Here is a 72,089-nt window from a genome sequence, read left to right on the forward strand (position 1 = left end):
GTTTCCATTTTGTACATCTCTATGCCTCCATAACTCGCACAGTGAGTTCGTAAATGCAATTAGTGTGAATGGTATTTGGAGGAATACGTGTAATTGGAAAGTTAAAGTTAGCTTGGAGTTTGTTTAAGGGAATCGGAAAATAGAGGTAAAGACGTCATAAAGCAGTTGCATAGAGTGTTGTTGAGAGTGTACCTGAGTTATTGAGTGCAGTGTTGGTGATCTAATCTAAGAAAGAGTACACTGATCATAGAGAACGTGCAATGGACATTCTCCAGATTAATTCCTGAGATGACAAGATTTTCTGATGGGGAGATTTGTCTTGCGACCTCTCCAGTTTCAAAGCATTCAAAAATCTATGATACATGTGATGAGGTGGAAATAAACAGGATGTTTCTCGAGCTGTCTACTCTATTTTTAAGGCAAATAATGACAGGATAAGGGATATGCCATTTAAGACCGTAATAAGGAGGAAATTCTTCCCTCGGAGGGGACTGACTAACACAGGGGCATGGAAGCCTGTTGGCAGGGCAAGATTAAGGAGAATCCCCAGATATTCTTCTCGTATATCAAGTGGAACAGAACAACCAGTGAACATGTAGGGCCTATTAGTGATTGCCAAGTTGCATCCAAACTCAACTTCATGGTTGAAGGGTGTTTGTGTGACTGGAGCTCAGTTTCCCCGGTGTACTGCAGAGATCAGTGCTGTGTCCCTTATTATTTGTGGTATTCATTAGTGATGTGAATGTGAGGTGGGTGGGGGAAGTGTGATAAGTAAGTTTGTGTTTGACACAAAGATTGGCCAGGGGGTTGGCAGTGAGGAGGAAGGTCTTATGTTACAGGAAGATACAGATGGAACGGTCAGATGGTCAGATCAATGGCAGATGGAATGTAACCCTGATAAATATGAGGTGATACACTTTGGAAGAAGGAATCAGACAGGAAAGTACTCAAAGAATGGTACCACACTAGGAAGCTCAGAGCGTGCTTCTCCACACATCCCTGAATGTGACTGGATATGATAATTGATGAGTTCAGCATGACTGTAGATAAAGCCTTTATTCATTGACCCAAAGATTATCCGGGTTTTATATAGCACTTTGGTAAGGCCAAATAAAATATTGTGTGCAGTTCTGGGAGCCACATTACAGGAAGGATGTGATTGTACTGGATGAGGTGCAGAAGAGGTTTCCCAGGATGTTCCCTGGGATGGACCATTTGAGCTGTGGAGAGAGGCTGGGTAAGCTCAAGTTATTTATTTTGGAGCAGAGGAAGTTGGGTGGGTAAGTAACTCAGGTTTAAGATTACCATGGGCATGGACAGGGTGCATAGACAGCAGCTCTTTTTTTTAGTCAAAGTTTCAGCTTCCTTTCAGTCTGAAACCAGGGAATGGAGAATGGACAACAGAGAAACATGACACAACTATTTCACTTCTGCCTTCACAGAAAAATACATAAACAAAGTCTTCCCAGCAATAGGAGAAAACCTGAGTCTGACGAGAAAATGATGTAGAATTAAATTAGTAAATAAACTAACTTGGAGTAATTATTGAAACTGAAAATAATGGGCACAGGAAAAAAATCAACGCACATTGATGAAATGGGAAACATATTTGAGAAACTGACAGGTAGATTAATTACAGTAAAAAATAATAGAGGCACTGAACTTGGGTTTTCAGCAAGAATTTTAATAGAGTCCCAATCCTCATGTGCAAAGTAAAATATATGAACATGGTGTAAAAATGGGAGTGTTGACAGGAAACAATGAGTAGCAATAACTGGATGGTTTTCAGTTTGGAAGGCTCATGAGGCATCGCAATGATTGGTGCTGGGTCGCCGGATATTCACAATACATCTCAAACATCTCGCTGAGGGAGTCAAATGCAAAGTTTCCAAGTCTACTGACGGAACTAGGATTTTGGAAAGTGTGGATGATGTGAAAAAAATTAAAGGTGATTGAAAAAAATGGAGTGAATGAGTGAACATGTGGCAGATGAAGAGCAGTGTGGAAAGATGCGATGTTGTCTACTTTGTTGGAAAACACTAAAATTCCAGCCAACCATCGTAAAAGGGAGTGTTTGAGAAATGTTGATCTATGAAAGGAACTGCACTTTTCTTCTGTTATTGTTTGGACACACCTCTGAGTTCCATGCAGGGCAATGAGTTCTGAAGAAAGAAGCAAATGCAGGGAATACATTGGCACACAGACCAGTTTACACAGGCCCACCATGTGGGGAGCTGTAACATTGAAAAGGATCTGGGATTTCCCTGTACACCAGTCACTGAAAGCAATATTGCAGGAACAGAAAGCAGTCAGGAAGATAAATGGGGTGTTGACCCTCATTTCAGGGGGACTTGAGTCCAAGAGTAAGGGTGTCTCAGTACAGCTGTACAGGCCCTTGGTGAGACCTCAACTCGAACATTGTGCAGTGTTGTGTGCAGTTTTGGCCTCTGTACCTAATAAAGGACAAACCTGACATTGAGGGAGTGCAGCGAAGGATGACCAGACTGATCTCTGGGATGACAGACATATTATGGAGCAGAGTTTGGGGCGACTGAGTCTGTATTCCATGGGGTTTAGTAAAATGAGTGGCGATCTCAGGGAGATATGTAAAACACTGACAGGGTAAGATAGATTGGAAACAGTGATGATAATTCCCCTGGCTGGGACGTCTAAACGAAGGGGCCACAATATTAGGTACAGACAGGTCACATTGCATTTAGATACGAATAAATGTCTGAACTCAGAGACTGGTGAACCTGAGAATTCTCTCTCACGTAAAGCTGTGGAAGACAAGGCACTAAAGACTAATAAAGATGTCTAGAAACCGAAACGATGGGGGAGAGAGCAGGAGTATGGTGTAGAAATAAAGGGTCAGCCGTCATTATATTGAACAGGAAGCCAACTCGACAGACCAAAGGAACTACCGCAGTTCCTATTTTATAGCTTCACAAGGTTAATCACATTAAGGGATGTATACAGCGTGTGGGGAAAGTGCATTGAGGAGATATTCAGACATTAACTAGAATGGGGCAGGCTCAATTTGCTTTATGGCCTATTACATTCCCGATGTTTCTGTGCGGTTTGTGGGAAAGCTCTGTAAATGTTGTCACAAGTTCGCAGATGTTAGGAAAGATGTCTCTGCAGGGTCAACAGGACTGTGTTTCCCGTTCCCCTTTCAATACTGAGGCTGGGGCTGGATGTTCTGTCCAGTTTTATCCTTTAAGAGCTCGGAGCAGTTTCATACGATAGAGTGTCATGGTTGGTCTTTTCAGAGACCATTAAAGAGTTTATCACATGTCTGTGTGTCTAGAGTCATTTTTATGCCAGACCAGGAAAGCACGGGAGACTCACTTCCTGAAAGTACATTGGAAAAGCAAGTTGGTGTTTACAGTCGACATTGACCTCAAGGTCACTCTTACTGACACCAGATGAGTGATCTCGATATTTCATTAATTGTTTTAATTTCCATCAGCTGTCAGAGCATTAGCCTGGTCGGGATTATTAATGCAGTGACTTTTCCAAAACAGCACCATCTCCACATGGGGGCCGATCGGAAATCGCACTGAGCAGGATATTTCTGTGCTGCTTGACAGCTCTGTTAAAAAGAACTCCCAATTTGACTATCGTGATGAGACTGAAGGGGGTTGTAATTGGTCAGATTGTAATTATTCCCCGCTTAGGAACTGGACATAGCTGAGTAATTTTCCACATTGCCAGGGAGATGTCAGATTTGGAGCTACAATGAAACAGCTTCCCCAAGAACATGGTTTGTTGTGCAGCAGAAGTCTTCAGTCCTATTGCAGGAATGGTATCAGGACCCATTGCCTTCGTCATATCTACTGTGTTCAGCTGTTTCTTCATATCACAGACAGCGAATCGAATTGGTTGAAAACTGGCATCTATGATTCTGTGGGCATCATGATGACGGTGAGTTGAATCATCGACTCAAACCCCTGACTAGGATGGTACAGATACTATTTCCCTGTTTTTTACACTGATGTGCTGAGGTGATTCATTGATCGAATGGGAATTATTGTGGAGCCCTCTCCACCAGTTAGTTGTTTAATCGTCTGTCACAATATTTAGCCGGATGTGGCAGGCTGAAGTGGTTTCATCAAGGTGTATTGACCTTGTGACAATTTCTCTCTCTCGATCATACGATTTGGTTTCATTTGATTTGATAGGATTCATTGTCGCATGTATCTAAGTAGAGTGAAACTCTTTGTTTATACACAGTTCTGGCAGATCATAGTGAGAGTTGGAGCTGCCTTTTGTTAGAGACATGGAGTGGCCGAAATTTAAAAGTCTATTTCAGCTGTCTGTTTGTAAGGGGCCACAAAATAGCCAGAAATCAAAAGAGATTGCTTCAGCATTAGTGAAAAAAGGACCTTTGAGAAGGAAATAATTCCAAGGCCAAAGAAAGGATAATCTGATTTGCAAGGTTCTGAAACATGCCAATATAGTGATAAAGAAGGTTTTTTTTGAAAAATTGATGATTTGTAACAGAACACAGATTAAATAATGAAATTCCAGCACAAAAACTTTGAAGACTCACTACAAAAAGTAACTTACTCTGATCTCAGTAAGGATTCTTCTCACCCACAAAAACAGTAACTCAAGGTATCTTTCAGAAGCAAGCTGCGCCTTTGAAACTGTTTACAATAGGAATAAGTTCGAGTTAAATATTTGGTAAATAATTATGGACACAGATTTCAATGTAATTGTAAAACCTGAAATAGATGCCTTGTGGACATGTCAAATGTCCTGAGCTTCATTAAAAGAAGAGGTGTTGCTGTGCCATCTCGGCTGTCACATTTACATGGGAAGTTGTTTATAGTCACTCCAAGCAACTTAATGCTTTCCACTCTTTCAAATTCAGTTCCATTGATGCAGATGGGGGCATGTTCTCCTCATTTCTTTCTGAAGTCATTGATCAGTTGGTTAGTTCTGCTGACGTTGAAAGAGAGATTGCTCTCAGTGCAGCACATCACCAAGTCCTCTATTTCCATTCCGTGTTTTGACTTGCCATCATTACATACCCGTCCTACTATGATGGTGTCATCAGTCAACATGTAGATGGCATTCGTTCAAAATTTGTCAATACATTCGTGGGTGTACAGGTGTATAGTAGGGGGCTGAGGACACATCCTTTGGGATATCAGTTTCGAATGTTATCATGGAAGAGACACACTTACCTATTTTCACTGATTGTGTACTCTAGGACAGGAAGCTGAGGATCGAACTTCAGAGGGCGGAGCCAAGACTAAGGTCAGGGAGTTTTGTGATCAGTCTGAAGGGAAGAATGGTGTTGAAGGTGAACCTTTAGTCAATGAGCATGAATCTGACGTGGGTGTCCTTGTTGTCGAGATGTTCCAGGAATATGGCATCCGCTGTGGACCCATTCTACTGGTAGGAAAATTGTAGGGGATTAAGGCAGGCTGGGAGACTGGAATTGATGTGGGCCATGACTAACCTCTCGAAGCACTTCATGCCACCCATCAGTCTCCTGCGCTCTAAAGAGAAATGTCCCAGCTTCTCCAACCTCTCCATATGACTCGGACCCTTGAGTCCTGGCAACATCCTTGTAAAGTTCCAGTTTAATACCATCCTTCCTACAGCAAGGTGACCAACCTCAACAATATGTTGACCTTGGAAATATTTACAACTGTAAATTTTACTCGGCTGTCAATTATTATGCTCCTGTAATATTATTTTATTCTTTGTGTTATTCTGAAATCTTATTGCTCATTAAATCTTCTGATGGCAATCTCCTGACTGCCTGAATTTGAATCAATCTATTTTGTTTGGACAGATATTTTGAGGCCGCTGTATATCAGACAACAGGAAGAGATCATGGATGACTGTGCAGTGTGTGTCCTTTACTGGACCAGCTTGTTTCTCCAGGCACCTAAAGCTTATATTGTGGGTCAGAGTACCTCAGTATTGTTACATCCCAGAAGGAAGCTATTCAGCCCATTGTAGGTGCATGAACATAGAACATTACAGCTCAGTACCTGCAACATCCTTCAGTACTGCCCACAGCCCACCGACCTTACTGCGAACTGTCAATTTACTAACTCATTCTTCCATTCCGTCATTAAGGTCAGTTTCACAAAGGCAAACAACAGTTGCCCCTCAAACGTATTTTTACAATCTATCACTAGCGACTGAACTCAAGGATGAATATTCCCCATCAACTACCAACATCTGTCTTCTTTCAGCTAGCCAATTTGTGATCCAAACCGCTAAATCACCCTCAATTCCATGTCTCTGTATTTTCTGGGAGAAAGCAAGGACTACCGATGTTTGAGATCCGAGTCTAAAGTGTGGTGGTGGAAAAGCACAGCAGGTCAGTCAGCATCCGAGGAGCTCGGTGAAAGTGAAGACGGCAGATCAGAACCTGATCTGATTCCTGACGAAGGGCTTACAACCTAAACATCGACTCTCCTACTCCTTGGACGCTGCCTCTTCTGTTCTTCTTTTCTAACAACACACACTCCATATTGTCTGCAATAGCCTACCATGGGGGACCTACCAAATGTTTTACTGAAATCCATACACCCCACTTTACCCACATCCACCTGTTTGGTCACCTTCTCAATGAACTCAGTATGATTTGTGAGGCATGACATACCCATTACAAAACTGTGTTGACTGTCCGAATCAAATGATTCTTTTCTAGATGATAATGAATCCTATCTCTTACAATCCTTGCCAACACTTTACCCATATCCAAAGTAAGCCTGGTATATAATTACCAGGGTGGTCTCTTCTTCATTTCTTGAACAAAGCGTCAACATTTGCTGTCGTCCAATCTTCTGACACTATTCCTGTAGACAATGGCAATGTTAAGATTCGAGCCAATGGTAGTGTAACCTCCTCCCTAACTTCGCAGAGAATCCTAGGAAGGGGACTTATCTATTTTCACACTCTCCATAATTGCTAACATCTCCACCTTACGAAACTCAATCCCATCTAGTCTATTAGCCTTTACTCCTTATAGGCCTCGATAGCATTGTCTTTCCAGTGTGAATACTGATTCAAATATTTATTTCGTCCCTGTCCTATCTCGTTGGACTACACACACAACTTCACACTACTGTCCTTGATTGGCCCTAATCTTAATTTAGTCATTATTTCATTCGTGACATACTGATAGAAAGGTTGTGGTTTTTCCTGGATCCTACTTGCCAAAAACTTCTCATGCTCTCTCTTGGCTATTCTTATCTTTTTCTTTAATTCCTCCCAGGATAACTTGCAACTCTCAAGCATCCGAACTGAGCCTTCACGTTTCATCTTTACATAAACCTCCTTCTTCCTCTTGACAAGCGATTCAACTTCTTCAGTAAACCACAGCAGCCTCACTCGACCACTTCATCCTTTCCTGACATGTATAAACTTATCAAGGACACACAGTAGCTATTGTTTGAAAAAGCTCCACATTTGAATTGTGCCCATCCCCTGTAGTTTCCTTCCCCATTCTATGCATCCTAAACCCTTTCCTAACCGCATCATAATTGCCTTTCCCCCAGCTAGAACTCTTGTCCTGCGGTATACACCTGTCCCTTTCCATCGCAAAGGTAAACATAAATGAATTGTGGTCACTATCAGCCAAGTGTTCACCTACCTCTAATTCTAATACCTGGTCTGGTTCATTACTCAGTACGAAATCCAATTAGGCCTCATCCCTTGTTGGCCTATCGACATACTGTGTCAGGAAATCTCTCTGCACACATTGGACAAAAACTGACCCATATAAAGTAATTGAACTGTCGCGTTCCCAGTCAATATTTGGAAAGATAAAGTCCTCCATAACAACTACTCTGTTATTTTCGCTCCTATCCAGTATCATCTTGTAATCCTTACTCTACATCTCTGGAGGGCAAAAGGGAACTGACAACAGGGTGACCTCTCCATTTTTGTTTCTAAACCCTTCCCATACTAACTCAGTCGACGAGTCCTTATCAAACATACTTTCTGCAAACGTAATATTGTCTTTGCTGAACGTTGCCACCCCCCAAACACTTTTAGTACTTTCCTTGTTCTTAATGAAGCATCTAAACCCGAACCCTCCAACGATCAGTCCTGTCCCTGCTCTATTCTTTTCTCCAAAATGGCCACAACATCAAACTGTTCAACTGCACAATTTGGAAACAGGGTGAGGTTAGAGGGATGTTAAACAAGGGTGAGTTGGATAGATCAGAAGACATCATGGGGGGCGATAGACAGGAACAGACAGAAAATGGAAGTCTTATTTAGAAATTCTCACGGACGGCAAGGCCTTTATTTATTGCCATATCCTGTGAGCACTGTGCGGATACTGGCTGTGGTCCCAGAGCATTTATCGCCAATAATATCACAGAGCTGAGTTGCTGACAGTTCAATGGAGTCCAAAAGGCCAAGTGATTTTTTTTTACAGTGAGAAGGTGGTTTAATTCAAATAGACTTGGTGAACAGCAGCAGGAACTGAGAATTGTGCTCGATACTGAGATACTGCGCTAGAGAATGTCAATAAGGTGGATCACTGACAGAGGGGAAATCAGCATCTCAGCTGTGGGCCAAATAATGATTGAGAAATATTCCACATCACCTCCGTAGTTTGGTAATACACATTTCAATTTATGTAGCTCAATATTATGAGTGTAGCTTATTTCTTTGTACTTTCCATAGTTTAGTATGGACAGAAAATCATTTTGTTTTGTAGTTTGTGTTCAATAAACAGATAGATTTTACTCCTCGTTCCTCACTTTAAATGTATCCTTGAATCTGTTCTTCATATGAATATTAAGGGTAACATTCCAATACTGATGACTGGGAAATATTATTTTCCCTCAATCCTGCCATGTCTCCCAGTTCTCTCTGTTTTTTGTCTCCTCCACAACACCATAATGACACTGCAATTGAAGTCCAGTAAATAATATTTCATCACGGTTCATTAACATCAATAACATCAATAGGACAGGCCCCATCTGCCTCTTTCTAAACTTGGAATAACAATCCGAATTGTATTTGTCACGTACAATTCTCTGTTAATATATCCATGCCATGTTTCTGTTATAACCCCACGTTTCTCAGACACGCATTCCCTTCAGATCATGAAATATAAAAATTATTTCAATGTTATATCGAAATTATGATGCTTGATCATGAATTCCAGGATGTATGTTTCCATTTATAAACAGAGACGCATGTTTACGTTCTGATAAACTTATGGCATTTCTCCCGCATCCAAGACAGATCAGATGGTTACACTCAATTGATCTACCAGCCTCAGGATTTGTTCCATCAGTCACCCTCGCATAGCCCATCCAGAAAATGACAGTTTGAATCATTGTTTTGAATTTTAATAAAACAATATTGAATGAAAGGCGTTGGCTGGAGCTATTTGTTGTGTGACTGTGATTGATGTCAGTCTCCGTGGATCGTAAATGTGTCACTGGAGGGTTTGCCTCTTCTATTAATTAAGGACTCAGTTTAATGTGTTATCCCAGCATGGGCAGGAGCATCATCGACGAGACTAACAGGGATCAGCAGCTCGAGAAACGGGAGAGGAGAGATCAGAATCTGAGAACATTAGACTGGAAAGTTCCAATAATGGATCAGAATATTACAACAGACAGGAGTTTATCCTTGGGTCTTTACTACCTTTCTCAACCTTGGATATCATTAGCATTAAGGATCGAAGATATCCTTTGGATTATTCAAGGTGGTTACTATCCCATCCTCGCTATAGTTGGTGTTCCTGGTAAGTCATTCCATCTGACCATTAAACTAAGTTGAACTACATTGCTGTTCATATTCAAATTTTAGAATTTCGAAGTCATCATTTTCAGATCCAGTCAAAAATTTTATTGCTTACAGACTATAACTAGCAAATTACTATTCACAGCTTACTCAACAACACACGAGGAGAAACCAGACTATCTTAAACTCCATGATCTTTTTTCTCCATTTAGATTAAGATTTCTACATATTCTCCCCAATCACCAACCCTGCCTACGACTACTATCAGGAAAATTCAGTCACCTTCTGAGCCTCTGTGCAACTTCTGAATAATCCATCATTTGTACCTTTGCTGAATCCAGATATAACCGTTTCAAGTCTCTTCTAACTTTGCTTCCGTCACAAAATATTTGCACTTGAGATGGGTAATTTGTTCTCTCCACAGAATCTGTCAGATGGACAGACAGTGCATGGTGCTCAAGTCATTGATTCATCATCAAGAGGCACAGAATAATAATGCTTTGGTGTCTCAGGAAGGAGGTTGATGGAATACAAATGAAATCATCACCACTTGTTTTAAACAGAAGCCTATCTGTTTGCTTCATGTCCTGTAGAGAAGTCGATGCGTCATCCTTCCCTGGTCAGGTCTCTGTGTGTCTACAAACCCACAGCAGTGTGTTTTACTCTGTACTGACCAGTGGAACAGCTGAACCGGCTACTCAGTTCAGGATCAGCATTACATATTGGTCTGACCATGGCTGCACACATCCCGTGAGGGCAGAACAAAAGAAAAGATCACTCCCTTACTCTGCCTGATTTCCATGTTCTTGCAAATGATTTGCATTCATGTAGGTGACCATTCCCTGTTTCGAGTGAATTCTTTCGCATTGAGTCTCTCTCTGAGAGTGATATTCATCTCCACCGGCACCTCTGGTGATGACTTTATTGATGCTGATGTACAGACGTAAGGAACTTCTAAATTCCACATCATTGGCAGTGAGAGTGAAGGAATGGCTTTTTACAGCACAGGAAACAAGCTGAGACAGCTAAGTGAGGGAACAGAATTATTGCAATTAACCCTGAGAGTGTTGGTGAGATAGTATTTGGGGTGTTGTGGGCAGATGTTCTCTCCTTTATAAGGAATAATCCTCTTGGCAGAAAGAGTGTAAAGGAGTTTCACCAGACTCATTGTTGGGATCATTGTACCATCGGGAGTGCATGGGGATTAATCTGTAGTGCTATGAGTGCTTTGCATCTTTAGGGGATGGACAGTCACTCATTATATTCCAAACAGACAATGACACGGTGGTACATTCCATGACTTGTTTATTACTTGGTTTACATGATTCTCGATAGTTTAAAAGCCTCTGGGAACGTCCCTCTCACCCCACGCCACTCCCCATTTAAAATTAGAGAGAGAGAGTCAGTTGTTGAGTAACCTCTCCTCACAATATGAACGTCATGTAATCCAGAGTCCCGACAGGAGCCTCAATACCTTCATGCTAAAAAAAGTTAACAATTCCCATCAGCCTCTGACCTCCATGGAGAACGTGGGTCTGTCTTCAGAGATAGAAGATGCCTCTTTGAGACTTGATAGAAAACATTTGGCTTTCTTCCTCACTGCCGGCGAAACTTATTAATGGATCATGTTTTCCACAGTCAATGGAGCCACGAGGATCATTGTGGAGCGGTCTATGAGTGCAGTCTTTGCTCCATTGTTTTTTCAGGTTGGAGCATCAATGACACCCTCCTCTTCCTGTATAAATGACTTGAGGAGCTGACTGGCCTCCTCCGGCTCCCTTGGAACAGGTTCAAGGGTGTGATTGGGTTCGGCCTGTTCCGGTTTAACAGATTAATGTACTGACCAGAGCCCTGCTCTTCTTGGGGAACAGGCAGCACGATTGAATGGGTTGTCCCTCTTCTTTTATCAATCGTTTCGATGGGCTGAATGGCTTCCACATATCCGTGCAACCAGCTTGAGATCTGAATGAGCTCCTCTTTTAACTGTGGATATGTACAGTGTCTGGCAGTACTGATACACGAATGCTAATGACACTTTAACAGCATAAACCAGAATGCAGTCCAGGTCTTGCTGCACGTGAACACAGAGACTGGTTCAGGAACTCAGAGGGTACAAAATGTTCTGAACTTTGTGTGATCTTCAGTGATCAACCGCTTCTGATCTTATGATGGATCGGGGTGCCAGGGTTGCGGGCGCGTAGACATTGATGAACGAACTGAAGATGTTTGTGTTGAGGAAGTTAATCTGAGGATCTCATGAACAGATGTCCTGGAACTGAGAGGACAGTGAGTCACCGCCCACATACATCTTCCTTTGTGCTCTGAAAAACCCCATCTAGTGGCAAGGGTACACCTGATTCCCATTAAACTCAAATAAGTAGATGGTCCCGATGACACCCTCAGTCAAATACTGCCTTGATATCAAGACCATTCACTCTTTCCTGACCCCCTGTTTTCACCTCTTGTTCATTGTAATAGGTGACGGTCTGTGGATGAGGGTAGAGCAGTGGATGTAGTGTACCTGGATTTTAGAACGGCATTTGATAAGGTTCCCCATGGTAGGCTTATGCGGAAAGTAGGGAGGCATGGGAAAGAGGGAAATGTGGCCAGTTGGATCGAAAACTGGCTAACCGGTCGAAGTCAGAGAGTGGTGATAGATGGTAAATATTCAGCTTGGAGCCCAGCTACAAGTGGAGTTCCACAGGGATCAGTTCTGGGTCCTCTGCTGTTTGTAATTTTTATAAATGACTTGGAAGAGGGAGTCGAAGGGTGGGTCAGTAAATTTGCAGATGATACGAAGGTTGGTGGAGTTGTGGATAGTGAGGAGGGCTGTTGTCGTCTGCAAAGGGACTTAGATATGATGCAGAGGAGGGCTGAGGAGTGGCAGATGGAGTTCAACCCTCTCAAGTGTGAGGTTGTACATTTTTGAAGGACAAGTAAGAATGAGGAATACAGGGATAACGGTAGGATTCTTAATAAGATGTCAGGTTCTTTACCAAGAGAGTGGTGGGGGCATGGAATGCGCTGCCTGTGGGAGTGGCAGAGTTAGAATCATTGGTGATGGTGTAACTGTGATGGTGTGAATGTGAGGGGGTCAGGGAGACGGTGATGGGGTGAGTGTGAGGAGGTCAGGGTGACGGGGAAGGATTGACTGTGAGGTGGTCAATGTGACGGTGATGGAGTTAGTGTGAGTGGGTCAGGGTGACAGTGATGGTGTGAGTTCGAGGGGTTCAGGGTGACTGTGATGGTGTGAGTGTGAGGTGGTCAGAGTGACAGTGATGGACTGAGTGTGAGGGGGTCAATGTGACGGTGATGGAGTGAGTTTAAGTAGTTCAGGGTGACGATGGAGTGAGTGTGAGGGTGAGTGAGTGTGACTGTGATGGAGCAATTGTGAGTGGGTCAGGGTGACTGTGATAGTGTAAGTGTGAGGGGGTCGTGGGACTGTGATGGTGTGAGTGTGAGGGGGTCAGGGTGACAGTGATGGTGTGAGTATGAGGGGGTCAGTCTGACATTGACGAAGTGAGTGTGAGGGGGTCAGTGTGATGGAGATGGAGTGAGTGTGAGGTGGTCAGTGTGACGCTGATGGAGTGAGTGTGAGGAGGTCAGTGTGACAGTGAGGAAGTGAGTGTGAGGGGGTCAGTGTGATGGAGTGACTGTTGGGAGGTCATGGTAATGGTGATGAAGTGAGTGTGAGTGGGTCTGCGTGACAGTGATGGAGTGAGTGTGAGTGAGTCATGCTTACTGTGAAAGAGTGAGTGAGAGAGGGCCAGCGTGACGTTGATGCAGTGGGTGTGAGGGGTCAGGGTGATGGTGTTGGAGTGAGTGTGAGGGGATCATAGTGATCGTGATGGAGTGAATGTGAGAGATTAAGGGTGACAGTGACGGCGAGAGTGTGAGGGAGTCAGGGTGACAGTGATGGAGTGAGTGTGAGGGAGTCAGGGTGACGGTGATGGAGTGAGTGTGAGAGGGTCAGGATGTTGTTAATGGAGTGAGTGTGAGGGGGTCAGGGTGACTGTGATGGAGTGAGTGTGAGGGGGTCAGTGTGACAGTGATGAAGTGAGTGTGGGGGGTCAGGGTGACGGTGATGTAGTGAGTGTGAGGGGGTCAGGGTGACAGTGATGGAGTGAGTGTGAGGGGTCAGGGTGACAGTGATGGAGTGAGTGTGAGGGGTCAGGGTGACGGTGATGTAGTGAGTGTGAGGGGTTCCATGTGACGATGATGGAGTGAGTGTGAAGGGGTCTGGTGCTTATGATGGAGTAAGTGTGAGGTGATCAAGGTGACTGTGATGGTGTGAGTGTGAGGGGGTCAGGAAGTTGTTGATGGAGTGAGTGTGAGGGGGTCAGGGTGACAAAGATGGAGTGAGTGTGAGGGGGTCAGTGTGACAGTGATGGAGTGAGTGTGGGGGGTCAGGGTGATGGTGATTGAGTGAGTGTGAGGAGGTCAATGTGACAGTGATGGAGTGAGTGTGAGGATGAGTGAGGGTGACTGTGATGGAGCGAGTGTTGTTCTATGATCTACTGTCCAGCCTCTCCTCCCCACTGACTGTGTCTGCGATCTGTCCCTCCTCCCCTAACCACACAAGGCAAACAAAGCTCAGTGTCTTTGTGAAAATCAAGGCCGGAGTGTGCAGACCTCCTGGAGAGGGGGAAGAAATTTTAAAATTAAACGGAAAAGGTGAGGTGATAATTTCACTCAGTGGGCTGAGGAGTGGCAGATGGAGTTTAGTTTGGATTAATGCAAGGTATTGGATTTGGTCAATCAAACAAGAGCAGGGCCTATAAAATTAAAAGTAAGGCCTTTGGCAGTGTTGTAGTACAGAGACCTCGGCCGTCAGGTAGAGTTCATTAAAATTTGCATCTGATACAGATAGTGTGGTTCAGAAGGTGTTTAACACATTTGTCTTCATTGGTCAGACCTTTGAATTGGGACGTTATGTTGTGGTTGTACAGGACATTGGTGAGACCTCTTCTGGAATACTGTGTCCAGTCTGGTCACCCTGCCCGCTCATTCCATAGGCACACCATCCTCTGTGTGAAAAAGCTGCCCCTTAGGTCACTTTTAAATGTTTCCCCTCTCACCTTAAACATTTGCCCTCTAGTTTTGGTCTCCCCTACCCTTAGAAAACACCTTGACTATTCCCTTTGATATGATTGACCTTGATATTTTTTCCGCTGGAGAGGGTTCAGAAGAGATTAACCTGGATGTTGCTGGGAATGGAGGGAGTGAGCTATAAGGAGAGGCTGGATAGGCTGGGACTTTTTTCACTGGAGAGGATGAGATTAAGGGGTAACTTTACAGAGGTTTATAAAATAATGAGGGGTACAGATAAGCTGAAGGGCTGATGTCTTTTCCTGAGAGTTGGGGATTCAAAACTGAGGGATATTTTAAGGTGCGAGGAAAAAGATTTACAAAAGTCACGAGAGGTAATTATTTTAGACAGAAGCTGGCTTGGGTGTGGAATGAACCTCCAGAGGAAGTGGTGAAAGCAGGGACAGTTACAACGTTTAAGGGACATTTAGATCAGTACATGGATAGGACATCAGTTTGGATGATGCTGTGAGCAGCTGCCCTCTCCCTCCCCCTCTCTGAATGAATCCCTGTTGGTTTTCACCCTCTGCCATCCCCTTGTGCAGTGGCGTGAGGACGCCAGCAGAGGGAGGCATTGAATCACTTTAAGTACCACAGAGACTGTCAGACCTGCCCCACACAGAGACATACAGATACACACACAACAATTGTTAGGGCGAGGCGTGAAGCTCATCTGGTAACTTAAATGAAACATAAAGAAATACTCAATTCGCCTCGTAACCTGTTAAAATACGAGTGGCAAAAAACTCCCAATTGCCACTGTTTAAACAAAAATATCAATTTATTTTTTCACTCTGAAAGTGAACATTTTCCATCATCTAGTCACAACTCTGTGACCCACTTTCTCTTAACTGCTTATACCCGACTCCAGCTCTATAGCAACATTCTGTTTCTGGGTCTGCCATCCTCTCATACCACAGGTGCTTGTAAGCTCTCAGTTCAGAACAGCATTCCCGCTCTCTGAATGGTACTGTACACGCTTTCGACATCATCACATTATACTCTCATGAATATAGATAAGTGGAACCTATCCGAATTTCTCTAGCTCTGTGGTTTGTCAATATTTAATCTTCTCTGTCTCGTATGTGTCAGGATTTTTGTTGCTCCATTGACAGTATGTCATTATTCGACTCTGTCCGTGGGAATATATCAGTACACTTGCTCACACTCGTGTATGTGGAGCAGGATTTCAGTTGTTTCATGGGGACTTTGAGGCTATGACAATCTCAATGTTTGTAGATGGCACCAAACCTGGAAGAACTCTGAAGTCAATGGAGGTCAGTGTGGAACTCTAACAGGACTATCACACGTTGGTGTAGTGTTCAGATTTATGGCAGATGGGGATCAGTGCAAAGCAGTGTGAGGTGATGCGCTTTGGTAGGAAGGACAGTGAAAGACAGTTTAAAACAGGCTGTACCGTTATAAAGGGGCTGCAGGAACAGAGAGCGCTGGGTTTACATGAGCACAGATTGTTGAAGATGTCAGGACAAGTGAGGAGATCAGTAACTATCCCAGATTAGTTTCAGTATCTGAGCTGTTTATAGGGGGAGGTGTAGGAGGGAGTCTCCGTGCTCCCTTCCTGGGAGGTGGTGCTGACGATGAGTTGTGAGCCCACCCTCCTGCCCACCGAGAGTGTGGGGATTCCATTTGTACCAGCTCGTCACAAAAGGGAGATGGTATCAGGGCCACGGCTTCAAAGTTGTGCCGGGGGGAAATGGAGCTGCCAGTGGGTTTAAAGTGAGAATTGCCCTTCACTGAACATTGCTCCTTACTCGGTCGGTGGGACGTGGATGTTTCAGAATCTCCACAGAGGTGTCCCGGTCCTCTCCGGCTCCTATCAGGTTCCTCCCCACATGGCGGGGTGGGGGGAGGGGTGTGAGGGAACGAATATCGGGCACTCCACCACCCGGCTTGGCCCTTTCTGTCCTATTCCAGGCTGTTTCTCCTCGAATGGGAGAAAGGGAGGGAGGGTGGAATGGATGGCCCTGCTGTTAGTGCTGGTGTAGGTGTGGGACGTGGTCATGGTGAGGTGTCCGGAGGAAGTCAGTCCCCAGTGTTGTATCCATGCAGTGTTATTAGTGGAGGGGGGTAAAGTGGAGGGAGAGAGAGCGAGAGAGAAAGAGAGACAGAGAGAGACACAGAGAGACAGAGATACACAGAGTGAGAGAAGGTGTTGCATGCAGTAGTGAGAGTGGGGGGCCATGAGCCTTGTTCGAGAGTAGTTGCAATCACAGATATACAGTGAGTGTGAGGGAGCAGAGAGAATACGGTGACCCTTATCCTGACAGAGTGGGGAAGTTTATTGAAGCTTGTCCTGTATTGCTGGGCATTTCTTCCGATCGCAGATACCGCACTGAGCTGGTTGGGGAGCTCGGATCATGCTCAGTAGGTCTGGTGGTGTGGTCCCCTCTGGGAAGAGAATGGTCCCCCTCTGTACTAGCCTATCTACCAGGAGCTCCGTGTCCCTGTCGACAAACCGTGGTGTAATTACCCCTTATCTGCCATGCTCGGAGTAAACTTTGCAGGGCAGCTCCAAACTGAGAGAGCTCAACCGTGTGCTCAATGGCCTTTTCAAAGATGGCGCAAGTGTCATGGATCATGGAATATCCAGCAGCACCCGGGCGATGATGAGTACCTCCAGCCATATTGGCTGGGAGAATCGGGCTGGTATTGAATGAGAGGGACACCATGGGATAGGTTTTGGTAGTTAATGAGGTGAGTTCAATAAGATAGCACCAGGAAACTAGCTCAGCCTCTTGTGGATGATCCCTCCTTCACAGTCAATGGAAATGACACTGAGACAAATTATTGTTAGATTTATCTCAATGAGTCAAAGACTCTGCTGACCCTACACCAACATACAAAGCTGCAGAATAAATACTCATCCAAAACTCTGCATCATCTGAACTCTCACCAATATCATGTTCACCTACCATTCCTGGAAACACTTATGTTACAGGATGCTGTTAAAATGTTTTGATTTGAGCATTCTGAAACCTGGGAATACATCCTTCCATAACACTGTCTCCCAGTCTCCCCCTCTCTGTCTATTTCCCATAGCCCTCACATTTGTTATTGTTTAAACTGATTCCCTCTCAGTTTTGTCACTTCCAGCCCGGGCTGCAAGTTTCCCTACACTGGTCAGGGATCTAACACAGTGATACAGATCAATGCACTGGGGCCGTGTACACAGTCCGACATGCTGGGAGGGTAACTGCCCCTGGGTTACAGATCAATGCACTGGGGTGGTGTACACAGTCCTACATGCTGGGAGGGTAATTGCTCCTGGGTTACAGATCAATGCACTAGGGTGGTGTACACAGTCCCACATGCTGGGAGGTTAACTGCTCCTGGGTTACAGATCAATGCACTGGGGCGGGGTACACAGTCTACATGCTGGGAGGGTAACTGCTCCTGGGTTACAGATCAATGCACTGGGGCGGGGTACACAGTCCTTCATGCTGGGAGGGTAACTGCTCCTGGGTTACAGATCAATGTACCGGGGTGGGGTACACAGTCTACATGCTGGGAGGGTAACTGCTCCTGGGTTACAGATCAATGCACTGGGACGGGGTACACAGTCCTACATGCTGGGAAGGTAACTGCTTCTGGGTTACAGATCAATGTACTGGGGTGGTGTACACAGTCCTACATGCTGGGAGGGTAACTGCTCCTGGGTTACTGATTAATTCATGGGTGATCACTGCACAGGTCTCTATGCTGAACAGACTGTCTGTTTGAGCTTTATAGATAATGCAATGATGTGGTCAGTGCAGCTCCCGGTGCTCGTTGGATGTGTAGCCTGTGCACAGTACATCATGTTGGTGGCGTGTATAGGGGGGAAAGGTGTTGGACAGGTCAAGGAGTCCCCCTGAACGTTCTGTCCCCAACATTCTATAATTGACATTCCCCGGAATATTCTGTCCCTGACATTCTATAACTGACATTCCCTGGAACGTTCTGTCCCTGACATTGTTTGTGAACGGCCGGAATTGAACACCCGATGAGATCCCGAGGAAAGGGATCCTGTTCCAGGGAGAAAGCGACACTGTTCCGAAGGCCCCTCAGGCAGTTAAAGGGGTGAATACGTTTTCCCTGCGTTTACATTTCTCCACGACACAGGATCGACCACAATTTAGACCAAAATACAGGAATTCCCAAACTTCGTTTGTCTTCAGGAAGCTGGGAGGGAATCCTTCAGGACAGCAACGTTTCCACCCTCCGTATTAGGAACTGGGAAGGAGTGACCTGTGCCTGCTTTCGAGTGATCGAGTGTGTGGGAAAGTTCGAGAAACCATTTGTCCTTCTGCATGTGTCTCTGTGTGTTTGGGGAGGAAGGGTTTCTTGTGGTTTATGTCATATTTCTGTCATTAATTCCCACCCTCCCATTTGTTATTCCAGCTCCAATCATTTTAATAAATCCCTGATTACAGGGACACATTTGAAAATCTCACTGGGTCCCCAATCAAACGGGTCCCTTTGCCTCCAGGCTGATGGATAATGGGTTTGTTTTCCTTTCTCACAGTTAACTTAGTGACCACCGACGTCCTGCTTTATAAAGATTGTGGATTGTCTCCATGTGTCAGACGTTACCTGGGGGCCATGGCAGCGGCGGATCTCCTGGTCATTACCCTCGACCTGATCCTGAGACACATTCCCACTGTTTATCGGGAACAGTTTTATTTCCTGATGGACTCCATACCTGTGTGTAATATCCACGCCGTCCTGCTTTATGCAGCCACTGACTGCTCTGTCTGGTTCACCGTCACTTTCACCTTTGATCGGTTTGTGGCCATTTGTTGCCAGAAGCTGAAAAGTAAATATTGCAGTGAGAAAACGGCGGCTGTGGTTCTGGGAGCAGTGACTATGCTGAGCTTTTTAAAGAACATTTCCCGGTATTTTATGCTCACGGCTCAGTATCGGCTGCGGAACACCCCCTGGGTTTGTGATGTAACAGACGCTGTTCTATTCTCCTGTGTCTGGGTCACAATCGAGCTCCTCCACCACATTCTAACCCCGTGTATCCCATTTCTCCTGATTCTGCTGCTCAATGTTCTGACCGTCAGACACATTTTAGTGACCAGCAGAGCCCGCTGGAGACTCCGCGCTCACACCAATGGGGACGCTCAGTCTGACACTGAAATGAGAAACCGAAAAAAATCCATCATGTTACTGTTTGTGATCTCGGCCAATTTCATCCTGTTATGGTCAACGTTCATGCTGTATTCCATGTGGAGCCGGATGTGGTATATTGGGTATCAGTCTGTATTTCTCGATGCTTTTGTGCAGGAATTGGGCTTCATGCTGCAGCTCCTCAGTTGCTGCACAAACACCGCGATTTATGCCGTCACCCAGACTAAGTTCAGGCAGCAGCTGAAGAATGTTCTGAAATATCCCTTCACTCAAATCCATCCATCAATCAAATTCCCTCATTAATCACACCATCCGGGATTTTCTCAGTTCAGTGTTTCAGCGATGGAGCAGCCTGTCGCTATGGTAACAGACTGAGGGTAGCGCTGGTTGGTCCATCCTTATCCCACAGGGGGGTTTACAGGGAAACATTTCAATTTTTCTCACAACTCAGGGGCCAGTTTGAAAAGGCACCATCCCACTGACTGTATCCATCACTTCCATTTGTAAACAATAAAAATGTTGATTAAAGCGTGCCGAGCAGCAGAGTGACCGATGTTGTTGTGTGTCTTTGTCTTGGAGAAGCTGAGCTGGAGAGAGACAGACTCAGCCCCACGTCCTGGTCCTCAGGGAATGGGAGGGCACCACGCCCTGAGCTCAGGAGTTGGGTTTAACTCCCTCTGTTCCCCCCCTCCAACTTGTACTCCCAGTTTCCTCTCCCCCACTCTTTCTCCACATTTCTCTCCCTCTCTCTCTGCAGACTCACTCTTTCTCACCACCTCTTCCTTTCACTTTCCCTCGCTCCCCCTCTCACCCACACACCCAACCCTGGTTTCTCCACCTGCCTCCACTCTTTCCCCTCCCCCCGCTCACTCTCACTCTCAATGTCCTGCCATCGCTGTCTCCCTCCCACAATTCAGTCTCTACCTCATTTTCCATTCCTCCCACATCTCACCCCAACGCCCCCCCCCCCAACACATGCAGCCTCACCATCAACCCCACCCCCAGTCTCTTGGTCAGAGGGAGACGGAGGGACCAGGGAGACAGAATGTGTCAGAGAGGTAGGGAGGGACAGGAGGGAGAGAGATTCAGTCAGAGAGAAACCTAAGACTTACAGCTTTACTATCAACAGGACCCCCTCACACTTTTTGGGCCATTATCACACTGACCCGATCACACTTATTGTGTCACTATCACTCTGATCCCTTAGAGTTCCTGCATCACTTTCACCCAGACACCCTCACACTTACTGCATAAATATCATCCTGCCTCCTCACAATTACTACATCACTGTCCCCTTACACACCCACACTAACTGCATCTATATCACCCTGACCCCCTCACACTTACAACTTCACGACAAGCTGGACACACTCGCACCTACTGCATCACTATCCGGGAGCCCCTTACACTCACTGCATCCTTACCAGCCTCTCCCCCTCACACTTATTGCATCACTATCACCCTGGCACAAACACACTGCCTGCGTCACTGTCACCCTGAACACCTCACACAAACTAGGTCACTGTCACCCTGACCCCTTCACACTTACTGTGTCACTGTCACCCTGACCCCCTCACCATTCTTGAAAAACAATTATCCTGACCCCCTCACAATTACTGCATTACTGTAATCCTCCCTTCATCACACTTACTGCATCATGCTCACCTTGACCCCCTCACAGCTACTGCGTCACTATCACCCTGACCCTCTCACACTTACTGCGTCACTGTTACCCTGATCCCCTCACACGTACTGCGGCACTGTCACCCTCGCCCCCGTCACACTTACTGCATGACTGTCACACTGACCCCCTCATATTTAGGGCTTCACTACATGCTGGACACACTCACACCTACTGCATCGCTGTCAGATAGAGCCGATAATGACGCAGCATTGTGAGGTGGCCAGAATGACAGTGACGCAGTAAGTGTGATGGGGTCAGGGTGACAGTGACGTAGTTTGTGTGAGGGGGTCAGGGTAACAGTGATGCGGTCAGTATGATTGTGCCAGGGTGATAGTGACCAATCGCACGGCACTCCATCCCAGTCACCCTGAACCCCTCACACTCACTCCATCACCGTCACCCTCAACTCCTCACACTCACTCCATCACCGTCACTCTGACCCCCTCACACTCATTCCATCACTGTTATCCTCCCCCCTCAAACTCACACCATCTCCGTCACACTGACCCCCTCACACTCACTCCATGATTGTCACCCAGACAACCTCACACTCACTACATCACTGTCACCCTCACCCTGTCACACTCACTCCATCACCATCACCCTCAACTCCTCACACTCACTCCATCACCGTCACTCTGACCACCTCACACTCACTCCATCCCTGTTACCCTGACCCCCTCAAACTCACACCATCTCCGTCACACTGACCCCCTCACACTCACTCCATGATTGTCACCCAGACACCCTCACACTCACTACATCACTGTCACCCTCACCCTCTCACACTCACTCTATCACCATCATCCTGACCCACTCACACTCACTCCATCACTGTCACCCGGATCCACTCACACACACACCATGATTGTCACACTGACACCCTCACACTCACTACCTCACTGTCACCCTCACACACTCACTCCATCACCATCACACTGACCTGCACACACTCAACCATTACGATCACACTTACCCCCTCACATTCACCCCACCACTGTCATCCACACCACCTCACACTCACTCCATCACTGTCACGCTGACCACTCACACTCACGACATCACCGCCAATCTGACCCCCTCATACTCACTTCGTCACAGTCACCCTCACCCCCTCACGCTCACTCCATCACCATCACCCTGACCCGCTCACACACACTCCTTCACTGTCATCCTGACCCCCTCACACTCACTCCAACTCTGTCACCCTAACCCCCTCACACACGCCATCAACGTCAATCTGACCCCCTCACTGTCACTCCATCACTGACTCCCTGAACCCATCACACTCACTCCATCACCCTCTTCCTGACCCCATCACATTCACTCCTTCACCATCACCGTGACACCTCACACTCATTCCATCACTGCCAACCTGGCCCTCTCACACTCAAGCCATCACCCTCACCGTTACATTACACGCACAAACACTCCATCACACTCACCCTGTCGCCTTCACAGTCACTCTATCACCGTCACACTGACCCCCTCCCATACACACACAAAATCTCCGTCACACGGCCCCACTCACAATCACTCCATCAGCGTCACAATGAATCCCTCACAATCACTCCATCACCGTCACACTGACCCCCTCACACTCACTTCATCACAGTCAACCTGACCCCCTCACACGCACTCCATCACTGTCATCCTGACCCCCTCACACGCACTCCATCCCAGTCACCCTGAACCCCTCACACTCAGTCCATCATTGTCACCCTCAACTCCTCACACTCACTCCATCACCGTCACTCTGACTCCCTCACACTCATTCCATCACCATTTCACTGACCCCCTCACACGCACACTATCACTGTAACCTTGACCCCCTCACGCTCACACCATCTCCGTCACCCGGACACCCTCACACCCATTCCATGACTGTCACCCTGACCCCCTCACTCTCACTGCATCACTGTCACCCTGACCCTCTCGCATTCACTCCATCACCATCACCCTTACCCACTCATACTCACTGCATTACAGTCACACTGACCCCCTCACATTCACTCCACACTGTCACCCTGACCCCCTCACACGCACTCCATCAATGTCTCCCTGAACCCCTTCACACTCACTCCATCACCCTCTGCCTGACCCCATCACACTCCGTCACCATCACCGTGACACCTCACACTCATTCCATCACTGTCAACCTGGCCCTCTCACATTCAAGCCATCGCCCTCACCGTTACATTACACACACAGACACACTCCATCTCACTCACCCTGTCGCCTTCACAGTCACGCTATCACCGTCACACTGACCCCCTCCCATACACACACAATCTCCGTCACACTGAACCCCTCACAATCGCACCATCAATGTCACACTGACTCCCTCACACACACACAATCTCCGTCACTCTGACCCACTCACAATCACTCCATCAGCGTCACAGTGAATCCCTCACAATCACTCCATCACTGTCACCCTGACACACTCACACACATTGCATCATCGTCACCCTGACACCCTCAAACTCACGCCATCACAGTCAACCTGACCCCTTACACACACTCCATCACTGTCACCTTGACCCCCTCACAATCACTACAGCACCATCATACTGACCCCTCACAATCACTCCATCACCGTCACCCTCACCCCCTCACAAGCACTCCATCACCGTCACCCTGACACACACACACACTCCATCACCGTCACATTGACCCCCTCACACTCACTCCATCACAGTCAACCTGACCCCCTCACACACACTCCATCACTGTCATCTTGACCCCCTCACACGCACTCCATCCCAGTCATCCTGAACCCCTCACACTCACTCCATCACCGTCACACTCAACTCCTCACAGTCACTCCATCATTTCACTCTGACCCCCTCACACTCACTCCATCACCATGAAACTGACCCCCTCACACGCACACCATCACTGTAACCCTGACCCCCTTACACGCACACCATCACTGTAACCCTGACCCCCTCACACTCACACCATCTCCGTCACCCGGACACCTTCACACTCACTCCATTACAGTCACACTGACCCCCTCACATTCACTCCATCACTGTCACCCTCACCCCCTCACACTTACTCCATCACTGTCACACTGACCACTCACACTCACTCCATTGCCATCACACTGACCACCTAAAACTCACTACATCACTGTCACCCTGCTCCCCTCACACACTCCATCAACGTCACCCTGACCCCCTCACTGTCACTCCATCACTGTCTCCCTGACACCGTCACACTCACTCCATCACAGTCACACTGACTCCATTACACTCACTCCATCACTGTCACCCTGACCCCCTCAAACACACCATGATTGTCATCCTGACACTCCATCACTGTCACTCTCACCCTCTCACACTCACTCCATCACGGTCACACTGACATCCACACACTCACACCATTACGGTCACACTGACCCCCTCACATTCACTACACTACTGTCATCCTCACCCCCTCACACTCACTAGATCACTGTCACCCTGTCCCCCTAACAATCACTCCATCACCCTCACCCTGACCCCCCTCACTCACTCGATCACCGTCACCATGAACCTCTCACATTCACTCCAACACCGTCGCCCTGAGCCCCTCACACACACTCCATCACTGTCACCCTGACCCCCTCACACACTCCGTCAATGTCAATCTGACTCCCTCACTGTCACTCCATCACTTACTTCCTGAACCCATCACACTCACTCCAGCACGATCACCTTAACCCCTTCACACTCACTCCATCACCTAATGCTGACCCCATCATATTCACTCCATCACCATCACCGTGACACCTCACACTCATTCCATCACTGTCAAGCACGCCGTCTCACACTCAAGCCATCACCCTCACTGTGACACTCACACACACTGCATAACACTCACTCTGACGCCTTCACAGTCACTCCATCACGGTAACACTGACCCCTTCATTACACACACAATCTCTGTCACACTGACCCGCTCACAATCATTCCATCATCGTCACACTGACCCCCTCACATACACACACAATCTCGTCACACAGACCCCCTTCAAAATCACTCCATCAACGTCACATTGAACGCCCCACAATCACTCCATCACCATCATCCTGACCCCCTCACACGCACTCCATCACCATCACCCTCAACTCCTCACAATCACTCCATCACCGTCACCCTGACCCCCTCACACTCACTCCATCACTGTCACCCTCACCCCCTCACACTCACTCCATCACTATCACACTGACCCCCTCACACACTCCATAACTGTCACCCTGACACCCTCATATTCACTACATCACTGTCACCTTCACCCCCTCACACTCACTCCATCACCGTCAAACTAACTCCATCACAGTCACTCCATCACTGTCACCCTGACCCCCTCACACACACACATGATTGTCATCCTGGCACCCTCACACTCACTACATCACTGTCACCCTCACCCTCTCACACTCAATCCATCACCATCACACTGACCTCCACACACTCACACCATTACAGTCACACTGACCATCTCACATTCACTCCACCACTGTCATCCTCACCCCTTCACACTCACTCCATCACTGTAACACTGACCACTCACACTCACTCTATCACCTCCAAGCTGACCCTCTCATACTCACTCCAGCACAGTCACCCTCACCCCCTCACACTCACTCCATCACCGTCACACTGGCCCCCTCACTCCATCACCGTCACCCTTACACACACACACACTCCTTCACTGTCATCCTGACCCCCTCACTCTCACTCCAACACTGTCACCCTGACCCCCTCACACACTCCATCACCGTCACACTGGCCCGCTCACTCCATCACCGTCACCCTGACACACTCACACACATCTATCTGACCCCTCACTCTCACTCCATCACTGACTCTCTGAACCCATCACACTCACTCCATCACCAACTCCCTGAACCCATCACTCTCACTCCATCACCAACACCCTAACCCCTTCACACTCACTCCATCACCCTCATGCTGACCCCGTCACATTCACTCCATCACCATCACCGTGACACCTCACACTCATTCCATTTCTGTCAAGCTGGCCGTCTCACACTCAAGCCATCACCCTCACCGTGATACTCACACTCACTCCATCACACTCACCCTGACGCCTTCACAATCACTCCATGACCGTCACCCTCAACTCACACTCACTCCATCACCGTCACTCTGACCCCCTCACACTCACTCCATTTCCGTCACATTGACACCGTTACACTCACTCCATCACCGTCACTCTGACCCCCTCACACTCACTCCATCACTGTAATCCTGACCACCTCACACTCACACCATCACCGTTATCCTGACACCTTCACACTTACTCCACCACCGTCACACAGAACCCCTTCACACTCACTCCATCACGCTCATCCTGACCCCATCACATTCACTCCGTCACCATCACCGTGACACCTCACACGCATTCCATCACTCTCAACCTGCACTCTCACACTCAAACTATTACCCTCACTGTGACACTCACACACACTCCATCACACTCACCCTGACACCTTCACACTCACTCCACCACCATCACACTGGACCCCTCACACTCATTCCAATTACCCTCACTCTCACGCCCTCACATTCACACCGTCACCATCACCATGACACATCACACTCAGTTCATCACCGTCACCCTGACCACCTCACACTCACTCCATCACTGTCACCCATCACCCCTTCACACTCACACCATCACTGTCAACCGTGGGCGGCACGGTGGCACAGTGGTTAGCACTGCTGCCTCACAGCGCCGGAGACCCGGGTTCAATTCCCGCCTCAGGCGACTGACTGTGTGGAGTTTGCACGTTCTCCCCGTGTCTGCGTGGGTTTCCTCCGGGTGCTCCGGTTTCCTCCCACAAAGATGTGCAGGTTAGGTGAATTGGCCATGCTAAATTGCCCATAGTGTTAGGTAAGGGGTAGATGTCGATGTAGGGGTATGGGTGGGTTCGCTTCGGCGGGGCGGTGTGGACTTGTTGGGCCGAAGGGCCTGTTTCCACACTGTAAGTAATCTAATCTAATCTGACCCCCTCACACACACTCCATCACTGTCACCCATCACCCCTTCCCACTCACTCCATCACTGTCAACCTGACCCCCTCACACACACTCCATGATTGTCACCCTCACCCTCTCACACTCACTCCATCATCATCACACTGACCCCCACACACTCATTCCATTACGGTCACAGTGACCCCCTCACATTCACTCCATCACTGTCATCCTCACCAATAGACAATAGACAATAGACAATAGACAATAGACGCAGGAGTAGGCCATTCAGCCCTTCGAGCCTGCACCGCCATTCAATATTATCATGGCTGATCATTCCCAATCAGTATCCTGTTCCAGCCTTATCTCCATATTCCTAGACTCCACTATCTTTAAGGGCTCTATCCAATTCTTTCTTAAATGAATCCAGAGACTGAGCCTCCACTGCCCTCTGGGGCAGAGCATTCCACACAGCCACCACTCTCTGGGTGAAGTAGTTTCTCCTCATCTCTGTCCTAAATGGTCTACCCCGTATTTTTAAGTTGTGTCCTCTGGTTCGGCACTCTCCCATCAGCGGAAATATGTTTCCTCCTGCCAGAGTGTCCAATCCTTTCATAATCCTATACGTTTCAATCAGATCCCCTCTCAGTCTTCTAAACTCAAGGGTATACAAGCCCAGTCGCTTCAGTCTTTCCGTGTAAGGCAATCCTGCCATTCCAGGAATTGACCTCGTGAACCTATGCTGCACTCCCTCAATAGCCAGAATGTATTTCCTCAAATTTGGAGACCAGAACTGTACACAGTACTCCAGGTGTGGTCTCACCAGGGCCCTGTACAGCTGCAGAAGCACCTCTTTGCTTCTATACTCAATTCCTCTTGTTATGAAGGCCAGCATGCTATTAGCCTTCCTCACGACCTGCTGTACCTGCATTCTTGCCTTCATTGACTGGTGGACAAGAACACTCAGATCTCTCTGAACAGCCCCTTTGCCTAATTTGATACCATTGAGGTAGTAATCTGCCTTCCTGTTCTTGCCACCAAAGTGGATAACCAGACATTTATCCACATTAAACTGCATCTGCCATGCATCTGCCCACTCACCTAACTTGTCCAGGTCACCCTGTAATCTCCTAACATCCTCATCACATTTCACCCTACCACCTAGCTTTGTGTAATCAGCAAATTTGCTAATGTTATTGCTGATACCATCTTCTATATCATTTACATATATTGTAAAAAGCTGCGGACCCAGCACGGATCCCTGCGGTACCCCACTGGTCACTGCCTGCCATTCTGAAATGGAGCCGTTAATCACTACCCTTTGTTTCCTATTAGCCAACCAATTCTCTATCCAATCTAGTACTTTGCCCCCAATACCGTGCGCCCTAATTTTACTCACTAACCTCTTGTGTGGGACTTTATCAAAAGCGTTCTGAAAGTCCAGGTACACTTCATCCACTGGATCCCCCTCGTCCATCTTCCGAGTTACATCCTCAAAAAATTCAAGAAGATTAGTCAAGCATGATTTCCCCTTCATAAATCCAAGCTGACTCTGTCCTATCCTGTTACTATTATCCAGATGTGCAGTAATTTCATCCTTTATAATAGACTCCAGCATCTTTCCCACCACTGAGGTCAGACTAACTGGTCTATAATTTCCTGATTTCTCCCGCCCACCCTTCTTAAAAAGTGGCACAACATTAGCCGCCCTCCAACCTCAGGAACCGACCCCGATTCTATTGAACTCTGGAAAATAATCACCAGCGCATCCACGATTTCCCGAGCCACATCCTTCAGTACCCTGGGATGCAGGCCATCAGGTCCCAGAGACTTATCAACCTTCAGACCTTACAGTCTCTCCAACACCAAATCCTGGCAAATATAAATTCCCTTAAGTTCGGGTCCTTCAGCCACTGTTACCTCAAGGAGATTGCTTGTGTCTTCCCCAGTGAACACAGATCTGAAGTACGCATTTAATTCCACTACCATTTCTTTGTTCCCAGTAATACATTCCCCTGTTTCTGTCTTCAAGGGCCCAATTTTTGTCCTAACCATTTTTTTTGCCTTGGACATACCTAAAAAAGCTTTTACTATCCTCCTTTATATTCTTGGCCAGTTTACCTTCGTACCTCGTTTTTTCTCTGCGTATTTCCTTCTTACTAATCCTCTGTTGCTCTTTAAAAGCTTCCCAGTCCTCAGTTTTCCCACTTATCTTCGCTAAGTTATACTTTTTCTCTTTTAACTTTATATGTTTCTTCACTTCCCTCATCAGCCACGGCCGCCCATGTCTCCTCCTGGGATCTTTCTCCCTTTTAGGAATGAACTGATCCTGCAACTTCTGCATTATACACAGAAATATCCGTCATTGTTCGTCCATGGTCTTCCCTGTTAAGGTATTGCACCATTGAACTTTGGCCAGTTGCTCCCTCATAGCTCCATATTTCCCTTTATTCAACTGAAATATTGTCACTTCCGATTGTACCCACTCCCTCTCAAATTGCAGATTGAAGCTTATTGTATTATGGTCACTACTTCCCAATGGCTCCTTCACTTCGAGGTCACTGACCAATTCTGGTTCGTTACACAATACCAGATCCAGAATCGCCTTATCCCTGGTCGGCTCCAGCACCAGCTGCTCTAAAAATCCATCTCTGAGGCACTCCACAAAGTCTCTTTCTTGAGGCCCAATTCCATCCTGATTCTCCCAGTCTACCTGCATGTTAAAATCCCCCATAACAACTGTAGTAACATCTTTGCGACAAGCCAATTTCAGCTCCTGATTCATCTTACATCCGACATCCAGACTACTGTTTGGGGGCCTGTAGATGACTCCCATGAGGGTCTTTTTACCCTTAGTGTTTCGAAGCTCTAGCCACACTGACTCTACATCCCCTGACTCTAGGTCCCCCCGCGCAAGGGACTGAATTATCTCCCTTACCAACAATTCCACCCCACCCCCTCTGCCATTCAGTCTGTCCTTACGATAGCACGTGTAGTCTTGAATATTCATTTCCCAGGACCTGTCCCCATGAAGCCACGTCTCAGTTATCCCCACAATATTGTATCTGCCAATTTCCAAATGAGCCTCAAACTCATCCACCTTGTGTCTAATGCTTCGTGCATTCATATATAGAATTTTTAATTTGTTACTGCTCTCACCCTTCCCCTCAACCCTTATTTCACTCAACTTTACGGTGATGACTTTTCCAGTTTTCTGCCTCCTTGATACAGTTGTCTTTCTTGACTTCTCTTGTTCTAACTACCCCTTCAATTTCCTTTTTAAACATCCAGCTTGTCCCCTCCCCACCGCTACATAGTTTAAATGTAGCGGTGTTGCAGCAGAAAACCTGCCTGCCAGAATGCTGATCCCTGATCTATTAAGGTGCAAGCCGTCTCTCTTGTAGAATTTATGGTTACCATAAAATATACCCTAGTGATCCAAGAACTTGAAACCTTGCTTCCTGCACCAGTTCCCCAACCACACGTTCAAGTCCATTATCTCCCGGTTTCTGTCCACACTAGCCCGAGGAACTGGAAGCAAACTGGAGATAACCACCTTGGACGTCCTGCTTTTTAGCCTTCTTCCTAGTTCTCCGAAGTCTCGCTGGAGTATGTTCCTCCTTTTCTTCCCGACATCATTTGTGCCGACGTGTACCACCACCTCGGGCTCTTCACCCTCGTCCTTGAGGATGTCCTGCACTCTGTCCACGATGTCTTTCACTCTAGCACCAGGAAGGCAACACACCATCCTTAAATCCCGTCTGCTTCCACAAAAACCACGGTCAGTTCCTCTCACGATGGAGTCCCCTTTACCACGGCTCTGCGCGATGTCCGACTCTTCCGCTCTGCTTCTGCGGCAACTTTTGATTGACAAACATGGCCGCCTTGCGAACTGGCAGTGTCATCAGACTCTACTGTTTCCAAAAGCTTCAATTTGTTCCTGACAGGTACTTCTCCCGGCGTCTCTTGCACCTGTCTCCTCTCTGCCTTCCTCATCGTCTGCAATCTTCTGCTCTCTTCTGGCATGATTGGTGTAATAACATCACTGAACGTCTTGTCCAGAAAGATCTCGTTCTCTCGGATGAGCTGAAGGTCTTCGAGTTCTTTCGTCAGTGCTGCAATATGCTCGGTCAATTGCTGAATGTGCACACTTTCCACACATATACGAGTCAGACTCACCAGAGTCGTTGACCTGCCACATCAAACACGTAGCGCACTGAACCAGCTGAGCAGTCATGTCTTCACCCTCTTCAACTGTGGCGTAATCTCTTTCCTCAACCTCCTTATCAGGATTCCTGAACTGAAGCCTCACTCTTCGATCTAAACTTCCTTAGATCCTCTTCCTATGGCAAGTCGGTGGACTCTTAATTAAGGTTAGAGGAGGAGGGAGGGAGGGAGACCCTACTTTGTAGGACCTGGGGTTTAGAACACTCCCACTCTAATAACAATCACTTACCTTCCCGACCGGCTTTGCGCTCCGTCTGAACTTCCGCCCAGCTCCCGCCGCTCTCTGCTGCGAAAAGACCGTTGGCGTCGAGGTAAGTTCTTTATATAACAATCACTTACCTTCCCGACTGGCTTTGCGCTCCGTCTGAACTTCCGTTTTGAACGATTCCCTTTGCAGACTGTGTGTGCATTCCAGATTTTCACCTTTTCAAGTGGGAATTTGGCTCGTGTGGGCTGAATGGCTTTCTCCTATCCAAATGTAACAGTAACATTGGGACAAATGTTTCCCCCGTTCTGTGGCAGCAGTCTCAGTACTCTGAATGTTGTCTGAATTCGATGGAAGGATTTGGTTGCCAGTCGCTTAAAACTAGGAACACCATTACACAACATCAACATAAAGAAAGTATTGCTTTCCTGGTTCCGTTTTTTGCAAATTTCCCCACCAGTCCATTTCTGCAGCTGGTCTGTTATTTTATCTCTGTCCCGTTTAATAAACAGTGTGGATCATATACAATTCGGAAGTGTTCTCGCACGACTAACTGTTGCAAGGAAGAAAGAATAGACTTGTTGGTGGATTTATGATCCTTCTCGCAGCAACCTGCACCAATTTCATGCAGATCACATAAATGTCCCCTCGTGTTTTATTTTTTGGTGTGAAAAGTGATGTACGATATGGTTAAATGAAACTGTTTATTCAGTGATTGTGATTAATGTCAGTCTCCATGGATTCGAATAATTTCAGTGCAGGGTTTTCATTCTTTAATGACAAATGGGCGCCGTTTAACATGTCGTCTCACTAACAGGAATCAGTACCTCCAGAGAGAGGGGCAGGAGAGTTCAGAATCTGCGAACAATCGACTGGAATATCCTAACAAGGGATCAGAATCTGAGAACGATAGACTGGAATGTTCCAACATTAGATCTGGATCTGAGAGCATTAGAATGGAATGTTGCAGCGATGCCCAGGAGTTTATCTGGTGCAGTTTGGCATCTTGAGAAAAATTATGATCGGATGTCATTATCATGGAGGATCTTTGCTGCACTCCACATTATTCAGTACATTTATTTTCCTATTCTGGCTATCATTGGCGTCCCTGTTAAATATCAAAGGGCAGAGTTTTTTCCTGTAAACCCCGGTATACCTGCATTACTGACCAACTCTCTGCACTCATTGCTGCTGATCCTGTGCCGCGTCACACTCTAGATCTAAGTCCTTCCGCTGGAAAGCCCTTCGAACTACATTAGTCAAATTGCTCTTTCTTGCATCAGTCTTTTTTTTCTGAAACTACCCGTCTTGGGTCTCTCTGTTAACCCGATTCATTACATGACTGCCCGTGTTAATTAAATATTTGCAACGTGGACGTCACTATCTTTGCTTCTGGTGACAAACTGCATTTCCTTCCTCTGAGTCCATCCTGACCCTGGCCAATATCTAAGACTGAAGCAGACGAAACTCAGTTGTGGCCATGAGCTGATTCCAAACATCATGTCGCATCCAAGCCTAATTATACATACTAACGCTCCCATTATATATTTACTGGGCAATTCTCTCACCAGTTTGGCATTGAGGTATGACATATAGCCTTCATGATGTGAAATATCTGCAGCTGACATTCACAACTCCAAACCTGCGGAAGCAAATATATTTCGATGCTCCTTGTCTTGTATCTGCGCTGACACTAAAATTCCATCAATCCATCGTTCCTGTGAGCAGTGAACCTATTGTTGTTATTCAGAAAAAATATTTATTCGAATATTCTCAAGCAAATCAGCATGCCTACGTATAAAGTGTCCCTCCCTGACAAGTGTTCTTTTTGAAGCTGATTCCCTCCCTGCGTTTTCTGTCAAAAATTGTTTTGCTTTCAATGACCCCAAGATATACGCACGCGCTCGCGCGCACACACATACATACACACACACACACACACACACACACACACACACACAGAAGCACGAGAAGAAATTGTCTTTTTTCTGGCTCAATTATGGTGCTTGGGGGAGCGAGAGGGGGAGTTGAAGTGGTTGCCTACATGGCGGTGGGGTTGTTTGGTGCGTGTGTCCCTGATGTGTTCCCTGAAATGCTCTACGAGTTAGCGTCCTGTCTCCCGGATATAGAGGACACCACATCGAGAGCATTGGACACAATGGATGAGGTGAGTGGATGAGGTTCAAGGGCAAGATGCAGGAAGTGAAGGAGATGTGCTGGAGGGTATTGTTGATCACATGGTAGAGGACGCAATTTCCCTCCTCTCTTGAAACTCATCCTTCCAACTGCAGCAAGGATAGAACCCCACTGATCATCAGCTTCCATCCCACGAATCTCCGGTTACAGAGGATCATCCTCTGCCATGTCCACTACCTATAATCAGATCCGATCACCAAACATATATTTCCCTCCCTATCCCTATCTGCATTTTGCAGAGACTGTCTCTTCCGTGACTCCGTCGTTAGGTCCATGCAACCCACCAACCCACCCTCCGGTCCTGGCACCTTCCCATGTCGTCACAAGAGGTGTAAAACCTGCGTCCACATCTCTACTCTCTCCTCCACATCCAGGACACCAAAATATCTTTTCATATTGGGCAGAGATTTTCCTGCACATCCAAACACCTCATCTACTGTGTCCGTTGTTGTCAATGTGGTCTGCACTATATCTGGGAGACAGGATGCCAACTGTCGGAACCTTTTCACAGAACATCTTTAGGACACATGCATCACACAACCCAACCGCCATGTGGCCGAATATTTCAACTCCCCCTCCCACACTGCCAAGGACATGCAACTTCTGGGCCTCCTCCACCGCCAAGTCAATGCCACCCAAAAACTGGAGGAAGAACACCTCATCTTGCGCCTTGGGACCTTCCAACCACACAGCATCAACAGTGACTTCAGTCGTTTCCAAATCTCTCATCGCCCACACACAGTCCTACATCAAACTTTCCAACTCGTCACCGCCTACTTGACATGGTCATACCTGTTCATCTTCCTTCCCACCGATCAGAATTACCTCCAACCTGCACCCACCTTTATCCCAGATCCAACCTCTATTTAACTCTCAGGTCCCTTCCCTCTCCACATTCCTTTTGCCAGAAATGTCGACTCTTCTTTTCCTCGGATATTTCCTGACCTGCTGTGCTTTCCCAGTGCTGCACGACATATGGAAGTGGTCCGAGAAGTATTGGATATATTTTTTGTCATATTTCAAGAGTGTAGACTCTCAACCAGTTCCCATGGTTGGCGGGAAGCTACGGCATCCTACTGCTTTAGAAACTGAAGCAAGGAGTGAACAGAATGACAAACCGCTTAGTCTGACATTAGAAGTGAGAAAAATACTGGAATCGATCATATAAGATATAACTGTGTAACAACTGGAACACAGTGCGAGAACTGGACACTATCAGAATGGATTTACAAAAGGGAAATCATGCTTGACCAGATTACTGCAATACCCTGGGATTTCTCATACTGAACTGGTCGGGGGAGCGAGTGGATGAGGTTTAATTGGATTTTATGAAGGCTAATGAGGACCCATGTCAGAGGTTAGAAAGGAAAAATAATGCAGATGAAATTGGGGCAGGATACTGACACGGAGAGAGAACTGGTTTTCAGCCAGGAAAAAAAGTGTAGGAATGAACTGGTCTTTTTCTGAATGGCGGCCAGTGGGCATCAGTGTTTGGTCCCCAGCTATTCACAATATATGTTTTCCGATTTAGAGGAAGGAATTAGATGTAAAAACCTCCAAATTGGCAGATGCCACGACGCAGAGTGGGAGGGTGAGCTATGAGGATGGTACAGAGGTGCTTCAGTCTGACTGGGACAAGTTGTGTGAGTGGGTAAATGCATGACAGGTGATGGAGAGAGGAGGTGAATATCAGTTTGTCCAGTTTGGGAGCAAGAACAGGAAAGTGGATTATTCACAGAATGGTGAGAGATTGGGAAATGGTGAGGCACAAAAAGACCTGGGTGTCCTTGTGCACCAGTCAGGGAAATAAGTATGTAGGAGCAGCATGGAGTGAAGACGTGGCTAAATGTGAGTGTGACTCCTGTGGGAAGGCAGTTTATTGACTGAATTATGCTCGACTGGGAGCAGGAGGGTGTTCAAAAGAGCTGACTGTCCTTGTACACCATTCGGTGAGTGTCACAGGCAGAGGCAGCTGGCGGTGAAGAAAGCAAACGGTGTGTTAGCCTGCATAGCGAGAGGACTCAGGTACAGGAGCAGGGAGGGCTTGCTGTCGTTGTACAAGGCATTGCTGAGAACCACCCCGTGGAGTATTATGTGCAGTGTTGGTTTCCTTTATCTAGGAAAGTATGCTCTGGCTACTGAGGGATCACAACGGTTTACCAGATTGATGCGTGGGATGGCCCGGACGGTTATGAAGAGAGATTAGATTGGTGAGGACAATATCCACTGCTGTTGAGAAGAATGCAGTTGGATCACATAACCTTCAAATTTCCAACCTGACTACAGTGTAAACAAAGGAAGGATGTTCCTGATGACCAGGCAGCCCAGAAGCAGATATCACAGTGTAAGGGTACAGGCTGGATCAATTAGGACTGAGATGAGGAGAAATCTCTTCACCCAGTGAGCACTGAGCCTGCGATATTCACTGACTCAGAACATAGATGAGGCCATAGCACTGAAAGCTTTCAGAACAGAGACAGATACAGTTCTTGGGGCTAAACGGATGTTGTAAAAGTAGAACAAGGGACTGAGTTGGATGATCAGTCATGATCACGTGAAGTGGCTGAGCAGGCATTGTTGGGCTCAATGGGCAACTCCTGCTTCTGTTTTCTTTAATCCTTATGGGCTGCCACTTATGGTCAATGAGCCACAATGATTTAATGTTACATTTCTCGTGATCTGAGTTTGAAATCAATCTATGAAAATCACAGAGTGACTGTTGGATCCTCTCTGTAAATCTGGCCGCATCTGTGCAGATAAAACCAGCGAATATTTCATTTGTTGGTAACTCTTCAAGACTGGGGTTGGGTGTGGGTTTTAAAACAATATTCATCCTGTAAAACCCATTGATAATCAAGGCACTTTTGTTATACTTGTTCTCACTCGTATCAGCACAGTTAGGGAGGATGATGCACATCGAAGATGGTTGCGAATATTGCATGTCAGTAATCTTAGCTCCAGGACAACTCTGCAGGAGCAGTTTCATGTTCAGTGTTTTTAATCAACATATCCAGAGATGTTATAATGCACCCCTGTAACATGTGGGACTTGAACACAAATCTTCTGGACCAGAGTAGAGACACTACCACTGTACCACAAGAGTCCAAGTTTCCAACGGTATTTTCCTAGGCATAATCATTTCCAGCTAATTCGTCGATGAGATTCCTTTCACGATAAGGCCAGAAGTGTGGATGTTCAACGATAATGACACAACATTCTGCACAATTCACAACTTCTCAGATACTGAAGCAGACCATGTTAAATTTAGCAAGATCTGGACAATATCCAAACTTGTACTGAATAATGGCAAGTAACATTCCTGCCACACAGATGCCAGGCTATACCCATTTCCCGGAAGATACAATCTAACCACTTTTTTATTTATTTACCATGTTTTTATCTCTCCACCGTTGAGGCTCCATTTCTGCTTTCCTGATGAAGGGCTTTTGCCCAAAACGTCGATTTCCTGTTCCTCGGATGCTGCCTGACCTGCTGTGCTTTTCCACCACTACTCTGATCTCTGCTCTGTTTCCGGCATCTGAAGTCCTCACTTTTGCACAATCTAACCACTGTCCATTTATAGTTGTGACGGTCACTGAATTCTCTACTATCAACATCCAAAGGTAATTATTTACGAGAAACTGAACTGGACTAGTAAGATAAAGTTGCAAAAATAGGTCAAAAGTTTGGAATTTTGAGTTGCGTATCTCACGTCCTGACTCCCCCAAAGCTGTCCACTTCTCCAATCATAAATCAGGAGTGTGATGAAATATTCCCTGTTTTCCTGGATGGGTGCATGTCCAGCAACTTTCAAGAAGCTTGACAGCATCTAAAACCAAGCTGCCTGCTTGATTGGCACCACGTCTACAAACATTCATTGCCTCATCATTGATGCACAGTCGCACCAGTGTGTACTGTCGACAAGAAGCGTTGCAGAAGTTCACCAAAGATCCAGATCCAAGGGAATACTCTCCTCCCTATAAGTTAACCTCCAAGCCACTCACTATTCTGAATTGGAAATATATTAGCGTTCCTTCAGTGCCGTTTAGTCAATATCCTGTCCTTCCTTCTCTAACAGTGATATGGGTCAACCTACAGCAGATGAACTGCAACAGTTCAAGGGAGCGGTTCACCAGCACTTTTCCCGAGTGTGATTATGGACGGGCAATAAAACGCTGGCCCAGCCAATGACATCCGCTTCAGAAAATTGATAAATAAGAGATAAAATGTCTGAGAATTTAGTGTACTTCCTCTGGGACAGGTCTTCCATTCTCCTGGTTTACAGCTATTTCTGGTATTCGTTTTGTTTGCACTATCATGACAGAAGGAAAATGTTTGTTCACATCATCCCGAAGATTTCATGAAATCACTGTGGGGCTGGAGTGTCATGTAGGCCAGCCCAGGTGAGGACGGCAAATTTTCCTGCATAAAGGGCATGAATGAACCTGCCCAGTTGTTACGTTTCTTAATGAGCGACTCATAGACCCCATTGCTGCGACTAGCTTTTTCCTTCATGGTATTGTCAAAATTACATCCAGTTACACCAGATGACCTGCTCAGATTCAAATCCCTGTGACCAGAGAATTGACATGGCTCCTTTGGGTTCCTAGACCATGCTGTCCTACAGATGCTGCCAGGCCAGTTGAGATTACCAGCAATAAGTTAATAATTCTGATCTCCACCGCTGTCAGTTATATTTTTCCTTGTTTTTATATCTTTTGATGTCTTTACATGCATTAAGTTACAGGACACTTTGTTTCCCCATTCAACATTTTTATGTAATATCCCACATGAAGGTAGAGGAAATATTTATTTACTATATGTGCCATTTCCTTATTGTCTCACTTCCCGGGTTTGCTTGGAGCCTGGATCCATGGATCTGCAAACCTCGTCCCCACGACACTCCCCCAATTCCTGATGCACCATTTGACATCCGTTCGGGGGCTCCCGTGCGCTGTCTTTAGAAATCCCGGACGCTGGTTGTTCAGCGCCAAGGAGCTCGTGCGTGCTTGTCAGAACTACAACTCCCATCAGGCAACGCGACCCAAGCTTGTGGACACCAAATTAGCCGCCCCTTACGGCGCAGGCGCTGGCTCCAAGGGCTGCACGGGGGATGTCATCCACACAGTGTGAGCTGCGGGAAATGAATGGCGAAGGAATGTTGTGTGGAGAGAGAAACAGTTAATGTCGAGAGTATGATCTAACTCTTGTTCAGAACTGAAAGGAGATGCTGGAAAATTCTGGGCGTTGTGTTGCAGAGCGAAGGAACAGATGATGAGCGTACCCAAAATTAAAGAATGTGACTTTTTGTTGTATATTTGAGGCTGTTCCTTCCATGTTTGTCCCTGATCATTTACAGCCAGACACTTCACTGTTTCCCTGTTTATCTCGGGCAGTGTTCCCTCTCAGACTCAACTCATGGCACTCTGCTTCTGGTCCCCATTTATTGTTTGTCATTTATGGGGATCACTTTAAAACTTCATCATGACTTTGAATTTCATCTTATTCCCAATTTGCTGGAGAATCTCTCACTGTGACATGACTCATTCACTCAGCTTCATGATGCAATGCTGGATCTGAAACAGGTACATCTCCAGTCAGTGAACAATGTTGTTCCAAAAAACCCTGACAAAAACATTCTACAAACTCCGCTTCAGGATCATTCTTGCGAATGCGATTGATTCGACGACATCAAGATTGAAGACCCCCACAAGTATTTTTTTTTGTTTTTACAAATCCCTATACTTTCTTGTTTAATACAATGCTGTTAGGCAGGCTAGAAACTGTTCTCCCACTTTCATTTCCTGACACATCATCTTTCCAAATTGCTTTCATGATCTGAGGGTAAATAATTTGGCAGTCTTGATTTTGTTATCACTCACTAACAGGTTCCTCCTCTCTGAATTCCATTCTGCAAAACTGAGGAATCTCAAATATTCATGTCCCATCTTTTGTTCATAATAACCAAGTCTGACTAGTGATTAGATCAAAGTCATTCACTTCTTTATGTCCATATGCCTTCTTGCAGATAATTTGTGCATTGAAATAAAAAACACATAAATTACATTTTAATTACTATTTCCTGTCGCAAATTTACTGAACAATGTCCACTTAAATTAAACTTGTCCCTTCCTGTTCCTTTCTCCTTATCTTCAACCACATTGTCATGCTGCTTCCATGTTTCAAACTTTCTCTTTGTATTTGAAAATATCCTTTCACTTGAACCTTGCTCCTGCCTCAATTCTGTCAGTTTAAACCACTGTCCAAAATTATATTCATATGTTTGGCCGTGACACTGGTCCCCACACGGTTCCCATGTAATCTATCACAATGGAATACCCCACTTTTCCTGAGTAATGATGCAAGTGCTCCATGAATCAAAACTACTTCTTGCTCGGCTCAAAACGTCGACTTTCCTGATCCTCCGAAGCTGTCTGACCTGCTGTGCTTCTCCGGCTCCACTGCTATTAAATCTTTTTGCACCATTGTTTGAATGTGCAATTTTCCTGCACTCTGGTGATATCGCTCAGTATCGCTGCATGTGGTATTCTTCACTGTGTTGGTGTAGCTGCTGCCCCATCTGCTACTTCCTGTTGTATCTACTCTGAGACCCTGAGCCAACAAAATTCTCCACTCTCGGGAGAAGAGCAGAGAGATGATGTCGCACAGGCCAGGAATGGAAACGGCGATATTGTAGATCTCTCTGAGTCTCAGTACCATTCTACATGTGTAATCCTTGCTACATGAATTTAATTTCTGCGTCTGCCTATTTCTGTGTCTCCTGTCGCTACTTGGAGTTCTTGATGGAGCAAAATTCCCATCTCATTTATCATGCAGTACCACATTTAAGACTGTCAACCAGACAGAAAGAAGAAAGACAATGAGATCCAAATATGTGCAGGTCAGGTGAATTGGCCACGCTAAATTGTCCAAAGTTTTAGGTGCATTACTCAGAGAGGGATGGGTTACTCTTCAGAGGTTCGGAGTGGCCCTGTTAGGCCAAAGGGCCTGTTTCACACTGTAGGGAATCTAATCTAATCTACAGCATTCAATAAATCCTGCAGGGAAGGTCACTTATATTGGATATAACGCGAGATTAATTAGAGAGCTCAAAGGTGTAGACCCACAAACGTGACATAGCTCGAGGGCTGAAGTGGGAACACAAAGGCTCCATTCTCATTCTCTTATGAGAGGCCTGCTTTCACCACTGCTTTACTGAGATTGACTCATTACGCACAGGCCACAATTGATGACTGGGACGTTCACAAGCTGTTTTAATGAAACTCTGTTCAACAAAGGTAAAAACAGGCCCTTCATGAGAGACTGGTCATTAATCCTGATATCTTTGTATTCTATTCTGTTCTCTCTCTTCAACACTATAATTATATCACGTCTTAAAATCCTGTGTGTTTCATCTTTCTTACTTCAATAACAGACCCAGTCTCCGTAACATCCTCCAGTCCATATGATTGTCACTATCACCGAATCATAGAAATGCACAGCAAGGAAACAGACCCTTCAGTCCAACTCGTCGACGCTGACCAGATATCCCAACCCAATCTAGTCCCATCTGCCAGTACCTGGTCCATATCCCTCCAAGCCCTTCTTATTCATATATCCATCCAGATGCCACTCAAATGTTGGAATTTACTAGCCTCAACCGCTTCCTCTGGAAACTCATTCCACACATTTACCATCTCTGAGTGAAACAGTTGCCCTTAGGTCTCGTTTATAACTTTCCGCTCTCATACTATACCTATGCTTTCTAGTTCTGGACTCCCCCAATCCAGGGAAAATACTTTGCCTATTTATGCTACCCCTGTCCTTCATGATATTATAAATCTCTATTAGGTCACCAGTCCGCCTCCGACGCTCCAGAGAAAATAGTCCCAGCCTGTTCAAATTCTCCCCATATATCAAATCTTCTAACCCTAACATCATCATTGTAAATGTTTTCTGAACCCTGTGAAGTTTCCCAACATCTTTCTGATAGAAAGGAGACCACAGTCGCATACAGTATTGCAGAAGTGGCCTAACGAATGTTCTGTACAGCCGCAACATGGCCTGCCAACGCCTGTACTCAATAGTCTGACCAATTAAGTAAAGCATACCAAACGCCTTCTTCACTATCCTATCTACCTGTGACTCCACCTTCAAGGAGCTATATGCCTACACTCCAAGGTCTCGTTGTTCAGCAACAGTCCCGAGGACCTTACCATTCAGTGTATAAGTTCTGCTCTGATTTTCTTTCCCAAAAGGCAGCACCTCACATTTATCTTGATTAAACTCCATCTGCCACTTCTCAGCCCATTGGCCCATCTTGTCAAGATCTCGTTGAAATATAAGATGACTTTCTTTGCTTTCCACGACACCTCCAATTTTAGTGTCATCTGCAAACTTACTAACTGTACCTCTTATGCTCGCATCCAAGTTATTTATATAAATGATGAAAAGTAGTGGACCCAGCAAGGATCATTGTGGTACTTCACTGGTCACAGGCTCCACCACTACACTCTGACTTCACCCTTTGAATCAGTTCTGTATCCAAATGGCAAGTTCTCACTGTATTCCATGAGATTGAACCTTGCTCACTCGTCTCCCATGGGGAACCTTGTCGAACACCTTCCTGAAGTCCATATAGATCACATCTACCGCTCTGCACTCATTAATCCTCTTTGTTACTTCTTCACAAAACTCAATCAAGTTTGTGAGACATGACTTCCCACACACAAAGCCATGTTGACTATCTTTAACCAGTCCGTGTCTTTCCAAGTACATGTACATCCTGTCCCTCAGGATTCCCTCCAACAAATTGCCAGCCACAGACGTCAGCTTCACTGGTCTATCGTTCCCTGGCTTGTCCTTTCCCACTCTTCTTAAACAGTGGTAACACGTTAGCCAACCTCCCGTCTTCTGGCACCTCACTGGTGAGTATCGATGCTATAAATCTCTCACTAAGAGGCCCAACAATCACTTCCCTAACTTCCCACAGAGTTCTAGGGTACACCTGGTCAGGTCCTGTGGATATATCCACTTTTAACAAGCATTTCCTCCTCTGTAATATGAACATTTTGCAAGATGTCACCATCTATTTCCCTACAGTCCTTATCTTCCAAGTCCTTATCCACAGTAAATAATGATGCAAAATACTCGTTTAGTACCTACCATGTCTTCTATGCCTACGTACAAAGGCTGCCTTGCTGGTCTTTGAGGGGCCCTATTCTCTCCCTAGTTACCTTATTATCCTTAATGGATTTGTAAAACCGATTTGGATTCTCCTTAATTGTATTTGCCAAAGCTATTTCATATCCCGTTTTTGCCCTCCTGATTTCCTGCTTCTGTATATCCCTACTGTCTTTCTCGTCTTCGAAGGATTCATTCAATCTATCCTTAGAAAGCAACATATTCCAGATGTTGTCTCACCAATGTTTTCAGAAGCTTGCTCACTCACGCATTCAAATCTCTGATAATGAAGTCAAGGATCCGGGATGTCAGCTTTCTCAACTTGTCTACCTGCACTTACCCCTTTTGTATGTGCAGACTTGTACATCAGGTCCCTTAAATACTCCCCAGGATTTCAGCATTAATTATGTATGTCCCTAATTTCACTCTACCATTGTTCCACCCAATTCATCAGCTGATAAATATCAGACTGGGACCATCCTCCTGGCTATGTAAAGCACCACCAATTTTTGTGCCATCAGCAAACTTGCTAGTTCCATCTTCTACATTCACATCCAAGTCAATAATATAAATATCAAACACCAAGAGTCCTATAACTGAACAATGTGGTACACTGCTGACCACATTTTTCAAGTTACTAAGACCACCCTTTGCCTCACTTTCGAAGGCAATTTTGAATCCAGTTTGTCAACTTGCTCTGGATCCCCGGGCCCTTATCTTCTGTACCAGACTTCAATATGGAACCTTTTCATAGCTCCGAAGTCCATTTCAACTACATCAACTGTACTACCATACTCAATGTATTATTAAGTCTTTTCTAATAAGAAAAACGTAATTAAATTAATCTTCCTCTGGTCCTGTCATCCGACTCTGTTTTACTTTGCTGAGGTCATACGACAATTTTCTCTGTAAATTGTACAATCCCTAAGATCACATTGTCAGTTCAACCTTCTCCTTTCCTGGCAACAATCCACATGACTGCAATGTCTTCCCATTACGAAAATACATTGGCCATTCATTACGACACTTCCCATTATGGTTACCTCCTCAAACTTCTCCAACTATCCCTATCGCTGTAAACTCATCTAACTTGTACAAATCTCCCTTTTACCGTAACCTTCGCCCCAGTCCCTACAAAATTCACTTTCTCAATAATGTTATAATCTCTCACGACCCTCATGATCATTGTAAACTGTTCCCATGGCAATATGATTACCTCTGTAATCTCTTCCCAACTCTCGAAACTTTGCTCAGTCTGTATCCTTCTCTAGTCCATGCACACATCCTATCCCTGTGAAGCACTTCATTCTCTCAAACAATCTGCATCAGAATAATTTTCTCCCATCGATACAATCATTCCTAACTCTGTAAACCCTTCATCCCGAGACAACTGTCCCTCTATGTGTATTCTCCTTCAGCCCCTTCAACTTACCTTACCTGTGAAAAAAAAATCTCAATTCCATTGAGCTGTCCCTATTTGTGTAACCTTTCTCAGTCTGGAAAAATCTTTCCAACTTTCTTAATTGCTTACAATCCCCACTATCAATATAATCTAATTCCTTCACAACAAATCTGCATACCTTGCTGACCTCCTCAATTTTCCACATCTCTGTATACTATACAGAGCACACAAAGTTACTCCCTTTACTATCAAATGTAGTCTCTCCATGTCTTCACAATAGAACAAAGAACATCAAATATTACAGCACAGTCCAAGCCTTTCAACCCTCGATGTTGCGCCAACCTGTTAAAACAATCTGAATCTCATCAAACAGAAGATATTCCATTTTCGTCCATGTATCCATCCAGTGACCATTTAAAAGCCCTTAAAGTTGGCGAGTATACTATTGTTTCCAGGCAGTGCGTTCCACACCCCACCACTCTCTGAGTTAAGAAATGATTAGAAACATCTATCCTATATCTGTTGGCCCTCAATTTAAAGTTATGCCCCTTTGTGCTAGCCATCACCATTCGAGCATAACGGCTCTAACTGTCCATCATATCTAACCCTCTGATTATCTTATATGTCACAATCAAGTCACTTTTCAATATTTTTTCCAACAAAAGCAGCCTTTCCTCATAAGACCTTCACTCCATATCAGGCAACATCCCAGTAAGTCTCCTCTGAACCCTTTCCAAAGCTTCCACATTCTTCCTATAACGTGATGACCAGAGCTGCATGCAATACTCCAAGTGCTGCTGCCCCAGAGTATTAGAACATACAAAAGTACAGCACGGAACAGGCACTTTGGCCCACTATGTTGTGATGAGATGTAATCCTAATGTAAAATACAGTAACAACCGACACACCCCTCAACTCACTGTGATCCATGTGCATGTCCAGCAGTCGCTGAAATGTCCCCAATGATTCTACTTCCCCCACCACCGCTGGTAACGCATTCCATGCACTCACAACTCTCTGTGTAAAAAACCTACCTCTGACGTCTCGTTTATAACTTCCTCCTAATATCTTCAAACTATGACTTCTCGTACCAGTCAGTCCTGCCCGGGAAAAAGTTCATGGCTGTTGACTCTATCTATTCCTCTCATTATGTTGCACACCTCTATCAGGTCTCCTCTCTTCCTCCTTCTGTCCAGAGAGAAAGGTCCGAACCTATTCAACATTTCTTCATAAGGCAAACCCTCCCGTCCAGACAGCATCGTCGGAAACCTTCTTTGCAACCTCTCCAAAGCCTCTGTATCTTTCCTTTAGTAGGACGACCAGAACTGGACACAATATTGCAAGTGTGGCCTCACCAGGAACTTTTAGAGCTGCAGAAAAACCTCACGGCTCTTAAACGCAATACCCCGTTGATAAAAAAGCCAAAACACCATATGCTTTCTTTACAACCCTATCCAGTTGGGTGGCCACTTGAGGGACCTATGTACATGCACACTCAGATCCGTCTGTTCCTCCACACTTCCAAGAATCCTGTCTTTAATCGTATATGCAGCATTCGAGTTCGACCTTCCAAAATGCGTCACATCGCATTTATGCATGTTGTACTCTATCTGCCATTTCTCAGCCCAGCTCTGCAATCTGTCTGTGTCGCCCTGCAGCCTGCAATACATCTCTATACTATCAACGACACCTCCAAACTTTTTGTCATCTGCAAATTTACTAACCCACCTCTCAACCTCCGCATCCAACTACAAAGAGCAGAGGCCCAAGTACAGAACCCTACGGGACACCACTCAACACTGCCCACTAGGCAGAATACATTTCATCTGCAACCATACTCTGCCTTCTGTCAGCCAGCTAATACTGAATCCAGATTGCCAAATCTTCCTGTATCCCATACTTCCTGACTTTATGGATGAGCCTACCATGTGGAACCCTATCGAATGCCTTGCTGAACTCGATATACACCACATCCACTGCTCGACCATCGTCGACCTGTTACGATACCTCCTCAAAGAACTCAATAAGATTCGTGAGGCATGACCTGCCCCCATACAGCCACGCTGAATGCCTTTAATTACACTATGCTTTGCCAAATAATCAAAAATCCTATCCCTCAGGATACTTTCCAAAATTTTGCTTACCACAAACGTAACACTGACTGGTCTGTAATTGCCAGCGATTTCGCTTTCACCCTTCTTGAAAAGAGAAATAACATTCGCCCTCTTCCAATCCTCTGGTACGACTCCCGTGGAGAGTGAGGAGGCAACTATCCTCGGCAGCGGCTTAGCAAACTCCTTCCTCACTTCCCGGAGTAACCTGGATAAATCTGGTCTCGCCCTGGGGACTTATCAATTTTAATGTTTTCCAAAGTTTCTAGCATATCAACTTCATCAATCTTGATCTGGTCAAGACTGTATCCCAGCTCCTCTAAGTTTTCATTTATAACAAGCTCCCTTTCCTTGGTGAAAACCGAATCCAAAAAACTCATTTAGGTCTTCCCCTATCTGCTCAGAGTCCACGCACAAGTTCCCTCCGCTATCCCTGATCGGCCCTATCTTCTACAGCTGCAACGTGACCTCATGGTTCTGAAATTCAAACCCTCAACTAATAAAAGCTAACACAACGTTCGCCTTCTTAATAACTCTATCAACATGGCTACCAACGTTCTTTGTACATGGACACCGAGATCCCCCTGCTGATCTACACTATCAAGAATCTTACCATTATCCCAGTACTCTGCATTCCTTCTGCCACTTCCAAAGTGAATCATCTCACACTTTTCCGCTATAATTGCATTTGCTCAGCCCCGCTCTGCAGCTTACCTGTGTCCTTCCATAACCTACGGCATGCTTCTATACTATGCACAACTCTACCAACCTTAGTGTCATCTGCGAATTTACTAACCTGTCCTTCTGCAAACTCATTCAGGTCGTTTATAATAATGACAAACAACAGTAGACCCTAAACAGATCCTTGCAGTGCACCACTAATAACTGAAATTCAGGAGGAACATTTCCTGTAAACCACCACACTCTGTCTTCTTTCAGCTAGGCAATTTCTGTTCCAAACCGCTAAATCAACCTTAGTCCTATGTCTCTGTGTTTGGTGTATAGATTACCATGGAGAACATTACCAAAGGCCTTACTGAAGGTGGATAAATCCCAGGAGCTGATCAGGTGTATTCTAGAACTCTGTGGGATGCTAGAGGAGTGATTGTTGGGCCTCTTGCTGAGATGTCTGTATCATTAATAGTCACAGGTGAGGTGACAGAAGACCAGAGATTGGCTAACGTGGTACCACTCTTTAAGAAGAGTGGTACGGACAAGCCAGGGAGATATAAACCAGCGAGCCAGACGTCGGTGGTGGGCAAGTTTTGGAAGGATTCCTGAGGGACAGTATGTACATGTATTTGGAACGGCAAGGACTGATTAGGGATAGTCAACATTGCTTTGTGCGTGGGAAATCATGTCTCACAAACGTGATTAATGTTTTTTGAAGAAGTAACAAAAAAGTTGATGAGGGCAGAGTGGTTGATGTGATCTAAATAGATTTCAGTAAAGCGTTTGACAACTTTCCCCAAAGGTGACTGGTGAGCAAGGTTCGATCTCATGGAATACAGTGAGAACTCGCCATTTGGATACAGACCTACCTCAAAGATAGAAGACAAAGGGTGGTGGTGGAGGGTTGTTTTTCAGACTGGAGGACTTTGACCAATGGAATGCCACAAGGATCGGTGCTGGCTCCTCTACTTTTTATAAATTGCATCAATGATTTGGATGCGAGCATAAGAGGTACAGTTTGTAAGTTTTGAGATAACATCAAAATTGAAGGTGTAGTGGACAGGGAAGAGGATTAGCAAATATTATAACAGGAACTTGACCGGATGGGTCAATGGGCTGAGAATTGGCAGATGGAGTTTAATTCAGATAAATGCGAGGTGCTGCATTTTGGGAAAGCATATCTTAGCAGGACTTACACTTAATGTTAATGTTTGAGGGAGTGTTGCTGAACAAAGAGACCTTGGAGTGCAGGTTCATAGCTCCTTGAAAGTGGAGTCGCAGGTAGATAGGATAGTAAAGAAGGCGTTTGGTATACTTTCTTTTATTGGTCAGAGTATTGAGTACAGGAGTTGAGAGGGCATGTTGCGGTTGCACAGAACATTGGTTAAGCCACTGCTGGAATATTGCATGCAATTCTGGTCTCCTTCCTCTCAGAAAGATGTTGTGAAACCTGAAAAGGTTCAGAAAATCTTTACAAGGATGTTGCCAGGGTTGGAAGGTTTGTTCTATAGGCAGAGGCTGAACAGGCTGGGGCTGTTTCGCTGGAGTGTCGGAGACTGAGAGATGACCTTATGGAGGTTTAATAAATTATGAGGTGCATGGATATGGTAAAAGCACAAAGTCTTTTCCCTGGGGTGGGGGCAGTTAAGAACAAGAGGACGTTGCTTTAGTGTGAGAACGGAAAGACATAAAAGAGACCCAAGGGCAACGTTTTCGCAGATTGTGGTACGTGTATGGAATGAGCTGCCAGAGGAAGTTGTGGAGGCTGGAACAATTGCAACATTTGGATGGGTATATGAATAGAAAGGGTTTGGATGAATATAGGCCGGGCGCATGCAGGTGGAACTGGATTGTGATATCTGGTCGGCATGGACGGGTTGGACGGAAGTGTCTGTTTCCATGCTGTACATCTCTATGACTCTATGACATCAACTACTTTACCCTCATCCACCTGTTGGGACACTCTCTGAAAAAAACTGAATAAGATTTGAGAAGCATAATCTACCCTTCACAAAATTATGTTGCGTATCACTAATCAGCTTATTCCTTTCTATATACTTATAAATCTTATCTCTTAAAGTGTTTTCCAACACTTTATCTACAAAGTCAGGCTCACAGGTCTATAATTGCCAGGGATGTCTCTACTCCCCATCTTCAACATGGTAACAGTATTTGCTATTCTCCATTCTTCTGACACTATTCCTCCAGACAATGGCGACATAAATCTCAAAGCCAAGGGCTCGGCAGTCTCCTCCCAGGCTTCCCAGAGAATTCTAGGATAAATTCCATTCGGCCTCGGGGACTAACATATTTTTACACTTTCCAGAATTGCTGACACTCCTCCTTATGAACGTCAGTCCCATCTATTAACTTATAAAAAAAAAAATTCTATATAGTCCACCATTTCTTCAACACTCTCATTCTCCCGACATTGTAATGGTCCCTCGGACTTGCCATATCCATGTAAACTCTTCAGTCCTTCAACCCTTTCCTTCTATCACTCCCTTCAGTTCATACATGGCTGCTTATCTCTATAACCTCCTCCAGACATGACTCCACAAATTATTTTCAAAACCTCTGCCACTCCCTAAATTCTCTCGATCACTGTACCTCCCTCTCTTCCCTAGTTCCCTCTCTATCTCTGTAAAGTTCTCCCGTCCTTCCAACCCTCTATCTGTCCCCTCCTCTACACTATTCGATCCTGTCTATCTCAATTATCATACTGAATCATAGAGTTGTACAGTACAGAAACAGATCCTCCACTCCAACTCGCCCTGCCAAACAGATATCCTAAAGTAATAAAATTTCATTTGCCATCATTTGGCCCATATCCCTCCAAATACTTCCAATTCGTAGTCCCATCCAGATGGCTTTTAAATGCTGTAATTGTACCAGCCTCCACCACTACCTCTGGCAGCTCATTCCATACACACATCACCCTAAGCATGAAAATGTTTGTTTCTTCGGTCCGTTTTAAATCATTCTCCTCTCCATTTAAACCCATACTCTTTAATTTTGGACTCCACACACTGGGGAATTTACTTTGTCTATTTACCCTATCCATGAGATTCACGATTTTATAAACCTCCATAAGGTCACGGTGTAGACCCTGACTGTCCGGGGAAACATCTCCAGCCTATTCACCTCTCCCTATAGCTCACACCCTCCAGTCCTACAATATCCTTGTAAATCTTTTCTCAACACTTATATGTTTCACAAAATCCTGCCGTTTGCAGGCAGACCACAAATGCAGACGATATTCCAAAAGAGATTGAACCAATGTCCTGCTGCAATGTGACCTCCCAACTCCTGTACTCAATGCACTGATCAATAAAAGCAAGCGTACTAAACGCCTTTTTAACAATCCTACATGCCTGCGATTCCACTTTCAAGGAACAATGCACCTGTATTCCAAGGTCTCCTTGTTCAGCAACCCTCCCCAGGACCTTCCCATTAAGTGTGCCACATCCTGCCCTGATTTGCCTTTCCAAAATGCAACACCTCACATTTATCTAAATTAAATCCATATTCTACTCTGCTGCTCATTGCCGCATCTAATCAAGATCCTTCTGCACTCTCAGGCAAGCTACTTTGCTGTCAATTACTCTTGAAAATCTGGCGTCATCTGTAAACTTGCTAATCATACCTCAGATGTTGGCATCCAAACCATTTATATACATGACAAATTCGAGTGGACCCAGCATGGATCCTTCTGGAACACTGCTGGCAACAGGCCTCCAGATTGGGAAGCATTCCTCCACCACCACAATCTGTCTTCTCACTTTGAGCCAGTTCTGCATCTGAAAAGCTAGATCCCCCTGTTTTCCATGTGATCTCACCTTGCCAATCTGTCGACCATGAGGAAATTTGTTGAACGCCTTACTGAAGTCCATAAAGATCACGTCCACTTCTCTACCCTGATCAGTGTGCTCTGTTACTTCACAAAACTAAATCCAGTTCTTGAGGCTTGCTTTCCCATGCACAATGCCTTGTTAAGTGTCCCTAATCAGTCCTTGACTTTCCAGTACATGTAAATCCTGTCCCTCAGGATTCCCTCCAACCGCATGCCCAACAACGATGGCATGCTCAGCGATCTGTTATTCCCTGGTTTTTCCTTAACGCTTTTCTTAAATAGTAGCACCTCCTCAGCCAACCTCCAGTCTTCCAGCAGATCACATGCAGCTATTGATGTTACAAATACCTCAGCGAGGGGCTTGGAATAATTTCCTTCGCTTCTCACAGAGTTCTAGGGTACACAGGATCGTGTCCAGGGAGTTTATCCACCTTTGTGTGTTTTAAGATGTCCAACAACACCTCTTCGCTAATATGGACATTTTCACTACGTCGCTATTTATTTCTCACGCTCTCTATCTTCCATATTCTTCCCCACAGTAAACACTGATACAAAATACTTGATTCGTAAATACCCCATGTCATAAAGTCACACAAATGGTTGATTTTTGATGCGCCCTATTCTCTCCATTTCATCCTTAATATATTTGTCGAATCTATTTCGATTCTCCTCAATCCCATTTGCCAAAGCTATTGGATGTCCTCTTTTTGCCTTCCTGAATTCCCTCTTAAGTATTACCTTTATAGGCTTCTCATTTACGCAATCTCAAATGTCTCTACCTTATGTATACCTTCTTATTTGGACTAAAACAACATTTTGTGTAGTCATCCAGCAGTCCCTACACCTACCAGCCTTGCTGTTCACTCTAACAGGAGTATATCATCTGTGGATTCTCGTTATCTCATTTTTGAAGGCTTTCCATTTTCCAGCCAGCCCTTTACCTTCAAACATCCCCTCCCAAGCAACATTTGAAAGTTCTTGCCAAATACCATCAAAAGTGGCCTTCCTCCAATTTAAAACTTTACATTTTAGATCCAGTCTTAGATTTTATATCACTGTTTCAAAACTAATGGAGCTTGATATGCAACTGTACAGAACCAAACTGTTTCTATGACAATGTACACAATGTAAATTTGTATGAATATATTATATTTTTGAAGTTAAAACAAAAGACAGGCACAATGTAAGGCGATTGCATCCTTGAGGAGGGTGAGGCTTCCAGTGATGGTCTTGTCTGGTACAACACACATACCTGACTCGCTTGGCGATAACCTGAGGCAGGAGTTTGCAGTTTACTTTGGTCGCCAAATTCTAATTTCCTACCTCTCCACCTTCCGCTTGTCGATGTAGGAAATGTTACCTTTCCTCATGGATTTGCTTATTGAACCTGCCAGAAGCATACTGTCATACACCTCTAGCATATCCTGCCCAATCACTTCCCACTGAACCGAATACAGATCAGCATTTCAGGCGTTTTTTCTCGGAGAATCATTCTTTTCTAAGGACTAGAGGGCCTTTGCCAGCCCATCCGGAGATAACGGCCGGTCCAGTTTTCTCCCACATGCTGCTGTCTAAGACCTCCGTGATAGAGGACAGGAACGACTGAGAGCCAGCACTGTCTCTGGCCTTTGTGTCAAAGGGACTGGCATCAAAGCATTTGCTGATCCTCAGGATGTCAGACTGAGATGATGTTACTGAGCCATTATCTTCTTTCAGGCTGCTGAGCAGAGAGCTCTCCTTGCGCACCTTCGGGTAGACGAAACGCCAGCTTGTCTGATCTTGCTCCATTGTTGACAGTCTGGCCCGGAAGATTATCTTCAAGGACTCCGAGGTAAAGAGCGAGGCTTGTGACACATTACCTGGGTGACATCGACCCCAATTTTCTACAGCAGCAGTAGGTTGGGCATGGTTTTCAGGGAGTTCAATAGTCTAGCCCGCCTCTGCTCCACCTTCTTAACACTTTTGACGATAAAACACCTCCAGATGTCCCCTTTGACTGTTTTCCAACAGTCCACTTGGGACTGACATTTGCGCTTCACGTTTCTACAAACCGTATAATCCCTCTTCGTCTCAACTCTTTCTGGGGTCAGCAGTTTCACGTTGAACTTTCACGTTCCCTTACCAGCCCGAGGTCGTCCTGCAGCTGACAGTCAACCAGCAAGAGGCAGTGGTCAGTGAAGAGCACCAGTTGAATTCAATGGATCTGACCGAGAATGAGTGGTACACAAACAGGAAATCTATCCTTGAGTGGATAGACCCAGCTGGTTGTGACCAGGTGTGTCTACATTACACTGCGCCTGCAGGGACTCCTGAAGATATCGTGCAGCTTGGTGACTTTAACTGTTTCCAGCAGGAATCTGACCGTGGAGTCCAGCTCGCTGTCAGCCCCTCCGGATGGTCCATCCACATTGATGATACAATTGAACACTTTGGTCAGAATGACCGGCCTGGAGGTTTCCAGCAGCAGTGGGAGCTGCTGCAGGATGGCCAACCGCTAACTTTTTACCCCCGGGGGTCCACGGTAATTAGTCTCAGAGGAGCATTGCTGTATGGGAGCCTGAACTCATCTACATACCTCCCAGTAACTATATGGTGACTATAAACAGTCTAAAAATGAGCTTGAATTGTTCACACTCCTCCATGTAACTTCTGAATATCTCTTGCCTATTTCACAGTCAGCCTAGCCTGATCCTGGGAGTCACCCTTCTTATTCTCTTCCATTTAGTTCGTGTCTTTGAGATTGCAGCCAGAGATCTCTCCAGGACGCATTTTCTTCTACTCACTACCTTGGTGCTCCTCTGTTCACCACGAGGCTCTCCCTTTCCCTCCAGAATAGTTCTTGTGACACCCACTCCCCTCCCTGACCCCACCATATCTCTGCAGTGTTGGAGAATCCCCACCATGGCCACTGCCACTTCTTTTCCAGATCATTCATATTTCTTCACAAAACAGAAACACACTCAGTGACAGCAATCGATTACAGTTGAATGAGAGACATCATCCATCTGAAAGTGGATTACCGTTCAATTGTGCGATTAACATTATCTTATATGTATATAATAGAAGCAGAAATATCACGTGTAGTTATACATGGAACTCGTTTCAGTGAATTCAACTGTGCAAAGAAATGATGTCTCTGCTGTTCGAACTATTCCAACAGTATAACATTGGATAGAGAACATTTGGAAATGATGCACAAACTGTGGGTCAATTAAGGGGAAAACATGGACATGTTCTGCATAACAATGGAAGGTTGTGCGTATGGTCCAGACCATCACGGAAACAAATCATCCATCCTTGGAATCCATTTGCACTCTTGTTTTTGCGGTAGGCTGCCAAAATAATAAGAAACCATTCCCACTTCGGTCATGCTCTATTGCAATCTCTTTCGTCAGGCAGAAGGTACACAAATTTGAACACATGCACCACCTGTGTGCCTCAGTCTGTGTAAGTACACTATGATCTGTATGTCCTTACTTACTATGATGTGCCTGTACTGCTCTCAACAATTCTATTCAATGTAATTTGGTACACGCAACAATAAACCAAATTGAAGCAAATCATGAAGCTGACGACATTGACTGTGGTGGCATGTTCAGCCGCATATTGCAGGACTGGTGGCGGCCAGGCTTATGAAGAGATGTGGCGAGTTCTGGCAGTGATATATTGCCTCTGAGCACCACAGGGCAGGCAGACCAGTTACAATTAGAATGGCTCAACAGCCATGGTCAAAAGGGACAATGTGAAAATATCCAGGTAGATTTTACCGTATCCCTTCCAAACAGTTGAGGAAGGAAATATAGTTTTGTGGCTATAGCTAAAATTACAGGCTGGACTGAGGCCTCTCTCATGAAGCATCGCAATGCACATATTGTGGCAAAGACACTAGCGTACGAAAAGAGAACAAAATACAATACGAAGAGAAAATGTGAATAATACCCAAATAATAGAGATGATAAAAATATGATTATAATTCCTTGCTATTCAGGGCCTATTTGGTTTATATGCGAGACAATCCTCCAGGAAGGAAGGGTAAAAGCAAGCAAAATTAGCATCATCTGACTCCTTTCTCCCCTGTGTTTAATTGCCATATCAAAGAACAACATAGGGATGAGGGCACAACAGGTCCTCCCTGTCTTTAATTTAACTGGTGTTAAGCAAGTTGTTCTGTTTGAGGTAACTCCCAGTCTGATTTACATGCATGGGTGCACATCTAATGTCCAGACCGTTGAGTACGGCACTGAAAGGAATGACTGGAGAAGAGCAGCTGATAGCACGACTGACATTGATGAATTTAAGAACTTCGGGGTCTTGTACGAACACGCCTCACGCCACCTCCGAACTCGCAAATTAAGTCCCAACAATGGAAAGACTGTATTGCAATGCACAGTTACCGGTATTACTGGGGAAAGGCATATTTGTGTGCAATGTACAACAGACAGACCCGCAAGTTGTGCTGAGGAAGTATGTGGAAATCACCGGGAAAGGTGGCAGTATGTTGATATTATGCAAACACCGAGGCTTTGTCTTTGACGTGAAAATTATGTTTCCCTCCTGTCCCTGTTTCCTTCTTGCCGACTAGCTCCCCAACAACCCCCAAGGTCTTAATGTGTCCAATCTTAACAGGACGAGTAGTCATGGAATACCCTGCTAAATAAAGGAGATATGTTTAATGATAATGTAAAATTTGAGACTATATCCATTCTGATTAAAATTTCATGTATCGAGTTCCTGGAATATTGATTAGATCATTTAATGAAAATGCATGACGTGTGAACCAATGTAATAATGCGCCAAGATGCTGTTGCCTGGGAGACACTGAATTTTGACAACATGATACTTCAATGAGTCATGGAAGGAAATATTGAATGACAATGTGACAGTGGTTAATACTGAGTTTTCTGTCGTCAGCTCTGTGGGGAAACGGAGGGTAAATGAAACTGTATACAGGCTGAAACAGATCTGTGGAAACTCAGATGGAACAAGTAGGGCTGTGGAAGAAAGCAGCAAATACACAGCTGGATGGTGTCTGCAAAATGGAAGTACACGCCAAGAAAATTAATCTGTAAAATTAATTTGCTGATTAGACATCAGAAACAGATTAGTCACCGAAAAGACACCAGAAACCTTCAACAAAATGCACTATGTCATGCTTGTGGACTTCGGATAATCAGCAAGCCAAAACCAATCTTGGTTCAAATGCAAAGTGATGAGGTACCGATTGAGTCAATATTATTCATTTAGCATAGATAATTCGATTCAAGGAGACATAAGATGATTGTACATGAAAGTGAGGCTCTATCCAGCATCCCCCAATTTTCAGTCTGATAATGTCACGTGTATGAATATTCACCCATGTTCGCAAACACTTTATTCTCTCAAAATATGGGGGAAGAGGAAAATGTTATGTATTTCCTACCGAAACGCCATATGTATATATGGAAGCTAATATGTCTATTCCGTTTCCTAATTTCTGCTTCACACCACCCCCCTTCCCTTTCATATCAGTAGTGAAAGGCCAAGCACAGATGATGCATATCCAATAATTACAATTGGAAGTCATTTGACGCGCATATGCACTTCATTGACGACCACATTGACTACAAAGAAGTGGAAGCGGCCCCCATTTCACGATAAAGTGAACATCTAAGGGAGGTTCAACAGAAGATAGGTCAGTCATAAAATTCTACCATCAACTACAATAGAAAATAAAAGTTCTTGAAGGAGACACAGTACAAGAATTGCAGGAAGAAAAGCCGTGCGAGATAGTATGGAATTGGGGAAATAAATGTTAATTTACACATGTTCGTCAGGATAATATCTCATGTGGTAGTGCTGGTTCAGCTACAGTTCACCATATCATGGGAATGATGGCTTGCAGTCATACCGACGACATAGACTAAAGAGTAAGACATGAGTTCTGATAAAGGAACAATGAAAACGATGGAAGAACAAGCACAATCCAGGATATATTGATGTGGTTTGACTGACATATATCGTAAAATTACATGATTGGCTCGCATGATGAGACACGGAATACCGAATCAAATACTGACAGCAAATTAGATTAATTGATTTTGCTTTGCCGCACTTACCAAAAGATGAGATTGTATGGGATGCCCATGACTGAGAAGCACCAAAATTGCCGACGGCTGATAATAACCATTTGCAAAAAAATGGCTGATTGTCGTTTGAAAACTTGGAAAAATATCTGATTAATGCAGTCTTCACAAATAGAAAGATTCCCAAATTAACAGAACTGAAATGGAAAATGCCGCTGCAGTTGCTTCTCATTAAGACACAGATAATGCCATCTCACACTACATTTAGTTAATCAATCTCTCCTGAATTATTTAATCCATCTGTTTACACAGATTAAACGTATTAGTACATTTCAGTTACTGTTCTTCAAATAGGGTACATGATCCTGATCTTACAGAAATGAACTTCGTTGGAATGCATTGGTAAGCATGGAGAAAGATTTTTGAAGAGTTTCACTTTGGATAGGCAATGGTAGACATTTAAAGAACACGGATTGCCTTAAACAAATGTACATTCCAGTCTTGCACAAGAGTAAAACAGGTGGCTCAACCATGACTAAAAAAGGAAATCAGTGATAGTGTCAAAGCCAACGCGGAGGCTTATAAATTTCCCAGAAAAAGTAGCAATCCTGAGGACTGGGCGAAATTTAAAATTCAGCAAAGAACGACAAAGGGTCCAATTAGGAAGGCAAAATAAAATGTGGAAGTAAGTTTGTGGAAGACACAAAAACTGACTGCAAAGTTTCTATCAATATATGAAGAGAAACAAGACTGGTGTAGACAAATGGTTAGAATCAGGTTAATTAATAATTGACAACAAAGAGATGTCACTACATTTTCATAAATACTTTGGATCTGCCTTTTCTCAGGACGAGAAAAATAATCTTCCAGAGATTCTAGGGGACGGAACGTCAGGAATGAGGGAGGGAATGAAGGAATCTTCCGTAATCAGAAAACTCTATTTAAAAATAGATTGGTTTAAACTATGATAAATACCGAAGCTCTAATACACTGTATCCCATAGTACTTAAAGAAGGGTCCCTAAAATCTTAGATGGATTGGTAATCATTTCCCAGAATTCTATGGGTTGTGGAAGAGTCCCAGTGGATTGGAGAGCAGCCAACACAAACCCGCTTTTGATAAAATGGAGCGAGAGAGTAAAGGCTGAATTCAAAGCAAGTGAGCCTCACATCGGTAATGGGGAAATGCTGGAATCAATCGCTCTGGCTGTAATTACTGAACAATTGGAAAACACTGACGAAATCATTCTTAGTCAGCATTGATTCACTGAAGGTAAATCATGTTTGAAAAACCTTCTGGATTATTTTTGAGGATGTGACCAGTAGAGTACAGATGTGTGAATCAGTAAAAGTGGTTTATCTAGACATTCAAAAGGCTGTACACAACGTTCCATGCAAGAGATTATACGCAATCTTAAATCTCACGGTATCACAGGTAAAATATTGACGTCGTTGGGCATGGGAAAGCAGACAGGAAACCGGAAGTTGGAATAAATTCGTCCTTTTCATATTGACAGGCAGTCAATTCATTGGGACACCGCAGGGTTCCGTAAGGACAGCAGCTGTTCACAATATGCATTAATAATTTGGACAGAAGAATTTATTGCAAAGTATCTAAATTTGTGGACGACCCTTCGCTGGGTGGCTACGTGTGCTGTGATGAGGATGCTCAGAGTTTCAGGGTGACTAGGACAGGCTGTCTGAGTGGGAGAATGCAAATGATGTGGATAAATGTGATATTAAACACTTTGCTGGCAAGAATAAGATGGCACATTATCATCAGAGTGATGGTAGTTTCGGAAAAGGTGACGTGCAACTATATATATGTGTGTCATGGTGGAACAGTAGCTGAGGTTGACACTGAAGATTCAACTGAGGCTGAGGAAATCTAGTGACATGGTAACCTTCATAGCGAGAGGATTTCAATATCGGAGAAAGGATGCCTTTCTGCACTTACACGGGGCCTTGTTGCGTCCACAAGTTAGTATTGTGTGCAGATTTGGTCTCATGGTCTGAGGAAGGTTATCCTTCCTTTTGAGGGAGTCCAGCAAAGATACACCAGACTGATTCCCTGGATGGCAGAACTGATGTATGAAGATAGACTGGATCAATTGGAATGCAAAAGAACGAGACGTCATCTCATAGAAATATATAAAATCATAATGACACTAATAATGCTAGATGCGGGAAGAACGTTTCTGATGTTGCAGAAGTCCAGAACATCCGAACACTGTCTAAGAATAAGAGGTAAGCCATTTACGACTGAGATGATAAAGTATTTCTAAAGTAAGGGAGCTGTGGAATACCATACCACAGAAACGTATTGGGGCCAGTTCGTTCGATATATTCAAGAGTGGGAGACTGAAATTTCACAATCAATGATGAACATGCTGAATGTTGGTGATGACTTAAAGGGGGAAAGCCACTGACTTTCTCCATTTCATTTATTAAGTTTCTGTAATCGTCTACATATATTCTCAAGTAGTTGCAGATTCACCTGTCTACAAAAAAGAAAATCATTAAAAGCATTAAAGGAGAAGGTTCAATTGAAACCAGTCACAAATAATAAAACCAGCCCCCATATCATTGCATAGACAATTACATCCTAGATACACAAACATGTAGAATTTGGATTCATTGAAGATATGTCATGACACCCAAGGATATAGGTATGGAAGTCGAGTCAATAAAATAATGGGCAGCTGGGAAATATCTCAGAAGGAATATATTTGAATACAGCGATCATTATGAAAATTCCCTAGAAGTAGAGAGAAGAGTCTGGGAAATATTATGGGACACATGAAGCTTTAGTGGTTGACCATAAGCCTGTTCATCTAAATCCATGAAGTCACGTGATTAGCTTAATCGGCTGTGTATGCAGTTAATTAATAATGTTATTGGTTTGTACGTGTTTAAGGTCGGCAAGCAAGAGGCCGGAAGAACACAACAAGCCAGGCAGCATTAGGTGGTGGAGAATTCGACTTTTTGGGTGTCACCCTTTGCAGGACTGGCAGAATGGAACAAATGTTCAGGGACCACACACATTCCACACTGACCTTAAATTTACCTGGACCATCTCTGACACCTCCCTCCACTTACTGGATCTCTCCATCTCCATTAATGACGACCGACTTGACACTGACATTTTTTTACAAACCCACCAACTCCCGCAGCTACCTGGATTACACCTCTTCCCACCCTACCTCTTGCAAAAATGCCATCTCGCATTCCTAATTCCTCGGACTCCGCCGGATCTGCTCCCAGGAGGACCAGTTCCACCACTGAACACACCAGATGGCCTCCTTCGTTAGAGACCGCAATTTCCCTTCCCACGTGGTTTAAGATGCCCTCCAACGCATCTTGTCTACATCCCGCACCTCCGCTCTCAGACCCCACCCCTCCAACCGTAACAAGTACAGAACGCCCCTGGTGCTCACCTTCCACCCTACCAACCTTCGCATAAACCAAATCATCCGCCGACATTTCCTCCACCTACAAACAAACCCCACTACCAGGGATATATTTCCCTCCCCACCTCTTTCCGCCTTCTGCAAAGACCGTTCGCTCCGCGACTAACTGGTCAGGTCCACGGCTCCAAACAACCCACCCTCCACTCCTGGCACTTTCCCCTGCCACCGCAGGAACTGTAAAAAATGCGCCCACACCTCCTCCCTCACCTCTATCCAATGCCCTAAAGGAGCCTTCCACATCCATCAAAGTGATATCGGCACATCCACTTATATCATTTATTGTATCCGTTGCTCCCGATGCTGTCTCCTCTACATTGGCTAGATTGGGCGCCTCCTAGCACAGCGCTTTAGGGAAATGCTCCGGGACACCCGCACCAATCAACCACACCGCCCCGTGGCCCAACATTTCAACTCCCCCTCCCAATCTGCCGTGGACATGGAGGTCCTGGGCGTCCTTCACTGCCGCTCCCTCACCACCAGACGCCTGGAGGAAGAATGCCTCATCTTCCGCCTCGGAACACTTCAACCCCAGGGCATCAATGTGGACTTCAACAGTTTTTCATTTCCCCTTTCCCCACCTCACCCTAGCTATAAACTTCCAGCTCAGTAACTGTCCCCATAACTTTCCCGGACTTGTCCTACCTGCCTATCTTCATTTCCACCTATCCACTCCACCCTCTCCTCCTTGACCTATCACCTTCATCCCCTCCCCCACTCACCCATTGTACTCAATGCTACTTTATCCCCAACCCGACCCTCCTCTAGCTTATCTCTCCACGCTTCAGGCTCACGGCCTTTATTCCTGATGAAAGGCATTTGCCCGAAACGTCGATTTCGAAGCTACTTGGATGCTGCCTGAACTGCTGTGCTCTTCCAGCACCACTAATCCAGAATCTGAAATCCAATATCTGCAGTCATTGTTTTTACCTCGTTGATTTTAACCCGGCTGCGAATGCTCTTGCAAGGATCCCTGCCTTGAAGAAGTTTTCCTCCTCTCTGTACAAGAATCTCAGGGACTCCCACTCCCACTGCAACTCACAGGAAATTTCCTCTGCCCTCAAACTCTTCAACCATATCGTGAAACAAACTCGCTACCACAGCCACATTCGCTTCCTCCTTGCCTGCCTCCGTAACCACCTCATCCCACACAGACTCCGGACCACCTTTAAACCAGCAGATTTCGGACCAGAACAGGACAAACAGTACAGACTGCAGATTCAAAAACACCAGCAACAGTTCTCCTTCAAGATCCTCCGCTCCACGCTTGCAGCAATTCACAGGCACCTAACCTCTCTCCAGTCAGCCCTGTCTCAGCTGAGGGTCACACTCTCTCAGAATTGTAAAGCACTCACTCTGTACTGCATCCTCAGGAGAATCCATATTCTCAACAAACAGTATTTAAATTCCATCTCAAACATCAAAGACTGTAAGTACAACAAACTTTTATCCACCCACCTCCATAACCATCGCTGCTCAAACATTCCAGAAGATTCCCCTGGCCTCAGAACCTATTCCACCATTACCCATGCGGCTGATGCATCTACCACCCCAACGGTGATTGATGATGTCACTTCCGCCCCATCATGGCCACTCCCACAACCACTTCCAACCCTCACAATTCCTCATGCATCACACCTGACATCACTTCTGCCCTTCACATCATCGCTGATGTCACATGCTCAGTGACTTCCACCACCCCTACTGCCGTGGTCACCACCACTTCCGCCCCCACCAGCGCCACTCACCTGCATTCTGCTGACATGCCCCCCACAGACCCCACTGTCACTATCCCCACCCCCCAGAACCCTAAGGGGAACACGACCCCTGCTCAGGACTCCACCCCCATTCCCCCCACCATCACACCCACTCCAGTTAACAGTTTCCGCCCCCACTCCCAGCTCTACACCCACACCATATCCCAGCTCCCAGCCCTGCCGAGTTTTCACCATCCCCCCAGACCTCCCCCTCACTGATTTCCATTGGTGCAATTTCAATAAAGTCTTTGCTGCTGGAAGTGAACTCCTGGGTTTCCACTCATTGAGTCATAGATTCATGAAGGTATACAGCAGGGAAAAAAACTATCCTTTTCAACTTATTCATTTTAACCAGTTATCCCAACCCAATCCAATCCCACCTTCCAGCACCCGGCCCAAGTATTTCCGAAACCTTCCAATTCACACACCCATCCAGATGCCTTTTAAATGTTGCAACTATACGAGACTCCACCACTTGCTCTAGCAGCTCATTCCATTCATATAGCACCCTCTGCGCGAAAAAAATGTTGCCCCTTCCATCTCTTTTACATCTTTCCCCTCTCACCCTAAACCTATGCCCTTTAGTTCTGGACTCCCCCACACAAGAGTCGAGTCTTTATATATTGATTCTATTCATGCCCCCATCATTTTGTAAATCTCTATAAGGTCACCCCTCAGCCTCCGATGCACCAGGGAAAACAGCTCCAGCCGATTCAAACTCTCCCTGTACCACAAATGCTCCAACCGGGAAACGTCCTTGTAATTTATTTTCTGAATTCTTTCACATTTCATAAGGTCCTTCCGATAGGACGGAGACCAGAAGTGCTCGCAGTATTCCAAAATGGCCGACCAAATGTCCAGGACAGCCGCAATATGACATCCCAACATCCTGTACTCAATAGACTGACCAATCAAGGAAAGCATACCAAACACTTTCTTCACTATCTTATCTACCTACGACTTAAAGGTTTCAGGAGCTTTGAACCGGCAATCCAAGGTCTCTGCTCAGCAACACTCCCTAGGACTTTACCATTATGTGTATAAGTCCTGCTTTCCCAAAATGCAGCACGTCGCATTGATCTGATTTAACCTCCATCAGCCACTTCTGAGCCCATCAGCCCATCTGATCAACATCCAGTTGTAATTAGAGGTAACCTTCTTCGCTGTCCACTACACTTTCAATTAAGGCGTCATCTGCAAACTTACTAACCATACTTCTTATGATCACATCCAAAGCATTTATATAAATGATGAAAAGAAGTGTACCCAGCCCCGATCCTTGTGGCATTCCACTGGTCTCAGGCCTCCAGTCTGAAAAACAACCCTCCAGCACCGCCCTCTGTCTTCTACCTTTGAGCCAGTTCTGATTCGTGAAGAAGGGAATATGCCCGAAACATCGATTCTCCTGCTCCTCGGATGCTCCCTGGCCTGCTGTTTTTTTCCAGTACGACATTTTTCAATTCTGTGTCCAAATGGATACTTCTCACTCTATTCCATGAGATCAAACCTTGATAACTAGTCTCCCATGGGGAACCTTGTCGAACGCCTTACTGGAGAGCATGCAGACCACGTGCACCACTCTGCCCTCATCAATCCTATTCGCTAATTCTTCAAAAAAACTCAGTGAATATTGTGAGACATGATCTCCCACGCACAAATCCATGTTGACTATCCCTAATCAGTCCTTGCCTTTCCAAAGACACGTACATCCTGTCCCTCCGGACTCCGTCCAACAACTTGACCACCACCGACGTCAGGCTCAGAGGTCTTTATTTCCCTCGCTTGTCCTTAGCACTTCTCTTAAGCAGTGGCATCACGTTGATCATTCTACCGCAACAGAGATTAACTGATTCCATCAATGTTTTTCTGAAGTGTATCTCTACTACAGATGATTGACTCAATGACCTATAATTCTCTGGCCAAACTCCACACCCATCCTGTAGTGTTGAATCCTGTTAGCTGTACCCCAGAACACTGGTACATACCCTATAACGAAATTTGACTTAAACATTCAGGACAAGTGCCCTGTACTTTCATCCATCATCTCCCCTACCAGCCTGGTATATACCCCATTGAGCATTACGCCGCGCCCCCGCGTTAAATTCCACCAAAACATCCAACATTTCCTTGCTTTATACATCACACTGTTTCAGAACTTCACAGTCCATATTCTTTAAATGTGTCCTTCATTCTCCCTTCTACCGAGTAAGAACAGGCTTGAAGTATTCATTTAAGTCTCGGTCAATGTCATCTGTCTTCATGCATAGTTCAATCCCTTCTTCCTGAATACATCCACCTCTTTCCCTAAGAATTTTGATCTCAATTATACACTTGTATGTTTATTCATCTTGGAATTTAATAATAGAATATCCTTTCTTGCCCTATGTCAATGTGTACACAAGTACAGGCGTACAATGACTGCTTTACTGGCGGCATCTGAGGTACAAGTACCAAGCCAGAAAGTTTACAGTGTTATTCTCGCGTAAAAACAACATAAATTCGTTAGAAAGTCTGAAAAATTCCTGAATGATGACAAATTACGTGACGTCTATCAGTTCCAGACCGAGCAGGAGGCCATACTGCCTCCATCTGCCGTCATCAATCCAGGATTCACACCGTGGCTGCTCTGAGAATCGCTCAGTCGCTCCACTGCCAGTGCAGGACTTGCCCATATTTGATCCACCACAGTTGTCAGCCCCTCTTTGTTCCATCATAGAACTCAGCCTGTGTTTGCTCCACCGCAGGACCCGGCTCCTGTTTGTTCCACTGCAGGGCTCAGCCCACGTTTGTTCCAATGCTGTACTCAGCCCGTGTTTATACGACTTCAGGACTCAGCCGGTGTTTCTCAGTCTCTCTCTGTCTGACACTCTGTCCCTCTCTCCTCGGTCTGACACAGAGAAACTTTTTCTTTCTCCTGGTCTCACTCTCCTTCTGTCTGACTCATTCTCTCTCTCTCGCACTCCGATATATATATCCTCTGTCTCACTTTCTCTCTCTCCCTCCCCAGATGCCTGATCCTCTCTCTCCGTCTCATTCTGTCCCTCCATTCCCCTCCCTTTGTCTGACTCTCTCTGTATCTGTCTCCCCGAACTCGCTCTGACTCTCTCTCTCCCTCTACTTTACAAATTTTCTCTCTCCTCTCCAAGTGTCTGTCTCTCTCTCTGTTTCTCTCTCCTTCTGTCTCAATCTGAGTTTCTCTTTGCCACTTTCACTCTGCCTGACACTCTGTCTATCCCATCCCAGTTTCCGATTCTATCACTCTGTCTGACTCACCCATTCTCTTACCCTGACCCACTTTCTGACTGCCTCTCTCCCTTTCCATCTGTCTGATTCTCCCTGTTCCTCCGTCTCACTCTCTCTCTCCCTCCTCTCTCTCCCTCTGACTGATTTTCTTTATCTCTGCCTCTGCCTCTGTCGGATTCTCTGTCTCTGTTCCCATCTGTCGTATTATCTCTCCTTCCACCTCACTCTGTCTCCCCACCTATCCCCCTTGTTGACATTCACTGTTTATCGCTCTCCCGCTGTATGTCTCTGTCTGTCTCTGTTTCCATCTCCCTCTCGATGTCTCCCTCTCCTCTCCATTTGGTTGGCACTCTCCCTCTTCCTCTGACTGACTATATATAATATACGTCTCCCTCTGCTTGGCAAATTCTCTCAATCTCCTTCTCCGAATGTCTGGCTCTGTCTCTGTCTCTGTCTCTCTCCCTCTCTCTGTCCCTCTCGCTCTCCCTCCCTCTCCTGCTGTTTGAATCTGTCTGTCTCTACCTCTCTCACACACACACTCTCCCGTTCTGTCTGACTCCCTCTGACCTCTCTCTGTCTCTCTCTCTCTCTGCCTCTCTCTCTGTTTGGCTACCTGCCTCTCTCTTTCGCTCTTCCACTCTCTCCCTCTCTCCTCCCGCCTCTTCAGGGGTCTGATACTCTCTCATCCCTACCTGTCTCTCGCTGTCTGGCTCTCACTTTCTTCTTATGTTTATCTGATTCTCACTCTCTCACCCCCTCACCCTCTGTCTCACTCACTGTATTCCTCCTGTCCCTATACCTGACTCTCTCTCCCTCCCTGTCTTAGTTGGTCATTGTCCCTCTCAACCTGCCTGACACACCCTCCCACCCCTCCATCTAACTGATTATTCCTCCCTCAATATCCCTCTGCATGAGTCTATCACACTCCCTCTATTTCCTTCTGACACACTCTTCCTCTTCTTGACCTTCTATCATACGTTGTCTCTCTCCCTCTCCCTCTCCCTTTCTCCGACTTTCTCTTCCCCATTTATCCTCTGTCTGACACTCTTACAGTGTCTTCATCTGCCTCTGTCTGACTCTTTCTGACTCTCTGCCTCTGTCTGACTCTTTCTGTCTATCTATGCCTCTGTCTGAATCTCTGTTTCACTCTCTGATTCTTCCTGTCTCTCCCTTTCCCTATCTCTTCCCCTCTCTCTCCCCCTTATTGCCTCTCCCACTCTCTGATCGATAGATATATGAATAGGAAGGGTTTGGAGGGATACGGGCCGGATGCTGGCAAGTGGGACTAGACTGGTTGCGATATCTGATCGGGTTGGACTGAAGGCTCTGTTTCCATGCTGTACATCTCTATGACCTCGTCTTCCACCTACTATTTACAATTCTCTTCTTCTCTGGCAATCCCTCCTCTCTCTGACTCTCTCTCCATCCCTCTCCCTCATTCTGATGCTCACTCCCTGTCTGTCTGCCTGACATCTCTCCTCTCCATCTGTTTTAAGCTGTCTCCCTCTCCATCTCTCTCTCACACTCTTCCCCTTTGCAATTTGTGTGCATGTATCTCTCTCTATCTCCCTTTATATGACTCTATCTGTCGCTCCCCTCCCCCTGTGTCTGACACATTCTCTCTCTCCCTCTGCCTCACTCTCTCCCGTTCCCTCTCCTTCTCTCACTGTATGACTCTCACTTTCCTCTCCTTATGGCTGTTTATCACTCTCTCATCCCACCCCCTGTCTGACTCACTGTCTCTCCATCAAACCTCTCCCTGACACACTCACTCCCTCTCCCACTGTCTGACTCTCAATTTCCTCTGCCTCTGTTTGCCTGAAATCTGTCTCTCTTTCTCCCCACCCTCAACCTCTATCTGACTCTCTCCCTTCCTTTCCTTCTGTTAGATTCTCCCCCTCTCATTAGGTATGACTCTGTCTGTCTCTCATTTTCCCTCTGCCTGACTCTATCTCCCCGCCCCTCGCACTCCATCTGTCCAACTCGGTTTGTTCCTCTTTCTCTGCCCAACTCTCTCTCACTCTCCCTCTGTTTGAAACGCTGTCTTTCACTCTCTCCCTCTCTGTCTCTCTCTCTCCTCTCCCTCTGTCAGACTTTCTCTCCCGCTTTCCCCCTCCCTTTTTCTGACACTCTCTCTATTTCTCTCACTGTCCAATTCCTTCTCCCACCCATCCCACTGCCTGACACTCCATCTCTTCCTCTCACAATTTCCTTCTCTCCCGCAATCTCCTTCGCTGTCTCACTCTATCTCTCCTCATCCCTCTCTCCAAATTCTCTTTCTCTGTCTCTCTGTTTCTCTTTCTCTCCGACTTCCTTCCTCCCTCTCTTTCTCTCTGTAACTCTCTAACTGCATCGATCGGAATCTATCTGACTCTGTCTCTCTGTAACTCTCTGTCCTCTCCCTCTGTCTGACTCTTTCTCCTGCTTTCCCTTTCTCTCTGACTCTCTATCTTACTCTCTTCCTCTCCTTCCGTCTGAGTCTCACTTTCCTCGACCATTTACTGTCTGTCCCGTTGTCTGCCCCTTACCCTCTGCCTACTCTCTCTCTTCTTCTTCCGCTCTCACACTGCCTAACTCTCTCTCCTTCTGATTGACTCTCACTCACTCTCTCTCTCTACCCCGTCTGACGCTTCCTCGCTCTATCACACACTGGCACTCTCTATCCCTCTCCTCTGCCAGACTCTTTCCCCTCTCTCTCTCAGACTCACTCAGCCTGTAACACTCCATCTGTCTGACGCTCTCCCTCTCCCTCAGTCTGAAACTCTCTCGCTATCCCACTCTATCTGAAATCCTCTTGCCTTCTCTGAATCTTTGTCTCGCCCCCACCATCTCTCTGCCTCTCTCTCTCCCTCTCAGTCTAGCCTACTCTCTCTTTCTTATCCCTCCGATTGCTCGACACTCCCTTTCACTCCCTCCCTCTCCGTTTGTCACTTACTCTTTCACTCACCTCCTCCATCTGATTCGTTGTCTCCCCCTCTCCCTTTATCTGACACTCTCTCTCTCTCTCGCCCTCTCTCTCTCACCCTCTCTGTCTCTTTCCACCGCACCCGCCGGTCCGGCTCTCTATCTCTCTCTTTCCACACCCCATCTGACACTCTCTTTCCCTCTGTCTCCCCCTCTGTCTGACTCTCTGTTGTCTCTTTCTCTCCTTCTGTCAGTATCTCTCTACCTCCCTCTCCCTGATTTTCTCTCTCTCTCCAATACCCTTTGTCCGACTCTCTCTCCCTCATCGTCTGCCTGACTCTCTCTCTCGGTTCCCCCTCCCTCTGTCTGAATTCCCGTCTCTCCTTCTCGTTGTCTGTCTCTCTTTTTCTCTCCATCCATTCCATCTGTCTGACGCTCTGTCCCTTACTCTCCCCCTCTGACTCTGCCACACCTACTCTTCATCTGTCTGACTCTCTCTCCCTCGGTCTCAAACTCTCTCTATCTCTCTGTGACTGTCTATCCCTCTCGTTTCATCTGAATCTCCCTCTTCCTACCCGCTGTCGGATTCGCTTTTTCTACCCCCTTCCGTCTGAATCTCTCACCCGCCCCTCTCGATGTCCGATATATATCTCTCTCTCTATCCGTCAGGCTCTCCCTATCCCATTCCTTCCTTCTGGCTCTCTCGCTCTGCCTCATTCTGACTCTCTTTCTATATATCTCCCTCTCCCTCCGTCTGACTCTCAATGTCCTATTTCTTTTTCTGTCTCCCTCTTTCTCCCCATCCTATATCTGACGCTTTCTCTTCCCCGTCCCTTTGTCTCACTCTCCCTCTCATTCTTCCTCCGCCTGAATCACTCTCCCACTCCCTCTTTCTGACTTCACCCCTCTCCTTCTCTCTGTCTGTCGTTGAATCCCTCTCCCTCCATCTGTATCTCTCTCTCACCTCCCTCTTTCGACCGTCTCTCTCCATTTGTTTGATTCTCTCTCATTCTCCCTTTCCCTCTGCCCGACTCTCTCTCCAACTCTCCCTGTCAATCTGTCTGACATTCAACCCGTCTCTCCCTTTCCCTCTGTCTGACGTTCTCACATCATCTCCCGCTGTCCGAATCTCTACTTACCCTATCCATCTGTCTGATTCTGTCTTCCCTCCCTCTGTCTGACTCTCCCTCTCCCTCTGTCCGACTGTCTTTCTTTCCCTTTACCTCTGTCTGAATCTGTCTCTTCTCTCTCTCCCCTTCTCTCTGCCTAAGTATTTACCTCTCCCTTTACCTCTGTCTGGCTCTCCTTCCAACTCTCTCCCATTCTCTCACTCTCTCCGAAACTCTCTCTCACCCTGACACTACTGTCTGACTCTTTCTCTGTATCACTTCCGTCTGACACACACACTCTCTCTCCCCTCCCCCCGAATGAATCCGTCTCGCTCTCCCTCTGTATTACTCTCTTTCTCTCTCTGTTCCTCTCTCCCCATTGTCTCTGACGTAGACTCTCTCATTCTCTCTCCCTCTGCCTGCTTATCGAGTTCTCTCTCTTCAACTCTCCATTTTCCTTTGCCTGACTCTGCCTCACTATGTCTCTCATGCCTTCTGCCTGACATACTCACTGCGTCAGCCCCTCTCCCAGTGTCTCTCTCACACTCCCTCTCCCTCTCTCTCTGACTCTCTCCCTTTTCAGCTCTTTGAATTAGTCACTCTCCCTGTCTATTTGTCTAACTCGCTCACTCCATAAGTCTGTCTCACTTTGCCTTACTCTCTCTCTCTCTGTCTCCCTCTAACTCTGCCCGCCACTCTCTGTCTCCCTCTCCCTCTGACGCTCTGTCCGTCTCTTCATCTCTCTGTTGGTCTCTTTCTCTCATTCTCTCCCTCACTTTCTCTCCCTGTGTCTTAAACTCTCTCCCCGCTCCCTCTGTCCGACTCTCTTTCTTTCCACTCTGTCTGTGACGCTCTCTCTCCCTTTCCATCCCTCTATATCTCCCCCCCCCCCCACCCCCGGCTCTGTCTGACTCTTCCTCTCCCTCTCCCTGTCTGTGAAGCTCTCTCTTCCTCTTTCGCGAGCTAACTCTCACCCCCCCCCCCCCCCCCCCACAACGCCAATGTCTGAGTCTCCCATTTTCCCTCTCCCTACACCGGACTCAGTCTCTTCCTCTTTCTATCTTCCTCTGTCAGAATCTCTAATTCTCCATTCCCTTTCTCTGGGTCTAACCCTCTCACTCTCCCTCTCCAACTGCCTGCCTCTCTGTCAGATTCTTTCTCACAATGCCTTCCCCGCATTTCCCTCTCACCCTTACCCTCTGACTGATTCTCTCCCCTCTTTACATTTCCCTCTGTCTTACTGTCCTTCACTCTCTATTTCTCCCCTTCTCTGTGCCTAACTCTCTCCATCTCCCTCTCCACCTGCCTGCTTCACTGCCAGAATCTTTCACACAATCCCTTCCCCGAATTTCTCTCTCTCCCTCTCCCTTTGTCTGAATCTCTCTCTGCCTCTCTTCTGACTCCCTATTTCCCTCTCCCTGTCTGACTCTGTCAGTCTCCGTCTCTGTATGTGTGACTCCGTTTCCCTCACACTCTGACTGACTCTGCCGTCCTCACTCCCTCTATCTGATGCTATCTCCTCATCTCCGTCTGTCTGACTCTCCCAATAATTGCAGGTATCTCTTTCCTTCTTCCTTACAGACCCTGTCTCTGTCTCACTCTCCCTGCTTGATTCTCTCTCCCTCCCTCTCCATCTTGTTTGATCTCTCTCTCTGCCTCACTCCCTTTATCTGATGGTCGCTTTTTCTCGCACTCTCTGTCTCGGTACATACCTGTCATTCTCTCTCTCTCCTGTCACAATCTCTTTCTATCTCACTCTAGTACTTTCCCTCTCTCTCTACACCTGTCCCACAATCTCCCTCTGCCGCCTTCTCACTCTCTCTCCAACTGCCTCGCACTCACTGCCTTTGAAGCTCACACCCTCTCTCTGCAACCCCACCTTCTCGTTTTCTACAAATATCCAACTCTATCTCACCAAACAGCTCCAAATCTGTCCCTCTCTAGTCCGCTCCCCACTCTCTTTCTCTCTATCGATGATACTCGCACCCCCCTACATCCCTCTCACTCTCTCTGTATATGCTGATCACTCTCTCTACCTCCCGCCAACTCTTCCCCTC

The sequence above is a fragment of the Chiloscyllium punctatum genome, chromosome 43, assembly GCF_047496795.1.
Source record: "Chiloscyllium punctatum isolate Juve2018m chromosome 43, sChiPun1.3, whole genome shotgun sequence".
Classification (NCBI taxonomy): Eukaryota; Metazoa; Chordata; class Chondrichthyes; order Orectolobiformes; family Hemiscylliidae; genus Chiloscyllium; species Chiloscyllium punctatum.